This window comes from Ipomoea nil, unplaced genomic scaffold (assembly GCF_001879475.1).
Source record: "Ipomoea nil cultivar Tokyo-kokei standard unplaced genomic scaffold, Asagao_1.1 scaffold3170, whole genome shotgun sequence".
Lineage (NCBI taxonomy): Eukaryota > Viridiplantae > Streptophyta > Magnoliopsida > Solanales > Convolvulaceae > Ipomoea > Ipomoea nil.
This window is the reverse complement of record NW_017619598.1, coordinates 3,346,758-3,418,846: the sequence shown is the minus strand read 5'-3', so window position 1 is coordinate 3,418,846 and position 72,089 is coordinate 3,346,758. Positions and strand designations below refer to the sequence as shown.

Sequence of the window (72,089 nt, the reverse complement as noted above, 5' to 3'; positions counted from 1 at the left end):
CCTAGGAATGTCCAAATGAAGTGATTCTTGCACCAATGGAAACCTAACTTAAAGAGCTACAACTTTGTTGAAGACCATAAGTGCCAATAAAATGGTTTTAGATGAGAAAAATATCCTAGAAGTCAAGACAAGTGCACAGAATTCTGTTTTCAGCAGCCTCGTACGCCCTGCCGTACGCCCATACGCATGCCAGTACGCATCTCTTCTCCCTGATCCATTTTTCACTGGAAATGCACCAAAAATCGTACCCCTGGCGTACGCCCATCCCTGAGGGCGTCCCAATCTGCTCTGCTCTATTTAGGCGCGTTTTTGTATCATTTCAACTCGGTTTTGGACCTTGTTCCAACCCTAGACATTTCCTTTCACTTCCTTTCATATTTTTAGGTTAGACTAGACTTAGATTTATGTTTCTTAACACTTTTGAAGCTTGTAATCTTGGATTTGGAGATTGGATTTCAACATTTCAAGATTGTTCTTCCATTTTCAATACATAAGTTCTTTTTCCTTTTATCTCTTTACTTTGCAAGATTTATGTTTATTACTTGTGTTCTTGTATTCTTTATGCTATTTAATCATGAGTAGTTAGTTTTTGGACTTGAGTTAGGGTTGTATTATCTATCTTGATGCTTGATTTGTGATTATTGCAAAAAAGGGGAAGAACTCCAACCTAGGGTTCATGTGTTTGTGAAGGTTTTGTATTTATATCTTGTTAATGTTTGATGTACACATTCATTAGCTTGTTTTTGGAGGATTCCTTGCCTCAACGAGAGTTGGGTGATGAATCCAAGCCACCCCTTGCATAGACCCGATTTCTTCCTACGAAAATAGGGGAAATTGGGGGCTTTAGATGCTTTGTGTGCTTGATGGACTTGGAATTGATTCACCACGAAAGTGGGGCAATTCCTTGTTCTAATCCTTGTTTATTAATCATGAGAATGGTTCGTAGACTAGGATACCTACGTGCATTCCTGCTTGTTTCCTTGGTTACTTGTTCTCCCTAATCCCTTAGGTTGTTAAAGCATCTAGATGATAATGCTCCCTAGCTTGAGTCCTATCTCTTTATTTTGTATTTATCTTTGTGTATATGTGTTAGTCTTATCATTTCCTTAAACTTGTAGTTTGCTTAGCTTCTTGTTGATTTCCTTATGCTAGTACCTAGTTTATTGTGATTGCATATTGCGTGCCATATCCCCCAATCCCCAGAGGACGACATTACACACCCGAGCTCACATCTTATTTTTGCTACATCAAAAATTGGCGTCGTTGCCGGGGATTGGCAATTTGGTGGTTCTATGTGATTGCTTGTTTTGCTAGCATTGGAGTTTAGGAAATCTTAGGAGACTAAGTCTTTTCTTTCTTTTTGTTTGTTTTTATTGTTCAAAGAGCTTATTGTCTTACCTTGATTGAGATTTTGTTGAAGGATCTTTTCTTTGTACATTCACTCTTAATTGAAAAGGAAGAGTTTTCACCACTCAATCAAGAACTTTGAATTATGGAGGGGTATGATTTCCAAGAGCAACGAATGTCATTGCCCGATTTCATCAAAATGGGTATAAAGACCTTTCAAGGTGGTCCGCTTCAATCATTCCTTTCTTATTCTAAGTGGTGTTCCTATTGTGGTGAAGCCCATGCATTGGAGAATTGCTACAAGTTAAACTTCACAAGCCCAACACCACCTCAAGATTGTCAACCTTTCCCTCAAGAGTGTGGTATCAACATGAGTCAAGAAGTCCCTCAAGAATAAACTTTTCAAGCTTTGGAGCCACAATCTCCATGGTGTGCTATATGTGGTGGTTCTCATGCTTTGGAAAGTTGCCATATTTTGACTCTCACTTACCAAGTGCCTCATCAAGATGATCAACAACAAGCTTTGGAATATAATGCCAATGTCAATGAAGAAGCTTTTCAAGGAAGTGCACCACCAATGTTCATGCCACAACCTCTTTGGTGTGCCATATGTGGAGGACCACATGAAGCCGAAGGATGCTACATCTTTGATCCTAATTTCCAATATCAAGGCCAAGTTCAAGAACCTCCACATCAAGAACCTCAACAAGAATATCAATACCAATTTCAAGAAGTCCCTTACCAAGAACCTCAATAAGAATGTCAACCATTTGATCAAGAGTTCGAGATGAAGTCCATGATGGCCAATATGCTTATGCAAATGAATGAGCTACAAGTTCAACTAGACAACTTGATGGCTCAAAGACAAGGTTTGGCAACTCAAGAACCCATTCAAGAATTATCTTCCAATGGAGAGGTTCTACAAGAGTTGCTCTTGCCAAATGAAGGTCATGTGGTTGAAGAAAATAAAAAGCGAGGTGAGGACCTTGAAGATAAAAATGAAGATGATGAGGTTTATGATGAGTGCATTGAGATGGAAACACCAAGTTGGGAAGAGAGTATAGAGTTGCAAGGAAATGGTGATAAGGAACAACAACTTGAAGATGGTCCAATTGAAGAAATGCTCAAGAATGATGAAATTGATGAAATTTGTGGCTCACATGAAGAATGCCCTTCAATGGATGACACTCCCTTGGATGAGGACTTTAGAGTGATTTGGGAACCGGGAGGAGTCAATATTCTTGAAAGTGTAGGTCCTCATTGGCCTATATTCATATCCAAGGATTCTTACTTCCTATTAGTGCATGACGGAGAACCAAGGTTTCCATTAAATCATGAGAATGGAGACTTTGGGATTGGTCAATCTCATATCTACTACCAAGAAGCAATGTTTAGGAAGAAATCCTTGTTTGACTTATGGATTAAAAATGGTTTCGAGGAAGGGATATGTTTGAAGTTTGATTTGGATGAGCATAGTTTCTTAAACTTTGAAGTGGTGAAGATGAGCTTAAGAGAATTTATTGATGGCTACCACTTGAAGTGCTTTTTGGAAGAAAAGGTCGATGGAAAGAAGGGGATCTTCATTCTCAAATCCTTTGATGGTTTACCTTGAGAGAATGAGTCGAGCTAGCGACGTTAAACTTAGCGCTTCATGGGAGGCACCCCATGTTATCTTTAATTTTATTGCACTTTACTTTCTTCTTTATTTTTCTTAGCACTTTTATTTTTGATATATCATGCTTTCACTTGTGCTTTCATGTCTATATGCTCTTGACTCTAGGAACGACACCAAGGAGTATGCTCAATTCCAAGATGGCTTCATGATAATTCTTTGACACAAGAAGATTCATTAGGGGAGTCTCATCTACCTTCTCTACTTTCTTTAATTGTGTATAGTGTTTTACTTGGCGTAGATAGTAGAGATTGTGCTCCTTGTGCTTATTGTGCAACCCTTTCCCCCTTGTACTTTATTTTCTTTTACATCGAGGACGATGTAATTTCTAAGTGTGGGGGGTGGACAAAATATTGAAAAAAATGAAAAAATTTTGAAATTTTGAAACTTTTTGAAACTTTGCTTGGATGACTCATTGTGCATAGTGTTTGGTAAATTACCTTTCCTTGCTTGAAGTTGTGATTTACTCCCTCTTTGTTGATTTGTGGTTTGTTTTGGTGGAACTTGTTGCAATTCAACTTGTGATTGATGAGCCAAGGGGTAACTCATGATTGATCTATTCTCTTGCCAATAGCCTTGTTAACCAACTAATAATTGAATCAATTCTTGATCTTGTGTGTTATGCATTGCTAGTGAAGGCTTATGTGAGATTCCGGTCATGGTTGTTTTGCTAGAACTTGCCTCATTACTCCTCGTGTGAAGTCTAAGGTTTGCATGCTTAGAAATGATTTAGGGCATTTTTGTTTAGCCCGAGCCTTTCACGCCTACCCTTTACACATGTGTTTACAACTAGTTGTCCCCGTTGAGCCTTTTGTGTTTGTTTAATAAGTGCTAAGCACTTGTCCCTACATTGTGATTGTTTTTCCTTGTGTTAACCCTAATCTTTAACCCTTAACCCTTAGCCAAAATGCTTCCCTCCACCCTTGAGAGAATAGAGCATTTGTTCTTTTTCTTGGAAGAGATCTTTATTGGAGCTTGTTTTGTAAGTAATCCTCTTGATAATTTTGCCTAAGTGTGGGGGTCTTGATTCTTTGAGTAAGTTGTTTGTTGATTTGAAAAAAAAAAAAGAATGATGAGAAAATTGAGAAAAAAGTCTTGAAAAAGAGATGAAATGAGAAAAATGAAAAGAAAAGGAAGAAGAATAAAAGTTTGAAACTTGATTCTAGTTTGTGTTCAAAGTTGTACTCAACCCCCACCTCTTTAGAGTGTTGCTTTTTGTTCCATTGTAAATTGCTCATTAGTTTATAGATGTCATATCTCTTCTAGCCTCAATTGTGAATAGATGTGAAGTTCTCTCCTTTGTTTATTTTCCTTACCCCTTTTTTGTTAACCTTTCACCCTTAGCCCCATTACAAGCCAAATAAAAGTCCTATTTGATCTTAGCATGCAATCTTGGAGTTGAACTAGTAGGAGTATGAAGGGCAAGCCTATGGAATCTCATTCAAAGCCAAGTTTTGCATAATCTCAACTTAGCGTTTGTGCACACTTGACCCTCACGTACTTTAATGGTTTTGGTGCTTGGTTATTGGCTTGAGAATGGAACTTGTGTGTCAAGCTAAGGTGATTCTTGAAACAAGTTGTCTTGTAGCAAGTTGGTTTGTGGTTTGATTGGTTGTGCAAGTTGGGAGTATGATCAATTTCATTGCTAGGATGGTGATTTATTTCTTGTTTTTGCTTGAGGACAAGCAAAGGTTTAAGTGTGGGGGAGTTGATAAGTGCATAATTGTTCATATTTATACCCCATATTTAACCTTGTTTTGTTTATGAAGTGTCACAATGTTGTTCAAAATGATCTTTATTTTGCTCATTTGATCCATTATGCACAATTCATTATCTTTGAGTAAAAATGAAGGATTTTAGATCATGTTGGATGCATTTGGAGTCAAGGGGAGCCAAGGTGAAGCTAAGGAGATGGATGCAACACTTCCAAAGGAGCCAAAGAGTGATGTTTTCAATGGTGTTGATCATATGGACAAATTAAACCAAGGCAAAAGTGGAACAAGTGTCAACAAGCTGAAATTCTCGCATGGATTGACCACTGTTCTGTTTTCGGGACATATCTCGGTATAGAAATATCCAATTTATGTGATTCTTGTCCCATTGGATAGAAGATTCAAAGAGCTACAACTAATATTCAGACATCAAAGCCTAAAAAGGAAGCCACGGTGGTCGAAATTATCCTTGAAGTTGAAGTTCCAAACTTTCAATTCAAAACTAACCACTATTTTGTTTTTGGACCATATCTCAGCCTAGGAATGTCCAAATGAAGTGATACTTGCACCATTGGAAACCTAACTTAAAGAGCTACAACTTTGTTGAAGACCATAAGTGCTAATAAAATGGTTTTAGATGAGAAAAATATCCTAAAAGTCAAGACAACTGCACAGAATTCTGTTTTCAGCAGCCTCGTACGCCCTGCCGTACGCCCATACGCATGCCAGTATGCATCTCTTCTCCCTGATCCATTTTTCACTGGAAATGCACCAAAAATCGTACCCCTGGCGTACGCCCATCCCTGAGGGCGTCCCAATCTGCTCTGCTCTATTTAGGCGCGTTTTTGTATCATTTCAACTCGGTTTTGGACCTTGTTCCAACCCTAGACATTTCCTTTCACTTCCTTTCATATTTTTAGGTTAGACTAGACTTAGATTTATGTTTCTTAACACTTTTGAAGCTTGTAATCTTGGATTTGGAGATTGGATTTCAACATTTCAAGATTGTTCTTCCATTTTCAATACATAAGTTCTTTTTCCTTTTATCTCTTTACTTTGCAAGATTTATGTTTATTACTTGTGTTCTTGTATTCTTTATGCTATTTAATCATGAGTAGTTAGTTTTTGGACTTGAGTTAGGGTTGTATTATCTATCTTGATGCTTGATTTGTGATTATTGCAAAAAAGGGGAAGAACTCCAACCTAGGGTTCATGTGTTTGTGAAGGTTTTGTATTTATATCTTGTTAATGTTTGATGTACACATTCATTAGCTTGTTTTTGGAGGATTCCTTGCCTCAACGAGAGTTGGGTGATGAATCCAAGCCACCCCTTGCATAGACCCGATTTCTTCCTACGAAAATAGGGGAAATTGGGGGCTTTAGATGCTTTGTGTGCTTGATGGACTTGGAATTGATTCACCACGAAAGTGGGGCAATTCCTTGTTCTAATCCTTGTTTATTAATCATGAGAATGGTTCGTAGACTAGGATACCTACGTGCATTCCCGCTTGTTTCCTTGGTTACTTGTTCTCCCTAATCCCTTAGGTTGTTAAAGCATCTAGATGATAATGCTCCATAGCTTGAGTCCTATCTCTTTATTTTGTGTTTATCTTTGTGTATATGTGTTAGTCTTATCATTTCCTTAAACTTGTAGTTTGCTTAGCTTCTTGTTGATTTCCTTATGCTAGTGCCTAGTTTATTGTGATTGCATATTGCGTGCCATATCCCCCAATCCCCAGAGGACGACATTACACACCCGAGCTCACATCTTATTTTTGCTACATCAAATATCATAATTTTGAAAAGTAGAAGGCTTTTTTTTTTTTTAATAAATATCTCGTTAATGGAAATTTATGTATATATGCTAGTTTTTTTACACGCATTGCACGATTGGGATAATGCCCAATATTATTTTTTTAAATAAGTACTTTAAAGTATATCAAGGCAAGATTATATTGGAATTGTTCGTGTATAGATAATTGAATTTTAAATTTACGTATTTAAATAGGCAATTCTAAGTTTACAAGTGCAAGATAATATAGTCAAGATTGATTATAATTGTTAATAAAATAATTGTATAGGTATAGTTGAAACCAAATACGGGACATAAGAGAAAGTAAATTAAAATTAGAGCATAAAATATTAAATATATACTAATATTGAAAAGTTAATTGCTGATTGCCAAACAAGGACATTGCGAGGTAGTTTCCTACTTCAATTTGTTGTGTGATTTGTCAATAAATCCCTCAAGTAGTTATTATGATTGGCTTAATTATATTTTTTTTATTTTTTTAAAACTATTATTATTATTATTATTATTATTATTATTATTATTATTATTATTATTATTATTATTATTATTATTATTATTATTATTATTATTAAATATATGTATACCCTTAGGTCATTTTACATGTTAGTCTAAACAACAGTTAATTTTTTCAAATATCTTTTTATCAACCGTTGATATAATTCGCTGGTCAAATTCGTTAATATAATCCGCTACCGCTAACTGCTGATTTTCAAACAAGGACATTGCGAGGTAATTCTCACTTCAATTTGTTGTGTGATTTGAATACTCTCTTTGTCAACAAATCCCTCAGATAGTTAATATGATTGGCTTTATTAATTATATTTTTTAAAATTTTTCATGGTATTAATAAAATACTTGGTAAACAACTATATAGCATTATTTTGTATTATAACTTTGATATTTAATTAAAAAATAGTGCACAAAAAAATAATAGACAATGTAGTGAATATAATCAATTGATGAATTTGAAATTTGAATGTAAAGGATTTTTTACTTAGGAGAAATATAAAGACAATAGAACTAATAAAATTATGTCTCTTAATTTTTTTTGAAAGTTACTAGATCTATTATGTCTCTTAATTAATTTATTGATAATGAATAAATTTTTTTTAGTAAAGACATTGTAGGGACAATGTAGCGAACATAATCAATTGATGAATTTGAATGTAAAGAATTTTTATATTGGAGAAAAATAAAGACAATATAACTAATGAAATTATTTCTCTTATTTTTTTTGGAAATAAAAATTAAATTTATTGATAATGAATAATTTTTTTGAATAACGATATTGTAGACACATAATTCTAAATTAAAGAAATGCATATGTATTATTTTTTGTTGTAGCTACTAAATTATTATTTAATTTAATAAGACTAAAATAGAGTACTAATTATGCCTACTTTGATTAGGATGAGGTTCGAACCTAAGACCTTTCTTATTGAAATCAATGAGTAAGTTAACAGTGAACTAACAGAAAGTAACAGAAAATATAATATTTAACGAAAAAATTAACGGATAATCATATTCATTAAGGATAAATTAGTAAATCTTAAGGAAAAATTAAAATCTGATTAATCTAAGCCGTTCATTTAATTAAAAAATTTGACCGCCATTTTTTCTACCCATTATAGGCCTAACTCTCTTGGGCTCTTACTAGTATAGTAGATATATATATATATATATATATATATATATATATATATATATATATATATATATATATAAAATAAGATTTATGATTTATAATAAGCTTTTGATTTAAATTATTTTATCTGAACAATCTTAACTATTTTAAAATAATATATTTTTTATTCGTACTTTTACTTCACATTTATTTGTAAGTGTTGTTTTTGTTATAATTTGACCTATCAACTAGCTCTATTCTCACGTGATGTTTGCACGGTAACTCGCCCGGAGGTTCATATATATGTATGCGTGTATACGTAAAGAAGAGAAAAAGAAGAAGAAGAAGAAGAACACCAAATGTAGGGCACAACAATATGTGTGTCATTTCATTAGCCTTCACTCCATTATATAAGGTTTCATATAACCTTTCACATACTCAACATCAATACATGATTAAAGGCTAGGCTATTGAAAGGTCTAATGGTTTAATGGCCAGTAATAAAATATTTATAACACTCCCCCTTGGCCATTAAATAACTATACTCACGCCTCGTTAAAAACCTCGATAGAAAAACCCTGTGGGAAAAATCTAGACGAGGAAAAGAATACACGAAGTATGTCAAACCATTGTGTTGCACCGGTTGCCTCATTAAAAACCTTAGCCTAAGAAAACCCAATGGGAAAAAAACTTAGCTAAGGAAAGAGTACAACCATAAGCCTTCCGGGCATAATCTTCAAGATTTCAAAGGTCTTCAGGACTATCCACTCAAGTGCACCAACATCGATTGCCTCCTTAAAAACCTTAGCCTAAGAAAACCCTGTGGGAAAAAACTTAGCTAAGGGAAAAAGAGTACAATCATATGCTTTCATAGCATAATCTTTAGGATTTCGAAAGTCCTCTAGATTGCCCATTCTAGCACAGCTAGGGGTTGTCGCTCCCCCTGAAGATAACAATCTTCTTGGCCAACGCATCCCAATTTTATAAACATATTACTCAAAAGTGGGTGTAGGGAGAGACTTAGTGAACATATATATCTGCAAGATTATTCACTAGCGAAAACTTTCTCAACAAGAATTTTACCACTCTTCTGGAGTTCATGTGTGTAAAAGGACTTAGGTGCATGCAATATGTTTTGTAAGGTTCCCCTTAACAAAACTATTACTTGTTCGGGCAACACAATCTTTATTCATCCTCATATGGGACATTGGGGGTAAAACTTAGCATAACCAGTTTGAGACTTGGCATCATAGGGATCAAATAAAAGAGCCAGCACCCAAGTAGCCATCAAAATCACATATTGGTTTCTCACATAAACGTCAAAATCTTTATACCTCGAAAATGCTGGAGGATATGTTAAACACAATTCTAATATTTCATTGTATAGGGAGCACTAAACTTTGCTAGCAATTTCATCGCAAATTCAATATCAGGCCTGATGCGACTATAGAACTTCTAGTTCTATAATAGTGCTCCAATAAAAATATCAAGTAATGGACTTCCAGTCCCAAAATATCCTTATTATCATCTTCGAGTCTAAATTGTCCTTTATCTACTTCAAGAGATTATTGGACAACCGTTAGTGTGATAAGTAAATAATACTTATCCATATAAAACATCTTCAAGACATTTTTCAAATAGGCTAACTGGTGTATAAAACTTCTTCAAGGAGAAGCTCGATCTTCAGGTCGAGACAATACTTGGGTTTCCAAGTCTTTTATTTCAAAACTCCGTCTTTCGGCATGAGCTGATATCACCAAGCTCTCTATGTGTTTCAATGATATTTAAACCATCAATATCGACTATGATAATAAACAAATAACTCCATTAGCAATTCTTTAACGAACACGTAATGGTACATATTTGCATATTCCTTCTTCGGGAGGAAAAATACATAGTCAACTCAATCATTCAACATGCATTCCTTCTTTAGGAGGAAAAACACTCAGTAAATAATATTCAATTCTTACAAAGAATTTTGTAATTTAATGATACACATTGCGATTTTCACTTTCCACATTCCAAAAGTGTTGAATCCATCGGGGATTTACAAATAAATATTAGCGTCTAATGACCAGTAAATTACAGTCATGACGTTCATCAACTGCATATCTAAATTCATAATTCACCGCCAATAATGTTAATTTGCGGAACGTAATGCCATATGTTGTGGGAGAGAATATTTGATCAAAATTAATTCAGGGTCTCTGCGAAAACCCTTAAGCTACCAGTCTCGCTTTATGTCATACCACCATATTGTTTGTATTTCTCTTTCGTACAAACACCCATTTGTAACTTACAGAGTTAACATTAAATGGTGTATGTGTTATAAAGAGAATACAGTTTTAGCGAGCTGAGCTGTACATGCCTTAATTGCTCTGTTATACATAAAAAATACCAAGGCACAACTGGTGCCTAGCTCTGGATCCAGATTCTCATATAACGAGAACAATTTGTAAAGGCAATTCTGTTGTCGACAACTATAACATTTTTCATAAATTTCTCCCATATATATAAAATAATGGCAATTTCTAATTCAACCAGACTCTAGACATTTTCCAAAGATATTTTTATCTGGTCGTTCCGCATCCCCAGTATTATGATTTTCGGTGCACCTAAAATTTTACTGGGATTTTCGTCTTCTGGAAGAATGTCTTTAGGACATACTTCTTTAAGCGATTTCAAGAGTGACACCATTTTCTACTAGATTTAGCTTTCCGCGGATTATACCAACATGTCTCCACGCTTCTGGCGTCAAGGAGCATTGGTAGATACATATGGTCCAAGTTGGGGAAAATATGTAGGACCTAGTCACTCTTTTTATGATCAATATATATATATATATATATATATATATATATATATATATATATATATATATATTGACAGATTAATTATCTTCTGAACTTCAAGTTCAGTTTACTTCTTCTGAACTTCTAGTTCAGTCTACCTAGTACGTGGATTTAAATATTGAAGATCTTTTTCATCAATCATCCATAGAATTTCTCGGCATTCTATTAAATTTGAGCTCTTATCTCCCCCTAATGCCGTGAAATGATCTTCATAAAGTGTGCAATCAGCGTACCTAATTATATATTGATCCCTTATCATGGGCTCTAAGAATTTAAATAACAGACGGAGGTTTATAATCAATATATACATGCCCACAAAGGTACGCTATGGTGGTGATATAGGAAAAAGATTGCACACTGTGAATAAAACGCAGATGGGAAATGTTTGGTTTTATACCACGTACTAGGTTCTAGGGTGAATAATTATGATATGCAGTAGGTGAGATTGTGATAACCACAATAGCATATAAAACTGATGTCCCCAACAAGAAAATATATAATCATATATGAAAGCATACATATCAAATGATATTACAAGCTAAGGGTACACAACAATCATAGGGAAGCTACGAAGCTTGTCAAATAAAATAGATCTTCAAGATCTTCTAAAAATCCTTATCCTGAACTTTACATTAGGTCACTCACTGGTTTGGGAATTGTTTCGTGCAAATTCACATGATATAATTCACTCCCTCATTTGCTTCAGGCAAACTAATATGAAATAATTTATTCCTTCGTTTGCTTCAGGCAAATTGATATGATATAATTCATTTCTATCTTCCAAACCAATAACATCTAAATCAATCATATCATGTATGACAATAAGTCAAAGATCATTTTTATAAAGGAGTATACAAATCCCTAAACAACACAGAATTGCACTAAGTCATATTCTGAGAGAATTTAGTCATGTTGACATCATAAATTTAGTCAAAAGAAGATTCTCATAATTTGTTGATAATAGCAATCCTTCCGGGATTGACAATAATTCAATCTTGAATTAGCAACCAGTCAATTTCATATGAGAGTCATGTTGCATGCATGAGAAAAAATTCCATAAATAAGCATGCAAACTAATAGAATTAATTCTGAGAAGTAAACTTCCTCTGAAAAATAAAGTTCCAGAAAGTAAAAATTCAAGAAGTAAATCGAGAAGTAAGATTACAGAGGTAAGCTAAGAGATGTAAGCTTAGAGAGGTAAACTTTTTGAATAGTCAATTCGAGTAGTAAAAACACCAAGAAAAATCAGCAAAGTAAAGCCACTTTGCACTCATAATAATTTGCCTCCAAAAAAAAAATAACTTTGCACTCAAAAACACATTTGGAGTGTATATACTACTCGGTTACACAATAAGTTATTGCGGCAATGAATTAACTTTTCGGGTGCTTCAGGCATAAGTTAACTTCTCGGATGCTTCATGCTTCAGGCATGAGCTAGCTAACCTTTTTATCCATGAATATATTTTCATGAATTACTCAAACATTATCATGACACCAATCATTTCTTCATCAATACCTCATCATTTCATTATCATCATTTATCACAGTATTTGCTTCAGGAAAATTACCTAAAAATCATCAAGATGAGGTACATTCTTCGACGACCAAATGCTTTGGTGTGCGGCACGTAGGGATCAATGCCCTTCAAACCCACATTGTTAGCAAACCTGCTTCGGGCTAGGATTTTGCCTCGATGAGTTTGGTCGTCCTTGAATATCTTGATCACTTTCTTTCTTATTCTGAGCTCGAAACTCATACCACACTGATTATAATTTCGACCGCAACCCCTTATAAAGTTGCTCAACTGGGTAACATTATGTGCTTCAAGCACCTATGCAAAAATCGACCAGACATGCATTTTGATTCTTCATCAACAACTAGTTATGTTTCTTAGCCACAAGGGGTGCTAAAATCAGCTTAGGATGCTTCTCATAATTTGTTGTCTTGTACTACTGCTGGAGTACAAATTACGCTCATGAAAAGTTGGCAATGTCTTTCCAATTAAATATTTCTCTGAAACTTCTTGTTTAGAGTTTCACTTACGAGACTATTTTGTGCATAGCTGAATTGTAATTAATCACTGACTTACATTATAATCTCAAAATTAAACATGAGATTAAACTAGTCAAAATGTGTCTAAGGAAGAACATTTGATGACTTCTGGTCGGAATAGTCCTTCAGGGACTTCCATTATTTCAAGGGGTTCTTTTTCAATCAGACACTCATTTTTTTAAGGTTGTGGTTCAAGTGGTGACGTATGAAAATGACAGCTTGTGCTTTTAGGCATCGGTGCTCTATGACTTAGCAACAAAAAACTTGACTCAATTCTTTAGATGTCGAATATATTTCAATATCAAGAGCTCAAGCTAAATAATTGCTTCATTCATAAGTGAGCTCAATAAATTTACATTTTTAATGAAAGGCATGATCCATAAGATCATCATTTGATGCAACTTATACTTATAGAAACAGTAGTTGATATTCATGTGAAAAACATGTCTTGTAAGCAAATTTCAAATAGAATGTGAAAATGGAATATTTCACATGTTCTCATATAGATTCATAATTCTCCATGTAGTCATTATATATATATTTTTCAAAAGAAGCATAAATGTCAAAAATGGGGAATAGTACATAATCAATCTACATGATCAATATAGTAAATATTATCTTTTCCTAAGGCATGAAGTCATTTTAAGTGAATATAGTAAATTCCAATAATGGGAAATAGTGCAAGAATCATTGTTTCACTGGTAAATATCAAACACGTGTATATTTAACCCATATATATATACAGATGAACACATTTACATTTGCACGTACATACATACAATTTAACATATAACCACATGTATTTACCATTTCAAAGCATCATGGCATATGTAGAACCTAACTCATATACATGAATTGAGAGAATAAATAAAAATAATATGTATTTACAATTTCAAGTATTTACCAAAATTCTTAACCATGTCTTGATGATGAGTTCATAACTCAAAAGTTGTTAACAAATATGAAGAATTATCACTCATTTCATAGAAACAATAATTGAAGGTTCCAAACCAAACTCATAGCCATATATACACATAATATTTATATATAAACAATGGCATATGATTCAAAAACAAAAATTCATAGGAAAAATGAACCAATAGTACCGTTCACCGGAGATTACGATAGAGACTCGTGCTGATAACGTGTTATAATTTGACCTATCAACTAGCTCTGTTCTCACGTGATGTTTGCACGGTAACTCGCCCGGAGGTTCATATATATGTATGCGTGTATACGTAAAGAAGAGAAAAAGAAGAAGAAGAAGAAGAACACCAAATGTAGGGCACAACAATATGTGTGTCATTTCATTAGCCTTCACTTCATTATATAAGGTTTCATACAACCTTTCACATACTCAACATCAATACATGATTAAAGGCTAGGCTATTGAAAGGTCTAATGGTTTAATGGCCACTAATAAAATATTTATAACAGTTTTATAAATTTCTAATAATAATAATTATTTATTTATTTATTATAATAAAAATGTTATTGTTTATAATTTTTTTTAGTACTATTGACTTTATTAGTTTATTATAAGGTAATATATGTTATTGTTTATAAGCTTATTTGAGTTTTAAATTGTTTATTCATTTTTATAAATTATTTCTTTGTAAAAGTACCTAGAAATATTTTCATGATTATTAGTGTGTTATTGTGCATGTAAAATTGCTAATAACTTGTTAATATAATATTATTTCATGTTATTTTATATTAGTTTTCTTTCCTTTATGTAATTTAAATTTATTTACGTAAGAAATATATATTAACATCCGGTAAGGCCTCTTTCTTTTGTCATGCCCCAGGCTTATAAAATAATAGGACCGACCATGAGTGAGTGTGTATGCACAAGAATACTCACATATGACATATATATATCTATATTCCCTTATTTTCTATAACCAAAATACCTATGATTAGTATACTTATAATAGTCTAACGATTTTAAAGCACAAGGAGAGCACTTCAAACTTTTGGAAGTGTTGTCAGAGTTTTCTGTAAGAAAAGATTTTGAGAGAGAAAGAGAGAAAACATTATTTTGAAGTTCTCAAAAAAAAAAAAAAAAAAAAAAAAAAAAAAAAAAAACCAGCATTACGCCATTCGCAGCCTTGAAATTTTGCTGCTTTAAATCCACAGTAATTTTTTTTTTTTTTTTTTTTTTTTTGTAAAAAGACATTAAATGCCATGTATTGTAATTCGGCTGCAACAGATTTTCAAGTCCTTTTTTTCTCTTTTAATTATTATTATTATATTAATATTATTATTACTTTATTGATAAAAGATACTCCGTAATAATTTTGTATAAATTGATATAAAAGTGAGACCACTTTTAGAAGATGAGAGTGATTCGCATGGATGGAGAGTGAATAGTGAATAGTTGTAAATTTAGTAATATGATCCACATTTTGAAAGTGAAAGAAACTTGCATGGATCAAGAAAGCACAAAGAGGATACCTAGTATGAAGCAACTTAGGAGTTTAATAAAGATTAAACTTAGTAATATTCATAATGTAATAAGGATTAGACTTGTTAGTCATAATCTAACAAGGACACAGTTTAACACTATAGGGCTCCTAATCCTAACCCAAAATATGTATAAATATAATCCATGGGGAGAGAAACAATCTTTACTACTCACAAGCAATATTCAACAATATGTACAGTATTTATTCTCTCAAAATTCTTTCCATATTTCATATATTTTTTCTATACACTCGTTATGTCCTTGGCTTCAAGTTGCCTCACGTCCCTGGCTCATGGCACCCCTGCAGTTATCTTAGCCATAAGTTCAATGCTTCAGGGCTCTGGAAATCTCCCCTTTTTTTCCAAAACCAAATGGAATTCTACCTTTGTAATGACCTCTTAATAGCCAACCACATGGCTGCTCTCTACGTGTTCTTGATGTGTCGTTTCGCCAGGGAGTAACTGCCCTCCTTAGGCTCCTTTTTCTTGCAGAGATTACTAGCCCTTGCCAGAACATATGGAGTCTGGCTAGGTACAGGAAAGTGGACTTGCCGGAGGCTGCAAAGGGCATTGGTTGGTGGAGCTGTTGAGGCTGCCATTCCTAAGGGTGTTTGTTGGGTTTCTTGGATGGTTGTTGTTGTAAGTGCTATCATGGTTAGTATACTTTGGGTTTGGAATCTCTGGATTGATGTTTACAGGAAAAAAAATCTAGAAGAAAAAGAAAAATAATTAGAAATAATAAGGAAAAAAAAAAAAAAAAAAGAAGAAAAGAAAAGAGAGGGAAGGGAAAGGCACAACAGAGAAAAAAGTAATAAAAAAAAAAAAGCCAAAGCCGCATTATTATTATTATTATTATTATTATTATTATTATTATTATTATTATTATTATTATTATTATTATTATTATTATTATTATTATTATTACTATTATCATTATTATCATTATCATTGTCATTGTCATTGTCATTGTCATTGTCATTATCATTATCATTATCATTGTCATTATTATTGTTATTATTATAACCCAATAGGGTAGCTCAAATGGCAAATGAGCTCTTTTTGTAGGGGAGAATTTTGGGATAACCCAGGTTCGATTCCCACAAGTGACGATCCCCTTTGGGCCAGCTTCTGTGCCTCTCGAAGCAAACCGGGTGGACTTGGACCGTTAAACGGACAGAGAAAGACCCGGACCACCATGTGTGGTTGACATCAAAAAAAAATTATTGTTATTATTATCATCATTATCATTATTATCATCATCATCCAAAACATCAATATATAGTTGTAAGAAAAAAAATAATGATCAATCGATCGAATCACACTGGAGAAATAAGGGAAGCACCACTCGGAGCGTAGTGGCTAGCCTAAGGCACCTTTCTTAGCGAGGCGGTTGACCTTATTTGGAGAATGGAAAGTGTTAGGAATATATTGTAAATTTTGATGAGCCGAATGTGTTTTTGAAAAATCAAGTAGTCCCCATTTTTTGTTCTATTTAAGTCAGTTAGAGTCTACGGAGTATGGTGCACCTATATCATGCAACCCACGTACAAGTTTGGAAGATCATAATTTGTTTTAAGAAGTTAAGCGGCATTATAGCTTAACACAATTATGTTGCGGATAAGTCACCAAGAACCATGCTAGAGAAGTTAGAAGAAACGCGTGTGAGCTATGCTAAATGATCCTAAGTTTGAATCTCAAGTGAAGCATTTTTAAGTTGCTTGGGAGACTAGCTTGGACCGTATGGGAGACTAGCCAACACCGTATGAGAGACTAGCTTAGACCGTATGGGAGACTAGCCAACACCGTATGAGAGACTAGCTTGGACAGTATGGGAGACTAGCTCAAGGTCAAGTATATTGGACCGTATACCGTATGGGAGACTAGCTCAAAGTATACCAAACCGTATGGGAGACTAGCTCAAAGTATACCAAACCGTATGGGAGAGACTAGCCAACACCGTATGAGAGACTAGCTTGGACCGTATGGGAGACTAGCCAACACCGTATGGGAGACTAGCTTGGACAGTATGGGAGACTAGCTCAAGGTCAAGTATATTGGACCGTATACCGTATGGGAGACTAGCTCAAAGTATACCAAACCGTATGGGAGACTAGCTCAAAGTATACCAAACCGTATGGGAGACTAGCTAAGAAAATGGAGACTAAGTAAAATGCACAAGTCTCACAAAAGCCATGCACCATATGGAGAAACACACCAAGTATGGTGGACCAAGCTTAAATTCGAAACAGAGCATCTCACCATGAACAACTATGAAGTTTTTACAGAGGTTCCAGCTTATTATTTTACAAAGGATCATGAAGGAGAAAATATCTGATATATTTTCATCTGAACATCAAGTTTTTACGGTGGAACCAGAGACGCTCGAAGAAGGCTGATTCGCGGAGAAATTATTTTATACTCAAGCAAGAATCAGTAGATAAATTATTTGATCAACTTGACATGTCAGAGCATTTATGAAGGACAAGAAATATCAAGCTTGCCGCGCCGAACTAATTCAAATTTTGGAGGCTACAAAATTCAAGACACGGCAACGGGCAAATTATTTAAATCATCTGACAAAAGGAGAAAAGACATCTACCTAATATTTCAGATCAAGTTGACAATATCTTTTGATCAACTACAATTCAAAATGGACGATCGAGATCGAAAGATGATCAACGGGCAAATAGCTTTCACTAGCTATAAATTGTCCAAGCAGACTTGAAGACAAGTGATGTAGCAGTTCAGCAAGAAAAACCCCAAGTGATAGAGCAGTTCAACAACTTGAACAACGGCTAAGACATACAAGCAAAATATACAAGAGTAAAAGACATTTTTGGTCCTAGACTTATAGTGGCTTGGACAATTTTAGTCCTTAATAAAAAAAATTTGCCATTTTCTGGACAGACTTATTGTGACGAGGACAATTTTGGTCCTCCGTCTATTATATGGTTAGTTGACCGTTTAAATGAAGGGTATTTGTGTCAATTTAGCTTATTCTCCGAGAAGAAAATATTGAGGGGTTGAAAGCAAATCTGATGGATAAAGAAACTGAATTGCAAGGTATCTGTGATTACAATGAGACTCTAAGACTAGAAAATATGTCGCCAGGACAAAGAAAATATGCACTAGAACAGGAACTTCAAAACTCAAAAGTTGATATTGAAAATTTGAAGGTAAATTTGATGCACAAGGAAACAGAACTACAGAAAATCATAGAAGAAAACAAGATGCTGATGTTGGAAGTCAGGGCAAGAGAACCCAACAAGGGGAATGTGAACCATGAAGTTGATGCTGAACTAGAGAGAGCCAAGGCGGCAGGGCAAGAAGCTCTCATGAAGCTTGGGTACATGAAAGAAGAAGTTGAGAAGAGTAACAGGCAGGTAGCGAAAGTGGCCGAGCAGTTATATGTATCACAGGCAATGAATGCTGAACTGGAAGCAGAGTTAAGGAGGCTGAAAATCCACTCTGACCAATGGAGCAAGGTTTCTGAAGCAGCTACGGATATGCTTTCAGCTGGGAATGGGAGATTCATGGACAGAACTGTATCAATGGATAGCCAGCATTGGAACAGATCTTGTAAGTTTAGTCCACCTTTTTCAAAAGGCATTGATGAAGATTTTATTTAGAGGAAGAATGCAAATATGCAAATATGCAAGAATGCAAATTCATACAATCATATGAATGCTTAGTTTATTTTATGTTTCTCTGGGATAACTTACTGCCTGACTACCTGTGGTATTTAGAATTTGATAGAGATGATATTTTCATCTCATCTGAAGGAGAATAAACTGAATTGACAGAAATACCCCTCATTTAAACGGTCAACTAACCATATAATAGACGGAGGACCAAAATTGTCCTCGTCACAATAAGTCTGTCCAAAAAATGGCAAATTTTTTTATTAAGGACTAAAATTGTCTAAACCACTATAAGTCTAGGACCAAAAATGTCTTTTACTCAGCTATTTTTATTAGCCGAAAAGGGGGAAAACAGAGCTTAATAGAATAAAATTCAAGTCTGAGTGAGAGAGAAATTTTATTTCTTTGTAATATTCTCTACTGAGTGTAGAAAGAGGGCGGAGTAACTAGAGGGAGTGAAAAACCCTGGTTGAGTGTAGCTTTGTGCGTAGCACTCGTGGTGAAGGGCAGAGTAACAAGAGGAGCTTGTGAAAACCCTTGGAGGACGTAGCTTTGTGCGTAGTTCTCATGGTGTAGGAGTACAGCTTGGTGCGAAGTACTCGGGAAGGCGGAGTAACAAGAGGAGCTTGCGAAAAACCTTGGAGGAGTGTAGCTTTGTGCGAAGCACTCGGAGAAGTGTCGGTGGACACTTATTCACTATTGTATCTGGGTGATCGAAGAATAGTGAATTTCCTCCTTGAAATGAAAGGAGAAGAGTGGACTAGGAGGATTACACCACCTCTGAACCACTATAAACCTCTCTCTCTATTTACTTACTGCTCATACATTTCATGCATGCTTATTCTAACTGCGAACTAACCCGATTACGATTTATCGCATATCTTTATCTGTCTGGGTTTGATAGTTCCCACGTTTGCATGCAAGCCAAACTTTACGTACATCATCTTTGAACCATATCAAGTGTTTCTAACGTGTTGCATGTTTAGAATATCTCTTTGAGCACCGCACTTATAAGCATAACACTTTACCGCTACCTATTCCGCTGCACACTCTAAGTTGTTTATCTTGTTAATGCTTGTTACTTAGAGTTGAAATTACCAAAGTGTTATTTGCCTTGTGTGTTTTCGAAGAAAGTTGAAAAAGTTAGAGAAGTCTATTCACCTCCCCCCTCTAGACTTCTCGCCACCCTTTCGGGACCAACAAGTGGTATCAGTGCGGTTGTCTATTTGAGTCAATTTTGACTGCTAGATAGATCTCAAAATCTTCAAGATGAAGAGAGATATGGCTCTTGCTCAAAATTTGCTTTTCTCACTTGATAAATTTGATGATTGGAAAATACGTATGCAGGTGCACTTATCTGCCTTAAATGACGAAATTTGGGAAGTCATCGCAAATGGTCATATCCAAATTATGGAAGTTAACACTGCTGCCGCACTAACTCCAAATGCTCCACGATATATACCAAAGCCAAAAATGGAGTGGACAAAAGAAGATAGAGGGCGAAATAATTTGGACAACATTGCCAAAGATATTTTGTTCAAAGCGGTCGATGACACCATATTCCCAAAGATTCGAAAGTGCACCACAGCAAAAGAAATATGGGATACACTAATCGGAATCGGTGAAGGCGATGAACAAGAAAAAGACAACAAACTAACCATTGCCATGAAGAGGTTCGAAGATTTCAAAATGCTACCGAACGAAAACATCACCGACATGGAAGCTCGATTAATCAAAATTATTGGAGAGATCACGGATCTGGGAAAGACCATTACCCAGAAAGAAATATCGCTCAAAGTGTTACGCGAACTTCCTACAAATTGGGATATGAAGGTGACCGCAATGCGCGATCATAGAGATCTAATGACATTATCTATGGATAAACTCTTTAGTGATCTTAAGGCGTATGAGTTCGAAATGAAGACACGAGTCGAGGAAGAACGTGATGAACGAACATCCGCATTGATGGCCGAACAACCCTCAACATCAAGGTCAGTAGGAAATAATGATTTTTTATCTGACGAACAATTTTCTCTATTTGTTAGGAAATTCAAGAAGTTCATGCGAAAGAACAAAGGATCACCACAAGGAAATTTCTTTCGAGAAAATAGAAGATCAAGAAGGGAACCGGTCGAAGATAACACAAACGTGTGTTACAATTGTAGAAAGCCTGGATATTTTATGGCCGAATGTCCACACCCCAAGGCGGAAAAAAATTCGAATACTTCTCCACAGGTGGAATACAAATCCAAAGAGAAGAAATTTAAAAAAATTATCACAAGAAGATACGGCGCTACTATGCCTAGTGGGCAAGACATCCGAACATGAAGAATGTTATATGGCGCGTGAAACTGACGAAGAGGTATCTTCTAGCTCTTTTAGCTCTTTTAGTTCCGTTGACACTTCTTTCCAGACTCAAGAATCATTTCAAAGTCTTATGGAAGATTGTCAAAAGGTCATGGCCACTCATACTCAAATCAAAGAGCGCAATAATACGTTAATTCTTGAAAAGGAAGAAATGTCACAAAAATTGCAAAATGCTCAAAATGAAATGAGTAATTTGAAAGCCAAAAATGTTCGACTTCAAGAAGAGTGCAAAGCTAGAGAGGTTCGCGAACATAACCTTCGGGAAGTAATCGCATCATTTACAAATTCATCCAAAATCATGGATAAAATGGTAAGCATGCAGAAACCCGCTGGAGATAAAGCCGGACTAGGCTACGATCCATCATGTTCTCAAACCCCTGTGAAACTGACTAATTCTACTACTACTTTAATTAATAAAGTCCCAGTGGTAAAATTTGTCAAAAGTCAGTATAGCACAATGAGACAAGGAGTTGGTAAACAAATAAATCCCATAAAAATGTTGCAAGGCCGAATAAAAAATTTAATATCTCGGATAGGCAATAAAATTTTAAAAGGCAAAAATTTGTATCTCCAAAGAGAACCAACGAGTCTAGTGCAACAAAACCTCATAGGAATATGGAAAGAATTCCGAGAATTGGGGCTGGGAGATTATATCCCTCAGAACAAGATTGGTCGCTTGATGACAAACCATGGACCAAGTCCAGATTTGCTCTGTTTCATAGAATCAAGCAACTATCTGCTTCCCAACCCGCACCAAAGCATTATTCGCAAGTGCGTTATGATTATAGAGTCTTTAATGGTTACAAATCACCTACTCTTGGATCAGTGGGATCTAGGTGGATTTGGATGCCAAAAATTACTAACACAAAAGGACCCAATCAAGCATGGGTACCTAAAAATAATTAATCTTTCTTGCAGGAAATTTGGTATTTCGATAGCGGTTGCTCTCGACATATGACCGGCAATAAAGCTAGTCTAGTTGAGTTCAAAAGTATCGAAGGACCAAAAGTAGTTTTCGGTGGAAACGATCGATATGGAATGACAAAAGGAACCTGCGCAATTGTGAAAAATGGTCTACGAATTGATGACGTATCTTATGTCGAAGGATTAAAATTTAACTTGTTTAGTACAAGTCAATTTTGCGACAAAGGATATCTCGTAGAATTTTACAAAGGCAAATGTCAAGTCAAGGACGAATCTACGAATGAAGTCGTACTCGCCGGATCAAGAAAGAAAAACATGTATGTTGTGGATTGGAATACAACGAAGAAATCCGTATGCTTGATGGTAAATAATTCGAATGAAGCTTGTTGGGAATGGCACAGAAGGCTAAATCATTTGAATTTCAAAACCATCAACAAGCTTGCAAGAAATAATCTAGTCGAAGGACTACCCAACATTGTGTTCAAGAAAAATCAAATTTGTGATGCATGCCAGAAAGGAAAACAAATCAAAGCATCATTCAAAGCCAAAGCTCAAGAGTCAACATCAAGACCCTTAAGTCTACTGCACATGGATTTGTTTGGTCCAGTAGACCCAGTAAGTATAAGTGGTAAGAAATATACTTTGGTTGTTGTTGATGATTTTTCCAGGTACACATGGACAATATTCATCAAGAAAAAGGATGAAGTCTTATCAAAGTTGCCAGAGCTATTGAAGCTACTGCAAGTCGAAAAGGACATGAAGATTGCAACAATACGAATCGATCGAGGAACAGAGTTCGTGAACAGAGTAATTCAATCCTATTGCAATTCACAAGGAATCTTACATCAATTATCTGCCGCACGAACGCCGCAACAAAATGGTGTAGCTGAAAGAAGAAATCGAACACTCAAGGAAGCCGCACGAGTCATGATAACGGCCGTCGGTCTACCAAAAAGATTTTGGGCAGAAGTAATTAACACGGCGTGCTATACTCAAAATCGCAGTCTAATCCACAAGTCTTATAACAAAACACCTTATGAATTATGGAAAGTGAGAAAACCCAATCTCACCTATTTTCATACATTTGGTTGTAAATGTTTTGTACTTGTTAACGGAAAGTCTCAATTAAAGACTTTTGACGAGCGAGCGGACGAAGGAATATTCTTAGGATATTCATCCACCAGCAAGGCGTATAGAATTTTCAACAAATCAACCATGGTGGTAGAAGAATCAATTCATGCTGTGTTTGATGAAAATCACGGCAATAATGGCAAAAATGATGAAGGTAATCGTGATTTAATTACTTCTAATGACAATTTCAAAGATAATGTGTTGTAGGAAGTAGAAGAATCAAGTGATATGGGTACTCACCAATTTGAGGCAATATCAAATGAGATACCCGAAATGTCACGCATGCCTCCAACTAAAATTCAACAAGAAGAAATTCCAGTAGTTGAAACCGAAGAAGCATCTGTCAATAATACACAACAAGTGGAATCACATCAAGAAGGAAACTCTGAAAATCCAACAAATTTCCAACCAAATCGGAAATGGCTAAGAAGTCACACCCATGACTTAGTCATTGGAAATCCAAGTGATGGAGTAAAGACGCGATCATCTACTAGGAATCAACAACAAGATGCAATGCTCTCATGCTTTCTATCTCAACTGGAACCAAAGGAAATTGATGAAGCTTTAGCCGATCCAAGTTGGATAGATGCCATGCAAGAGGAATAAGATCAATTCAAGCGCAATGACGTATGGAAACTTGTTCCAAGACCAACGCACCAAAATGTAATTGGCACTAAATGGGTCTTTAGGAACAAAGCAAACGAAGACGGCGTCATTGTTAGGAATAAAGCAAGATTAGTCGCAAAGGGGTATTCACAAGAAGAAGGAATTGATTTTGATGAGACATTCGCCCCCGTCGCACGACTCGAAGCAATCCGGATATTCCTAGCATACGCAGCGCACAAGAATTTCGTGGTATATCAAATGGACGTAAAGAGCGCATTTCTTAATGGATTACTTGAAGAAGAAGTTTACGTCGAACAACCACCCGGTTTTGAGGTAAAAGACGTTGGTGATCAAGTCTACAAATTAAAGAAGGTATTGTATGGGTTAAAACAAGCTCCGCGAGCTTGGTACAACACCTTGTCGATGTTCTTAATTAGTTGTGGATTCACCAAAGGTCTAGTCCTAAAACCCTTTTTAGAATTCAAGAAAATAATCACATTTTATTAGTACAAATTTATGTTGATGATATTATCTTTGGAAGTACTGATAAAACTTTATGTGAGAAATTTTCTAAGCTCATGCAGAACAGGTTCGAGATGAGTATGATGGGAGAATTAAATTACTTTTTGGGACTGCAAGTCAAGCAACTTGAGGAAGGAATTTTCATAAATCAAGCCAAGTACACAAGAGATCTTATCAAGAAATTTGGCATAGATGGAAAATCCTCAGTAAAAATTCCCATGAGTACATCTCAAAAATTGGATAAAGATGATGAAGGAAAAGATGTCGATCAAACGATGTATCGAGGGATGATTGGATCGTTACTATACTTAACCGCAAGCAGACCGGACATATCCTACTCGGTTGGCGTATGTGCAAGATTCCAATCAAAGCCCAAAGAAAGTCATCTGATTGCAACCAAGAAGATAATTCGATATCTCAAAGGAACAATCAATGTGGGATTATGGTATCTCAAAGAAGGAGATTTTACACTAACTGGTTATTCAGATGCAGATTTTGCAGGTTGTAAAATAGACCGAAAAAGTACCTCAGGGACATGACAGTTCTTAGGGGGAAGATTGGTCTCTTGGTTCAGCAAAAAGCAAAACTCCATAGCTACGAGCACTTCGGAAGCCGAATATATTGCAGCTGGGAGTTGTTGTGCACAAATCTTGTGGGTGAAGCAACAATTATTGGACTATGGGATTAAGTGCGAAAATGTTAGCATTTTATGCGATAATACTAGTGCAATCGCCATAACCCAAAATCCGGTGCTTCATTCGCGAACCAAGCATATCGACGTTCGACACCATTTTATCCGAGACCACGTCGAAAAGAAAGATTTAAAAATCGATCATGTTCCCACGGAGAATCAAATTGCCGACATTCTCACAAAGTCGTTGTGTGAATCTCGTTTTGCAACTCTAAGGCATGAAATGGGAATGACCAAAATGAGCTAAGCAATTTCTAAACTCTTAATTGTTGTTAATTTTTTATACGTACTGTGTGTATTGCATGTAATCTATGTGACCTATGTGTTTTAATTTGAATTGGTATGTACCTATGATATATGTTTAATTGTGTACATGTTTTCGTAAAATTTGTATGTACCTAAATGTGTTATAATTTTATCTTACGAAAACTGCGTACCTAAATTTGCGATTTATTTATGTGATGCGTATGTTTATTTAATTTGTCACGTTTTAGCATAATTGATTTGTGTAATTTGTTTGCTAAATGTGTTTAATTAGATTAATTTGAGATTAGTATGTAATTTAGGGGGAACAATTTTTTTCAATTGGGTTAGTTTTGATGAAATTGTATATATTTAAGGAAAATTTAGATATTTGCATGCCTATTGGGTTTATATGAGAAGAAAAGTGTTTTTCTGATGAATGCTTGCCCAATTTGGAAAATCAAAAGTCAAAAAGTTAGGCAAAATTTTGCAAAAGTCAAATGTTTTAAATAATTTGGGAACTTGCAATTTCTTTTCAGATATTAGGTATCTGTCTGATCAATTTATTTTTATCAGGTTTCTTTTCAGAAAATCAGCTTTATTGAAATATGAAATTGAAATAATAATATTTATCTGGAGTATATTTATTGGTCTAACAGATTATTTTCAAGATTTTTTTATCTGATTTGCTCTAGGTTGGCGGTTATTTGAAGCACAATTTTTGGCGCCATGTACTCACAAATGGAGTATATAAATCTGAGCTGGCAAATTTAAATCATGTGGAAGGTCGAATTTATCCTCAAAGAGATCAATACTCTCTCTCTACCCACTAGAGGGCAAAAGAGTAATTTCTCACCCTTCTTCCTCAATCCTAACGGGTAGAAAGTGGAATTAAAGAAGAACACAAAATCTTCTTCTTCTTTCTCTCGCCGGCCGGAAACATAGCACAAGAAAAAGCCAAGAATCTCCCAACACTCAAACACCCACTCTAATTTCTCTACACAAAAATCTTCTACACAAAAAAAAAAAAAAAAAAAAAAAAAAAAACCCATCACCCAAACCCAAAATCCTACCCAAATAACCTCACAATCCAAAAACTCATTCCTCCTATCCTTCTTTCGGACCTCACTGCCGAAACACCCAATCTTGCACCCAAAAATTTCTAAATTCTTTTTCTACTCAAATGGAGATTAATCAAGTGGAGATGGAGTCATTCACAACCGGAGGAACAAGGAAATCTAACCGTGTACTAAGCGGGATGATTCTAGATGTCACCGACTTCAACAAACAAGTGGAGGACAAATCTATTGGGGTAAAAATTATTAACTCTCTCGAATCTTGTGGGTTGTTAAATTTTTGCACTTTTAGATATGTTGGTTTCTATAAAGATGAGGTGACCGAATTATACATGAATGCTAGAATAGAAAATGGCTCAATTATTTCTATGATCAAAGGTGTTGATGTAGAAATTAATCTCGATGATTTTCGGAGGATGTTTAATCTTGTTGAATCAAGTTTGAGGGTAGAAAATCATGTGCATGATGTCAATGCCATTTGGGCCGAGGTACGCGATGCAAACGCACCGCTATCTCCGAAGGTTAATGGTAACAAAAGATATTTGAAGAGGGATTATGGATTGTTGTTGGATATTGTTCATAAATGTGTAGAATCCCGGTATCATTGCCGTGACAAGTTGTCAAAAGAAAAATTGTTGATTATGGACATTATTTTGAACAATGTTTGTGTGGATTGGGGTGCCTTTATGTTTGGAAGGTTGTGTGAGTCTATAAGGAAGGCCAAGCCTTTGGTGGATGGATGGTTTCAACAGGAGATCGGTTACGGGTTTGCCGTTGGTGAGATTTTGAGAACCAAAAATGTCACCCTTACCAAAGCCAAGCATATTACAAACCATAGCTACCTCTTTCGGCCACCCAACTCCAATGAACCTAAAAATCCTACCTTACCCACAAGCCTACCAAAACCCACCCGAAAAAGAAAATTGTCCAACCCCTTCCAAAACCTTAAACAATATATCCGAGAACCAAGCCATGAAGGATCAAACACCCATGCCATTCGATCCAACGAAGAACAATCAAGCCACCCAATCTCAAGACCCTTAACCACTCAAAACCCGAACCCAATTATCCTTGAGAGCCACGGGTTTGTTGAGGAAAATAGAGTTGAAGTGGATGTTATTGTGAATGATCAAGTAGAAGTTGGAAGTGATGATGAAATATCATCAATTGGGGCGGACAGTGCACTTTTGGAGGAGTTTAAAAGAGCACTTGAATGGAGAGCATGGAGATTAGGAGACCACAACATGTTGGCCGAATCAATAGGGCCGAATACCTTGGAAAGGGAAGAAATGGTGTTGAATTGGTTGGGCACACGTGATCTTGCCAAAGCTACCCGGCTTTCGGTGATTAATTCTTGCTTCTTGACCATGCTTGCTAAGAAGAAGAGAACCGAAAAGGGAGTGATGGTTGAAGCCACAACCGAAGAACCTTTAGGAGAGTTTGATCCAAACGATATTCACCGTGCCACCGCTATGTCTTTGGAGGATACCCGAAGAGGACCCGGAGAGGGATCCTTGGCAAGGAATGATGATGTAGGGCTCCCGGAGATTGATCCGTATCCTGCAAGTATCGGGGATGAAAATTTGAGTTTTGAGTCTTGTTTTCCACATCCCGTAATGGAGGTTACGGAGTCTATTCGTGAAGAAGGAAATGCACCAAGTCAAGGGGTTTCTTTAAATTTGGATGAGACAAGGAATTTGCCTACTTTGCCACCTTGCTATGAGTTTTATGATCAACACCATCCAAGGAACCGAAACACATTGCTTCTTTGCTACAACACCGAGGAAGCCGAACCCAACCTTGTTGACACAATGATCACCACACCAAGAGATGATTTTGCACACCCATTGCCGATTCCACATCAACCCGTTCAAAGTGAACAATTGCTCAATGCACAAGCCTTGAGAGAAGAAATTGTTGGGGATGTTTGTTGGGTAATAAGGTGGAAAATCCCAAAATAATAATAATCCTACGGAAAGATTAATATTATATGGGAAAACAGAAAATTGGGAAGGAAAAGATTGAGTGTTTGGGTAAAGGTTTAGCACGAGTTCGAACACGAAGTTCTTTTCCTTAAAACCTTATTTGCTACCTCCCACAAGTGCTAGGAGCGTTGTAGCCTAGGTTTCCCAGGATAAAACGTGCTACGATTCCTTGTTTAAGCACCTAAACAAGGAACCCGGCAAACAAAGCAAAGTAGAGAACACTAGTTGGTAAAGAAGAGAGTAGAAGCAGAGTTTTGGGAAGCTGAAAGCTACTGGAATTCCTTTCGTTTTTTTTTACTGTGTAAAATGCTACTGCTTCTACCTCTCTTTATATAGGGATGTTGGAGTGATAGCATTCAACATGGCCATTAAATTGGTGTTAAAACCAATTGTGTAACACCTGTAACGGTCACCACTAAGTAGGATTAAACTCAGAATTTAAAATTGGAATTAAAACAGTATTAATTCCGTAACAGATGAGTTTAATCTGTACAACAGGCTGAACTTTCGGGTTTCAGACCGTTGGGGTGCAGGTTCACACGAGAGCACATGGACCAGGCAACACGAGAGTACATCTCTCGTGTGCACTACTCTCGTGGTCACAGATGCACGAGAGTTGTGCTCTCGGTGCACCACAACCTCTCGTGCTACACACGAGAGTAGGTGCTCTCGGTTCGGTTCTGGCCGAACCAAGTGACTATACCAGATGGAAAATGATACCGAAGTTAGGCATAACGTAGCCCGCAAGGCCAGCCCATTTCCGGACGACATTCGTGCCCGCAGGTGCCGGCGCACGAGCCTTTTAGATGTCCTCTAGTTGGATTTTGATTTGCACCCCCCCCCCCCCCCCCCCCGCGCGAGAGAGCCTCTATGCTATACAATTCTAAAAGCTTGAAAAGAGCTCATGTATATAAGGGGGGCAAATCTTGTTTCCAAACCAATGTGGGACAAAGTCCTACATTTTCCCTTCATTTCCCAACTTAAATGGGTCTACTTTGAGAATCAATATCTCATTCACCCATTATCCGTTTTGAGCGTACAATATATCAATCTCTTCGTCTTACTACGAAGAATCCGAATCCACTTTGACCTGACCCAAATCGGAAGTGGACCCCACTGATAATTGTACCACAAAATAGCCACTTAATATGTCATTTTATGCCATTTTAAGCTAATTTTTCCAACAATCCCCCACATGAATGAAAATTGATTTTCGGGGGTAGTTTTAAAATGGAAACAACTGTGTTCAACGGTTGATCCCTGCATAGGATAGGTAGGGTCACACCCTTTGAACCTTCCCTCGTGAAGATACATTTACTCTACTGACTGTACGGTAGAACGCGATGTCTTTGAACCGACTGCCGTTTGTGTAGACGATGACATATCTCACACAGGAACCTCCCAACCATGCTTTGTTCTCATGATTGTGCCCATTTTGGTCGTGGGTCACCATTCCTGGTTCTGCAAGAGTTTGTGAAGAATTGTGCCCGTCAATTCTCCTTTGAAGCGACCCTCACTTCTCTCTCACATAGGTGATTCTTTCCCGAGTATCCCGCATACTCACATATGTCAACCGACATTCGAATCACTAAAGCATTTAACATGTTAACCTTGTGCGGGAGCCACTGTTTCTAACGAGGAGTGGTAGGGAATCCGAGACCCCCACAGTGACACGCTCCGTTCCATAATTTAGTTGTCCCATTGAACCTAGATGCCAGCTAGGTTGGGTGTCCACTATAGAACTTTATACCAAGGGCTTTAGACCCATTCCTCATCTCAACTTCTCCACAGCTACTCTACATAACCCTTTGGTTAGCGGATCCGCTATATTGTCTTCTGACTTTACGTAGTCAATCGAGACAACACCAGTTGTGAGAAGTTGTCTAATGGCATTATGTCTACGACGCACATGTCTAGACTTACCATTATACATATGATTCTGTACTCGTCCAATTGCAGCTTGACTATCGCAATGCACACACATTGGAGGTACAGGTCTTTCCCAATTAGGAATATCCTCTAAAAAATGGCGTAGCCATTCAGCCTCTTCACAACATTTGTCCAAGGCTATCAGCTCAGATTCCATCGTGGATCTAGCTATCACGGTCTGTTTAGAGGATTTCCATGCAACGGCTGCACCGGCTAGTGTAAACACGCAGCCACTCGTGGACTTGGAGTCCTTAATATCGGATATCCAGCTAGCGTCGCTATACCATTCAAGTACAGCAGGATATCTCCCATAGTGCAGTCCAAGGTCTCGAGTATACCTTAAGTATCTCAGAACCTTCACTATTGCCGTCCAGTGTATGGCACCGGGGTTACTCGTATATCTACTGAGTTTACTAACCGCAAAGGCAATATCCGGCCTAGTACAGCTCATTAGATACATCAAACTATCAATAACCTGAGCATATTCTACTTGAGAAATACACTCTCCGTGGTTCTTGGTTAGATGAACGCTTCGATCTAATGGCGTCCTAGTCCCTTGATGATTATCCTTGTTAAATTTTTCAACGATTTTATCAATATAATGTGATTGGCTTAACACCAGACCATCAGGTCTTCTAATGATTCTAATCCCGAGGATTAGATCAGCCAAACCCATATCCTTCATGTCAAATCTCGTATTTAACATGTTTTTGGTAGACTTGATCATTCGATCGTTACTACCAACGATGAGCATGTCATCTACGTATAAACAAAGAATGACATAACCGTCTCTCGTTTCCTTAACGTAGACACATTTGTCACTTTCGTTTATTTTAAACCCATTAGTTAACATCGCATGGTCAAACTTCTCGTGCCATTGCTTAGGCGCTTGTTTTAAACCATATAGCGATTTAACCAACTTACACACTTTCCTTTCTTGGCCCGGAACCACGAACCCTTCGGGTTGTTCCACATAGATTTCCTCATCTAGTTCGCCATTTAGGAAAGCGGTTTTAACGTCCATTTGATGAACTTCCAAATTCCGCAGCGCGGCTATAGCAAGTATCATTCTAATGGAATTTATTCTCGTCACAGGAGAATACGTGTCGAAGTAATCAAGGCCCTCGCTTTATATAGGGATGTTGGAGTGATAGCATTCAACATGGCCACTAAATTGGTGTTAAAACCAATTGTGTAACACCTGTAACGGTCACCACTAAGTAGGATTAAACTCAGAATTTAAAATTGGAATTAAAACAATATTAATTCCGTAACAGATAAGTTTAATCTGTACAACAGGCTGAACTTTCGGGTTTCAGACCGTTGGGGTGCAGGTTCACGCGAGAGCACATGGACCAGGCAACACGAGAGTACATCTCTCATGTGCACTGTGGTGCAACCCGAGAGTGCACTACTCTCGTGGTCACAGATGCACGAGAGTTGTGCTCTCGGTGCACCATAACCTCTCGTGCTACACACGAGAGTAGGTGCTCTCGGTTCGGTTCTGGCCGAACCAAGTGACTATACCAGATGGAAAATGATACCGAAGTTAGGCATTCTCGTGCTCTCGGTTCGGTTCTGGCCGAACCAAGTGACTATACCAGATGGAAAATGATACCGAAGTTAGGCATAACGTAGCCCGCAAGGCCAGCCCATTTCCGGACGACATTCGTGCCCGCAGGTGCCGGCGCACGCGAGCTCGGGCTTGATTTCAAGCCTTTTTGATGTCCTCTAGTTGGATTTTGATTTGCACCCCCCCCCTCCCCCCCGCGCGAGAGAGCCTCTATGCTATACAATTCTACAAGCTTGAAAAGAGCTCATGTATATAAGGGGGGAAAATCTTGTTTCCAAACCAATGTGGGACAAAGTCCTACATTTTCCCTTCATTTCCCAACTTAAATGGGTCTACTTTGAGAATCAATATCTCATTCACCCATTATCCGTTTTGAGCGTACAATATATCAATCTCTTCGTCTTACTACGAAGAATCCGAATCCACTTTGACCCGACCCAAATCGGAAGTGGACCCCACTGATAATTGTACCAAAAAATAGCCACTTAATATGCCATTTTATGCCATTTTAAGCTAATTTTTCCAACAATGTTAAGGCTATTGTACAAGGATCTTCGGGTGAATTGAATACAGAGATGGATGCAATGGACACAAAGCTTGATGGTTATCACAAGGATATGGTGGACCGTGCTCAACAATTGTTTAATAGGCAAGGCCTATTAAAAACCGAGATTGACACGGCAAAGCAAGAATTGAAGAATGATGTGATGAAATTGTTCAATGAAATGGGAAGACATGGTTCCGATACAACCGCAAGGCTTAAACTTTTGGAACAACAAGTGCAAGGTTTACTTCAACAATCCCGTATCAACTTGGATTTACTTGAAGGAGTTCGTGACAAGCAAAATTCTTCCACCGATAGCTTTCAAAGATTCATTAATGCTGCCGAAAAGGGGGAAGGATTGGCAAGTCATTTTGTACCACAAGCTTATGCTTATGCGTCGTCCCAACCGAGGGCTCCACGACCAAGATGACCACTTGTGGAACTTGTCCGACCATCAACAACACCTAGAAGCCGAGGGAGCATGATGGACTACTTTAAAGAAACTCGTCCTAGCTCGAGCTCAACTGCTCATGATGTGTTGCCACCAAGGCCGATTGCTCCAATGCCACAAATGCCGAAGCCAATTGCAACAAGGATACAAAAATTGCAAGAGCTTCAAACGGAGTTCGGACACCGGAATGACCAAATGAGTGATGGCCGAACACTTGACGAATGCATCTTTTGGCATGAAGCCGGAGTGTTGAAAGGGGAGAATATAAGAGAAGCTTATGGCAACTACATCATCGGACAAGTAGCCGCACCATATCAACACAAGGGCCTCGAGAAGGATTTCAAGAAGCTAAGAGAGTTCATCAACGCCAAGTTGAAAGGGAGGTAACAAGTTTGATTGACAAATCAATTTTTGGTGTATAATTTATTTTAGCTAGCACATTTCTTTTGTCATCTTATATATGCTAAGCTAAAATGGGTCCAAATTGCATGATGAAAATATTTCGTACCATACTAAGTGAGTCTTAGTTAATCTATTTATTTTGTGTTTATATCACAAGATTTTAAAATTGGACTTAGTAATTGCATGTGATGCGTATAATTGAGAAAATAAAATTCAAAGGGGGAAGAAAAATTAAAAGATAAAAATCAATACGCAACCCCGCGTTATAGTCTCAATATACGTTTAAGACCGTCCAAAATTAAAATCTCTAGGTCTTAAATTTGTTAAACCCGTCAATTGGCTAGTCGAAATAAAAGCGATTAAAAAGAAATTATTTTTCAAAATTGACAAAGCCAAAATGACTTGGGTATAAGTTTCGGCATCATCAAAAAGGGGGAAATTGTTAGGAATATATTGTAAATTTTGATGAGCCGAATGTATTTTTGAAAAATCAAGTAGTCTCCATTTTTTGTTCTATTTAAGTCAGTTAGAGTCTACGGAGTATGGTGCACCTATATCATGCAACCCACGTACAAGTTTGGAAGATCATAATTTGTTTTAAGAAGTTAAGCGGGATTATAGCTTAACAGAATTATGTTGCGAATAAGTCACTAAGAACCATGCTAGAGAAGTTGGAAGAAACACGTGTGAGCTATGCCAAATGATCCTAAGTTTGAATCTCAAGTGAAGCATTTTTAAGTTGCTCGGGAGACTAGCTTGGACCGTATGGGAGACTAGCCAACACCGTATGGGAGACTAGCTCAAGGTCAAGTATATTGGACCGTATACCTTGGACAGTATGGGAGACTAGCTCAAGGTCAAGGACCGTATACCTTGGACAGTATGGGAGACTAGCTCAAGGTCAAGTATATTGGACCGTATACCGTATGGGAGACTAGCTCAAAGTATACCAAACCGTATGGGAGACTAGCTCAAGGTCAAGTATATTGGACCGTATACCTTGGACAGTATGGGAGACTAGCTCAAGGTCAAGTATATTGGACCGTATACCGTATGGGAGACTAGCTCAAAGTATACCAAACCGTATGGGAGACTAGCTAAGAAAATGGAGACTAAGTAAAATGCACAAGTCTCACAAAAGCCATGCACCATATGGAGAAACACACCAAGTATGGTGGACCAAGCTTAAATTCGAAACATGAACAACTATGAAGTTTTTACAGAGGTTTCAGCTTATTATTTTACAAAGGATCATGAAGGAGAAAATTTTTACAGAGGTTCCAGCTTATTATTTTACAAAGGATCATGAAGGAGAAAATATCTGATATATTTTCATCTGAACATCAAGTTTTTACGGTGGAACCAGAGACGCTCGAAGAAGGATGATTCGCGGAGAAATTATTTTATACTCAAGCAAGAATCAGCAGATAAATTATTTGATCAACTTGACATGTCAGAGCATTTATGAAGGACAAGAAATATCAAGCTTGCCGCGCCGAACTTATTCAAATTTTGGAGGCTACAAAATTCAAGACACGGCAACGGGCAAATTATTCAAATCATCTGACAAAAGGAGAAAAGACATCTACCTAATATTTCAGATCAAGCTGACAATATCTTTTGATCAACTACAATTCAAAATGGACGATCGAGATCGAAAGATGATCAACGGGCAAATAGCTTTCACTAGCTATAAATTGTCCAAGCAGACTTGAAGACAAGTGATGTAGCAGTTCAGCAAGAAAAACCCCAAGTGATAGAGCAGTTCAACAACTTGAACAAGGGCTAAGACATACAAGCAAAATATACAAGCTATTTTTATTAGCCGAAAAGGGGGAAAACAGAGCTTCATAGAATAAAATTCAAGTCTGAGTGAGAGAGAAATTTTATTTCTTTGTAATATTCTCTACTGAGTGTAGAAAGAGGGCGGAGTAACTAGAGAGAGTGAAAAACCCTGGTTGAGTGTAGCTTTGTGCGTAGCACTCGTGGTGAAGGGCAGAGTAACAAGAGGAGCTTGTGAAAACCTTTGGAGGACGTAGCTTTGTGCGTAGTTCTCGTGGTGTAGGAGTACAGCTTGGTGCGAAGTATTCGGGAAGGCGGAGTAACAAGAGGAGCTTGCGAAAAACCTTGGAGGAGTGTAGCTTTGTGCGAAGCACTCGGAGAAGTGTCGGTGGACACTTATTCACTATTGTATCTGGGTGATCGAAGAATAGTGAATTTCCTCCTTGAAGTGAAAGGAGAAGAGTGGACTAGGAGGATTACACCACCTCTGAACCACTATAAACCTCTCTCTCTATTTACTTACTGCTCATACATTTCATGCATGCTTATTCTAACTGCGAACTAAACCGATTACGATTTATCGCATATCTTTATCTGTATGGGTTTGATAGTTCCCACGTTTGCATGCAAGCCAAACTTTACGTACATCATCTTTGAACCATATCAAGTGTTTATAACGTGTTGCATGTTTAGAATATCTCTTTGAGCACCGCACTTATAAGCATAACACTTTACCGCTACCTATTCCGCTGCACACTCTAAGTTGTTTATCTTGTTAATGCTTGTTACTTAGAGTTGAAATTACCAAAGTGTTATTTGCCTTGTCTGTTTTCGAAGAAAGTTGAAAAAGTTAGAGAAGTTTATTCACCCCCCCTCTAGACTTCTCGCCACCCTTTCGGGACCAACAGAAAGGAGATCCGACTTTTTGCTGTCGAAATGGGTGTGTAGGCATCTTGGTTTGTGTGTCGGCGACCATGTCGCCCAGAATAATTACTTGGCATATGATAGCGTGGGAGCCAACTAGTCACCCCTCGAAAGCGAGGCAATTGGCTTATTTTTGCTAATTTTCTTTAAATTCTTGCAGGTTAGAGCATATGAAGTAAGTTGTTGATTTTTACTAGTTATACTATTTTTACTAGGAGCCGTCAACTAACTTAGGATAGACAAACTAATTAGTCTGGACCATACCCACTTAGTGGGACGCATCTCACGAAGATGTTATTCACCCAATTGGTGTCTTAAATTTTGTAGGATTTTGAAATGCTAGGTGGTCGATCGGAGGATCAGATTCTACTTCTATTGTTTCCAAGTGCCAAAGATTAGAGCTTATAAGGAAGGTATGCACCTCGTGTGTTTTCTTTTAACTTAACTAGTTTTCGAGTTTTGTAGGATGATAAAAGTGCTCAATAGTCACCCTACAATCTCAACGCCGATTTAGGGGGCTCACCGAGGACCGCTTAATTTAACGGTTGCATCTAAAAGTACCACCACTTGAACGATCACACCCATTCAATGATGCATTGGATGAGGAGTAATGGTCGAAAGAAGGTTTGACTTTTAGAAGCGGTGAACTGGTTGGATAATATTTTTGAAATACTTTCTTGAGACATCGACTTCGCGAAATCTCAAGAAAGTGAGAGACTGGGTGATGGATAGTATAATGGGATGACCGGTTGGACTAGTCAACCAAAAAGGCATGGGCCACATGGACCAGCCCAAGAAAGTAATTGGATCAAGGTGGCCCTAAAAGGATACCCAGCACAAAGTAACTTAGGCAATCATTATTTCATGGACCATGGTCCACACATTTGTGTGTACCATAAATAAAAAGTACATTTTTAACATACTAAAATTACATTATTTGAAAGTACATGATATCAAATAATGTACTTTTAGTATGTTAAAAATATACTTTTTATTTATGGAACACACAATAATTTGCCCAACTTAGGAGTTTAATAAGAATTGGATTTAGTATTCATAATGTAATAAAAATTGGAGTCATTATTCATAATGTAACAAGGACTCCCAATATGAGGGCAGTCTAGCATTTCTATTCATTGTAGGGCTTCTAGACCAAAATATGTATAAATAGACCCCCATACATGGGGAGAGGGGTAACAATCTTTACTACTCACAAGCAATATCTATATTTTTCACAAGCAATATTTATATTTTTCTCATACACTCGTTATTTTAAGGTTTTGTTGCCAGTCGTGACTACCAAAAGTCATAAAACCAACACCTACAAAGAATAAAACATCGATTCTCAGTAAAACCTGAGTTATTTTCTGAATAACATACATGCACGCAGGTGTCAGTCTGGCATGGCCTTGGGCATATGCAGGTTGGACCCTTGCCCAGGGCCCACCACCCTATCTCATTACTTTTTATATATACTATAGAAGCTTCGTATAATTATTTAATGTACATTAATGTTATTGAAATCTATGTTGTTTTAGTTGGTAAGACTCATTACTTTTATTCTCATGGTCAAAGGATCGAACCCCTCATATGCTCCCTACTTCAGAAGATGAATTTAGGAATATTATTAATTTGTATTAAAATTATAACTTATGAAATTTATTTCTATTTCTAATTTGTATTTTTTAAAATTTAATGTGTAACTTTGTTTTTTTAATTACTTTTTTATAATTATAGTGAGATTTATAATATATATTGATTTGTGGTTCATATCAAATTTTGAATCTATTTTTATTTGAGTAATTTACTAATATTTAGAATATGTGTTATTTTGTGAACTTTATAATGAGTTGTGTATATGTAATATATTTTGTGATTTTGTTATGAAAAACATATTTTAAAATATAATTTAGTTTTTTTTAATGAATTATTTAGTCAATGGAGTTTATAATCTAGATTCTAGATCGAAAAGCTTGAAATTGTTCAATTCCAACTAAAAAAGTGTTTTTTGATATGTGTATATAAAATTATTAAAAACTTGTGAATTTTATTTCAAGTTATTTGATATTAGCAGTTTTTTTCTTATTTAATTTAAATTTTAATTATAAAAATATATATTAATTTAATATAAGGTTCATTTTTATTACTATGCCCTGAACCTATAAAATGATAGGACCAGCATCAGTGCAGACAAGTAAAGTCTTTTCACATTTGTGGATTATATGGAGTTATTTCAGAATTAATTCTCCCCACCCAAGATAATAGCTAATGTGGGAAGAATTATTTGAGAAATAATTCTCCTGCAAATGAAAGGAGAATTCAGAAATGGTGGAACCCACCGCAAAAAGTAAAATGAAGCACCACTGGTAACAGCCATGCACGCACAGCGGGCGCGTGAAGTCTGGCGCGTCAGGCGCGCCTGACAGTCTTAATTATTATTTTTTGTTAAAAAAAAAAATTTAATTTTCCTTTTTTTTTTTCCTTTTTTTCTCTCCCCTCCTATCTTCTCTTTCCTAATCACTCTTACATTATCCCCAATTCTCCCCAACAAATGTGGATGCTCTTAGGTTACTAGTGGAAGACGCAGTCAATAATACGTGTATTTTCCCCGTCAGAAAAGGCATTAGCAAGAAATGTAGTTTGCGTGAAGAAAGGGGTCAAAGTCTTTCTATTTACTGGTCCACATGGAAGGTGAGTATGATTGCCTTCTATGTACTCTTATCCTCAGAGTAGTTTATAGAATTATAGCGAAAGAATTCAGGCCACTGATAACACAAAACTATAAGATTTTCAAGTTTTTCCTACTCCATTTTGCTATGTCAGAGTTTAGTATGCCTTCACATCTATTTCTTGCTTGTTTCCTTTTGTTTGAAATAGTTATCATTCTTCAGTTAGCTCAAGGGGAAAGCAGTTCCCAGTCTAGCTGCCCCAAACAATTCACCTGCGGAAACATAACAAAAGTGAGTTTTCCTTTCTCCAATGTTTCGAGACCTGAATGTGGGTTGTACACCTTAGATTGTAATGCTACTCCATATCCAACAATTACCTTGGGACAACACAAATATGGAGTTGTATTTATTAAGGGTGATCTTATGCTTCTCTTTGACCCACTTCTTGAGAAATACTTGCGGGAACGAAGTTGCAACGTTTTCCACACAGGAATCTCATTTCCCAGCTCTGCTTCCATTTCCTTCGATTTCGTGCCCAAAACGATGTTTTACAAATGCAATAGTAGTTCAAATGTGAGCTTACAGAAGAAGATTGGGCATTATTTCCATGGATACAGAAGCTATAACAGTTGCCAAAACTTCAGCTTGTACTATACCCAGATGGACAATGATACTCTACCAACTGCCACCAGTCTTCCTGCAGAGTGTTCAGTTATTTACTTGCCGTTTAACTTTAACAGATCATCCAGCGCCATCAACTTATTTGAGAATTTAAATTCTTTGATTCTCATACAATGGAAGGTGTCTGAAGTTTGTACAAAGTGTCATTATAATGAGGGGCAATGCTTAACTGACACCCATAACAATTTTCAATGTTTAGCAGGTACAGAAATTAAAGTAGCGTTTACATGAAATTCTTGTTTAGATTGTGAAAGTTATATATATCCAAGTATTGAACTTTAACTGCTTTGTCTACTTCAGATGCAGGGAAAAAAAAGCGGCCCATGCTCATTCTGATCATTACAGGTACTTATTTTAGACTCTGTTAGCTAACATAGCTGTAAGTTTGAGTGTTTGACTGGTTTAATTGATCAATAGGCTACTTTTTTAAGCGTTGGTAAAATGAATTATTAGATTAACTTATTCGGACAATAAGTTAAAATATGAGAAGCTAAGAAGACTGAAGTTTTTTGGTTAACGATTCTGATTATGAAATGACCATTTTACCATTACCATTTGCTAACATTTATATCTCTGTTGTTATTGTTTATCTGACTTGCCTTTTTTCTTTCTGTTTCCGTAACAAGCATAATAATGTTTTTCTTTCTTTTTTCTTTTTTTTTTTTTTTATTTCACTCATAATAATAATAATAATAATAATAATAATAATAATAATAATAAGTAATTTAAGAGTTAATAAATTAGCACAATATTTTTTTTTGGAAACAAATTAGCACAATATGTTTACGCCTTATAGATCATTTACTTTCCATCAGCTAAAAGTAAACATCTAATTTACTAAACATTTTTCATAATAAGCTAATACTCTTAGCTGATCAAATCAGCTATCAGCTATAAACTATCTCTCATTTGCCAAATACCTCCTTAATCTATTTTTTATATATATAGATTTTATTTGTTAATACCAAAAAAAAAAAAAAAAAAAAAAAAAAAAAAAAAAAAAAAAACAGATAATGTGAAAAATTAATTAGTAAATAGTTTGATATAACTCTTGTATCATTGTAGCGTGAAGGTATTGATTTTTAAACAATATAATATTTTATACTTATTTCATGGAAATATTTTGATAATCAATAATTTAATAAATTCTAACCTAGGGGTGCATTGGGATTGATGGTTGGATTTCAACTATTTATATTTGAGAAATAAAAGTCTACAAAAGTCTTAAAATTTAAAAATGTACAAAAATTCATAACTTTTTAAATACTGCATGAATTTTAAAGACTCTTTAAAAATCTTTATTGAATACCACCTGACTTTTAAAGACTTCCTAAAAATTTGAATGGAATACCTCTAAACTTTTAAAGTTTAAAAAAATCTTTAAAATTTTATGAAAATCATGATTGAATACACCCCCTTTAGTCTTGTTATCATATATATATTAATGTATGTTCCACCATAACATAAAACTTACCTTATGAATGAGAATATAAAGTTGCTATATTATATACTATTTATTTTCAAGTTTTAACTAAGTTATTTGTGCTTGCTAGTTGTATAAAATTATATAGCAAAACCTACGAATTAAGGTTGAAAATTTTGACTTGCGAAGAAGCAAGCCTCGCAAACTCAACTCACTCCAAATTGTTGGCACACATGGGCCTATAGAGTTAGGGTTCAACCTTTTTGGAAGAATATTTAAAAAAGAAATTAATTTTCTAAAACTTGTTTAATAATGAAAAGGTCTATTATTTATTCTTAGAGGAAATTTTTAAAATGATCCTTCGACTATGGCCCTTTCTTAAATTTGTCCTATGACTTTTAATTGAACTCAAACTGGTCATTCAACTATTAGATTTTTTGTCAAATCGGTCCTCCGTTAGTTGGGCGTGAACTTGGCGTCAAATTAGAGAGCAAAACATGAAATTTACATTGTATAATAATGTTTAGACAACTAGCGCCTTTTATTTTTTCTCCAAAATTAGCGAACGAATTGTTGAAGCCAGAAGAACCCTAACCAAATTGAAGCTAGTTTGGGAGAAAAATTCGTTCGCTAATTTGGAATAATTCAACAATTCGTTCGCTAATCTGAGAGAAAAATCAAAGGCGCTAGTAGTCTAATAAGCATTATACAATGTAAATTTCTTATTTTGCTCTCTAATTTGACGGCCAAGTTCACACCTAACTAATGGAGGATCGATTTGACTTAAAATCTAATAGTTGAAGGACCAGTTTGGGTTCAATTAAAAGTCATAGGATCAATTTGAGAAAGGGTAATATTTGGAGGACCATTTTTGAAATTTCCTCTTTATTCTTACATTCACACATTTTAGAACATTCATACTTATTAAATAATTAGTTTTACACGCGCATTGCGCGAATGAGTTAATGCCAATGTTTATAATTAAATAAATATTTGAAAGTATATCAATGCAATATTATATATTAGAAGTTCATACATAAGTAATTTAATGTCGAATTTGTTTATTTAAATATGTAACTCATAGTATATGAATACAATGTAATATATGAGATTCATTACAATTGTTACTATACTTTTTTTTAAATAGTAATCAAGTATTTTTGTTGCAAATGATTCTAATATATTTAATGAATGCACATATATACAAGATCAATGAATGAATCCACGCTATCAATCTTTTAGGTGTTTTGCTCAGTGTTCATTTAGTTCAAACATTATTGTTGAATAAATTATTATGGATAAATAAATTCCTAATTTAAGGAATTTAGATCAAGTAATAAAAATTTTAAAATTTAAAATTTTTAATTATAATGTAACCCAAAGATAGACGATTGGTAAATATGATGTGACCCAAAGATCAAAATGCTAAAGAAAATGTTTGGTTATTCAACAGTTTGAAGCAACAATTTGTTCCAAACTACTGAAAATACAAATATTGCAATTTACAATATTTTCACTTAGCATTTTTGAGAATGATTCCTCCAAAACACCTCTATATTAAAAAAAAAAAAAAAAATTACTGTACCGCCATTTCGACTCCTTGGATAAAAAGAACTAGTTTCGCTGGCTCACTGCTTGCCCATCAAAGGATGGACAAGCTTAATTTTTAAATAAGAGACTTAAAGGCTCCTTTTATAGGAGTCTCAAGGCTCCCATGTCACTTTTTCCACTGATGTGGGAAAAGTGACAAAACTAATGGGAGCTTTTTATTTTATTTTTATTTTTAAAATTTTATTTCTTTTATTAAATTATTATTTTTATTTTTATTTTTATTTTTTAAAACTATTATTATTATTATTATTATTATTATTATTATTATTATTATTATTATTATTATTATGAAATATATCTATACACTTAGGTCATTTTACATGTTAATCTAAATAGCTAATATTTTCAACTATCTTTTTACCAACCGTTGATATAATTCGCTAGTTAAATTCGCTAACGTTAACCGCTAACTGCTAATTGTCAAACAAGGACATTGTGTGGTAGATTCTCACTTCAATTTGTTGTGTGTTTTGAATACTTTCTTTGTCAACAAATCGCTCAAGTAGTTCATATGATTTGCTTTATTAATTATATATTTTTTAATTTTTTAATGGTATTAATAAAATACTTGGTAAATAAATATATAACATTATTTTGTATTATAATTTTGATATTTAATTAAAAAAAAAAAAAGTGCACAAAAAAGATAATAGATAATGTAGTGAATATAATCAATTGATGAATTTGAATGTAAAGAATTTTTACATTGGAGAAAAATAAAGACAATATAACTAATGAAATTATTTCTTTTAATTAATTTATTGATAATGAATAATTTTTTTTGAATAAAGACATTGTAGGAACAATGTAGCGAATGAATATAATTAATTGATGAATTTGAATGTAAAGAATTTTTATATTGGAGAAAAAAAGACAATATAACTAATGAAATTATTTTTTTATTTAATTTATTGATAATGAATAATTTTTTTGAATAAAGGCATTGTAGACATATAATTCAAAATTAAAGAAATGCATATGTATTATTTTTTTTTTTATTGTAGCTACTAAATTATTATTTAATTTAATATGAGTGAAATAGAGTACTAATTATGCCAACTTTGATTGGGATGTGGTTCCAAACCTAAGACCTTTCTTATTGAAATAAATGAGTAAGTTATTGGTGAACTAACAAAAATTAGCGGAAAAGATAATTTTTGACGGGAAAGTTAACGGATAATCATATAATTAAGAATAAATTAGGAAATCTAAAGGAAAAATTAAAATCTGATCAATCTGAGCCATTCATTTGATTAAAAAATTTGAACTTCATTTTTTTTGAAGAAACCAATGTGGTTATATTTATTGATAACTCGAAACTGAGTCAGGTGGGATAGCATCCCAGTACATAGCCGAATCGTGATTAAAAGCCTCAGAAGCTAATATATGTGCTAAATAATTTTACAATCTAGGAATAAAATTAACTGAGCAATAAGTAAACATAGATATAGAAGTCCTACAGTCATCAAGGCATAACCAAGGTAGGATCGAGCTTGAATATCCGATGCGGTTAAATATGCCTGAAGTGTCTGGCAGTCTGTGAAAAGTTCAACTGACGATTCCCCACGTGCTCTGAGCCATGACAAAACTTCCTTGCACGCAAGAGTCTCAGCCATAAGCGGTGAGAAACAGTTGTGTAAGGGTGCACTGTAAGCTGATATGTATCCGCTGTGGGCGTCGAGCAATACCGCTCCAACTGTGGCTGTCTTCAAGTGTGACCAGTAACCGGCATCGATTAAACAATGTGCTAGCGGAATTGTTTCCGTTCCAGTAGCAGTGGTATCGTGCAGTTGCATGGGAGGCGATGGATGGACTGTTCCGGCAATAGGGGGAGCGGGTGGCTGCATGAGAGGCGGTGGTTGCAGGTTATCAGTGCTGAGGTCGGCTGATCGTCGAGGGCCAACCGAATGTATCTGCTGCCACGCCTGCATGGATGCTACGACCATCGCAAGGATCTTCTTCAGCATTGGTAGGCATGCATTCCAAACTGCTTCGTTCCGGGCTCTCCAAATATTGTATAATATTGTAGCTGCAAACAATATTCCATTAGCATCTAAAACATTTAGGATCGTTCTAAACCATTTCTGGAAAATATTCGTCACAAAATGGGGGAGTGGAAGGTTAGATTGATCCCATATGGACTTAGCATAATCACACGACACTAAAGCATGCATAGTGTTCTCATCCATAATTCCACACATGGCACATATCGGGCTCACATGCACCCTCTTTATAAGCAAATTGGTGGTGGTAGCGAGGATATTACTTATAGCTCTACATAAAAAAGTCTTCTACTTAGGGAGATTCTCAGCTTCCATAGGGTTTGCCAGTTATCGAAACCAGTATTATTCTTATAAGTGCCCACAATAAGTCTGTAGCCATTCTTGACAGAGTAACAACCATTTGGTCTTCATACCAATACCATATATCCTCATACCCTGGTGAGATCGGGATCTTTAAAATTTTTGGTATGTCATTTGGGTGGAAAATATCTGCTAAAATGTGAGGATCTCATGTACCAGTAGTCTGATCAATTAAACCCATGACTTTTGCACCGGCTAGCTGCGGTGGCATCTCCGTTTGGATCATTGGGTCTAGATCATCTTGGAGCCAGGGATGTTCCCATATCAAGGTATAATTTCCATCCCCAATTCGTCGTCTCACTCCACTAGTTATCAACCCTTTGGCAGCCATAATACTACGCCAGCAATAACCAGGATTATTTCTAATACCTGCCTCAGAGAAGGAATTTGAGGATAGTACCTTGCCTTGTATACTCGAGAGACCAGCGAGTCAGTATTAGTAAGTAGTCGCCATGCCTGTTTACCCAACATTGCCAAATTAAATACTTTCAGATCCTTGAATCCCATGCTTCCATATTTCTTAGGGATACATAGTTTATCCCATGCTTTCCAGTGAATACCACAGTCGGTCCTTGAGCCCCACCAATAGCGATTCATTGTCCGTTTAATAGCTGCACACACAGATACAGGAAACAAAAAAACACTCATAGAAAAGGTAGGCATAGCTTGTGCCACACTTTTCAACAAGACTTCCTTACCCGCCTATGATAGAAGTTTCTCGCCCCACGAACCAATTCTCTGTCTGATTTTGTCCTCAATATAGGTAAAGGCCGCCTTTTTATTCCTCCACACAAAGGGTGGTAATCCCAGATATTTCCCAAAGTTAAGGGCCAAGTCAACCCCCAAAATATTCGCCACCACTTCCTCCCCACAAAGGGTGGTAATCCCAGATATTTTCCAAAGTTAGGGGCCTAGTCAACCCCCAAAATATTCGCCACCACATCCCTGTTTTCCTCACTTGTATTTTTTCTATAATAGATATTAGACTTGTGGTAATTTACCATTTGTCCAGATAAATTCTCATAAACGGCTAAACAATTCTTTACCTCAACAGCTTCCTGTGGATTTTCTTTGAAAAATAACAGGCTATCATCAGCAAAAAATAAATGAGATATTGGGGGTGAGCCACGTGCAACCCTGCAGCCATGAATTAAACCATTATTCTGTGCCTGTTGTAACAATAAAGACAGCCCCTCTGCACAGATAATAAAAAGATATGGTGATAACGGATCACCCTGCCTGAGACCCCGGGTAGGTATGATCGGTTCACTGCTAGAGCCATTTATCATAAACTTATAAGACACAGTAGTCACACACAACATAATGAGCTCCACCCACCTCTCATCAAAACCCAATGCCTTTAACATTCCTTGTAAGAATGATCATTCCATGCGACCATAAGCCTTTGCCATATCCAATTTGAGAGCCCCACAACCAACCACCCCACACTGCTTACTATTCAGATAATGTCCTACCTCTGCTGCTATCAAGATTATCAGTGATGAGTCTATTTGGTAGAAACGCACTATGTGAATCAGATATAACATTTCCCATCAGGGGTTTCATCCTCTGTGTAATCATTTTAGCCATTATCCTATAGACCACATTACTCAGGGCTATGGGTCTCAAGTCTGTTACCCGCTTAGGCGTACACTTCTTTGGAATTAACACAACATTTGTTTCATTCAATGTAGTAGGGAAATTTCATGTATTTAGACAATCAATGATAAACTCCGAGAGATCCCCACCTACCACATCCCAAAAATGTTGATAAAAACCCGGATCCATTCCATCAGGGCCTGGTGCTTTATCTGGGAACATTACGAATAGAGCTTTTCTAACCTCATCCACCCCAAAATGTTGAAGGAGTGATTCATTTTGTGATGGTGTAACTTTGGGCATGACCTTTTCAAATAAATTATCACCACTGGTAAGATTATTTTAACAAAAGATATTGGCAAAATAATCCATGACAACCTTTTTCATATCATTACCTTCCACCCAGTCCCCATCATCATTCATAATTCTGGATAAAGAATTTTTTCTTTTACGGTTAGAAACATACCTGTGGTAGTACTTTGTACTAGCATTAGCACCCTTTTACCAGTGTTGCTTAGCTCTCTGCCTCCAGTAAGCATCTTCCTGGGCCTCAACTCGGCTCAGAGCCTAGGCGTTGGAACTCAGTCAATGATACTGGATCCGTGCGCCCCTTCAGGTATAATTGTTCTCTGCGTAGTTGCTCAATTCGTTCACCAAACTTAAGATACCGGTCTCCACCCCAGCGAGATAAACCGTTGCCACAATGCATAATACACTTCTGTAGTCCACCGTTTCTTCCTTCGCACCATGATTCCTCTACCACAGCCCTGCACCCCTCATCATATATCCATGCCATTTCAAAACGGAACTTCCTTTGTGGTCTCCCCCCCTCCCATAGGATCGTGTATTCCCAGAAAGAGGGCGGAATGATCAGATTTTCTCATTAAGATATTAGTCACTCTTGCCCTGGTGAAAATATCACACCAGGCATTTGTAGCTAACACCTTATCCAACTTCTCCTTGATCCATCGAGACGTGTCTTTCCCCTTTTCCCAGGTAAACCGATATCCATTCATCGGTAACTGAGACAAGCCACAATGCTCAATAGTCTCCCCAAAGCCACGTAGGAGCCTTTTCGGGTGTGGATTTCCACCCTTTTTCTCATAGTGAAATAATAGATCATTAAAATCACCAATCATGATCCACGGTAGATCGGATCGGGGTGCTAGTGATTTAATGAAATCCCATGCTTCGGTGTGTCTGTGTCGTTTTGGGAAACCATAATAACAAGTCATCCTCCACTTAGGGAAGCCTGTTATACTAATTTCCACATCAATATGATTCCTTGAATAGCTCATAAGTCTTGCCGTGTTATTCTTCCTCCATAATAAAGCTAAACCACCACTCAAACCAATAGATTCAACATAGAATAAACCATCAAACCCTAGTGTAACACGATTACGTTCTTCATGACTTCGTTCTACCTTGGTTTCCATGAGATACACAAAATCAGGCTTCTTTCGGGACACCGTGTCCACTATTTCACGAACTGTACGTGGGTTGCCCAAGGCACGACAGTTCCAACTTAGGGTACTCATTCGGTCGAGTGGGTCTGGGAACCAAGACCCGCCACATGCAAGTTTTTTGACACATCACTGACTGTTGCCACACCATCGGCCGCCACATCTCCATTACTAGGATCCTCCACAGCAGCACGGCGTCGTTTCGAAGAGGCTGTTACACCCTCTTCCGATTCCTCACATGACTACGCCATAACAATATCCACCGCGTCATCAACCCCACGGCCAGCATGTACCGCGGAATCTCCCCCTCCAGAATGCGCCGCCATCAGCGTTGTCGGGCTCCCAATCGGCGGTAACAACCATGATGCCCCAACCGGCCTTGGGCCCTTGGATTGTCCTGCACTCATCCAAGCCCAGTACGGGTAAAACTCAGGTTTGATACCGGAGAGCCGTGCTGTCTTACAAAATTTGTCCAGATGACCCAGCATACCACAACAATAACATAAATTATGGAGCCGTTCATACTTCTAATTAACCAAGCACCATGACTTATCCCGGCGTATCAGTTTCATTCTTCGTTTGAGTGGCTTGTCTACCGGTACCGCAACATGTACACGATAGAATTTTTTCCATGGCCCTCCCACTTTGCGATCATCACACCGGATAAATTTTCGAACAAAATTTCCAACCTGTTCCAGAATTAGGTTAGACGTATAACCCATAGGCAAATCATATACCTGGATCCACATATCAACTGTATCTAGTTTGACTTCTCCTGGGAGGAAACCATCACAAACTTGCCAACATACTAGCGTATGATTGTCAAAAGACCACGGCCCCTCCTCCAAAACCCGTACCATATCAGTTTCATGGTAGAACGCGAAGAGAAACAAATTAGAGTGCATCTCTGTTACTCGCATCCCCATCACAGGCTGCCACACAGATGCCAAAACTTGCCGCATATACTCAACCTTAATCATCTTTGCCGTAAAAAAACGCCCACAACAGAGTAGACCGGCAAATCCACGCCCTCCGGCAGCAGGAAAGTTCTGTCAGCCTCAACACCTACTTCCTCGTCCTCGAGAGTTATGTCCGCCCAACGATCGGACAACCCCTCCACACCATCATCATGTTATTATTGCTGTCGTTGTTGCCATGGAGATCGGCATCGTTCACTGCTCTATTTGAATGTCATTTTTTCTACGCATTATATTATAGACCTAACTCTCTTTGACTCTTATTAGTATAGTAGATATTATGCATTATTATTTATTGATAGAAAGATTGGTACAACTGAAATTATTACGAAGTTATTTGTTAAGTAAATGGAGTAATTAAATAATTCAAAATTTTGTCAATAATTGCAGTTGCTTCCGTTGTTGGGGTTACAATGTTAATGACTACACTTATGTGTCTTTGGAGGAATTTCTTATACCAAATATTCATGAATTTTCTGAAAACTGAAAATGAACGAAATATTGAAGTCTTTCTTAGAAACAATGGATCATTCTCTCCAAAACGGTATACCTATTTAGAAGTCAAAAGAATTACTAATTCATTTCGAGATAAGCTGGGTCAAGGAGGCTATGGTTTTGTCTACAAGGGAAAGCTGGCTAATGGAGCTTTTGTTGCAGTCAAGTTACTAAAGGAATTAAAAGGTAGTGGGGAAGAGTTTATAAATGAAGTAGCAAGCATTAGCAGAACTTCTCATGTTAATATTGTAACATTATTAGGATTCTGTGTTGAGGGTGACAAAAGAGCTTTGCTTTATGAATTCATGCCTTATGGATCACTCGAAAGTTTTATTTATGATGGAAAATTGACGGGAGATCGTCAATTAGAGTGGTTAACATTGTATAAAATCACAATTGGCATTGCTAGGGGACTAGAATACCTACATCGCGGATGTAGGACGAAAATTTTACACTTTGATATAAAGCCACATAATATTCTTCTAGATGAAGACTTTTGTCCAAAAATCTCAGACTTTGGTCTTGCAAAACTACACACAGCAAAGGAGAGTTTTGTGTCAATAACTGGTGTACGGGGAACAATTGGATATGTTGCACCAGAAGTTGCGTGCAGAAACTTTGGAGCGGTTTCTCATAAGGCTGATGTGTATAGTTATGGGATGATGGTACTGGAGATTGTTAGTGGTAGAAAGAATGTTGAGCATGATGTGGATCGCAATAGTGAAATCTATTTTCCGCATTGGATTTATCGCCAGATCGAACTTGATAAAGAGTTAGGATTGAAAGGAATTATGAATGAATTAGATAAGGAATATGCAAGAAAGATGGTTATGGTTGGTTTGTGGTGCATTCATTTTGATCCTTCAATCAGGCCATCAATAAGTATGGTGTTAGAAATGTTGGAAAACAGTGCAGACCTTTTGCCAATTCCTCCAAAACCTTACTTGTATTCTTCCACACCAACGGAAGCAAATTCATCTACTATACATTAACCTTGGCATTTTCTTAATTTCAAAAAGTGTATTTACTGTCCAATAAAAAGTACAAATTATATTTATGTATAAATTGTTTTTTTTATGGTTTAAGATTTTATTTAGTTTAATTTGTACTCTTCACTATACTTAGGCTCAAATTGTTTGATCCATATTTTGTATATTATTATACGGAGTCGGTTATAAACAAAAATTAATGATGTATTGATGTTGTTTGTAACATATATACTTGCTCAAGGAAAACAGAGATTCTTATATGTGAAAGAAATAATAATAGTTAATTACACCAAACAAGAAGTAACTAGTCTGGCTCAACTCTAATTTAAACGTAGTTCTCAATTAAGTAATTCTACAAAATGTGCACTGATGATCAAATGATAGTGATAGAGGTATTTTAAAATTTGGATATAATTACTTTGGATAATAAACGATATGGAAATTATCATGACTAAATATTTTGACATAAATTTTCATATTGATCGAGAATGCGGTGAGACTTAAAGGCAGTCGTTATATCATAGACCGCGGTGCACATGTACCGCGGTAAAAAACGGTGTCGTTTCTTTAAGTAAAGAAACGGTCCGCCGTTATAGTTAACGGAGTCCGTTTGTTTGGTGTATTAAACATCAACTGACACTACAGTATATCTAAACCGACACTGCAGTTATATCAAAATGATACTGTAGTTATAGTGAAATGAAACTGCAGTGTATATAAAATGAAACTGAATAACATTTCACATATTTGAGTGTATATTGTACAATGAAGCTGTAATTATATCAAAATGATCATGTAGTTGTGTTTTAATGAAACTATAGTGTATATATATAAAATAAAATTAAATAACATTTTCACATATTTGAATCTATAAATATCGAATGAAGCTATATTTATATCGAAATGAAACTGTAGTTGTATTGAACTGACACTGCAGTGTATACAAAATAACACTGAAGAACAGAGTTATTTTTTGCAAAAGGGTATGAAACGGAGAAAAAAAAACATTATTTATTTTCATTTAAAAAAAAAAGACGTGCGGTGCATGATTGATCATGCACCGTGGTGCATGATATAATTTGCCACTTAAAGGCGGAGGTGAAAGAGAGGTGGTGGAGGAGGGCTGAGACGTGGAAGATGATAATGATTGTGAAGAAAGGGACAGGTTGGGTCAACTTTATTGATGTCTAAACATTTTTTTGGGTTTAGAGAGAGAACATGAAGGAGAAGAGTGTCTAAATCTAGTATGAGGGAAGAGGAAAGAAAGGGTTTAGAAATAGAGCGTGAAGAAAGAGCATTTGGGTCCATCTTATTTCTAAAAGAGTTAATTATCGAAATGGTCTTTGACTATAGCGAAATTACTAATTTGGTCCTTGACTATTTTTTGAACAATTAAGTCTTTCAACTTTAAAAATCTTAACCAATTTGGTCTTCCGTTTGTTTGACCGTTAGTCAACCGTTAACTTGGGACCAAATTGGTAATTCGCTATAGTCAAGGGACCATTTTGGTAATTAACTTTAAGGGTGGGTAATTCGGTTCAGTTTTCTCAAACCGAATCATACCAAACTAGTTAGATTCGGTAATATACCGAACTACCGAACGGTAATAGATTTTTGTATACCGAACGGTTTGGTAAAAATTCGAACTGAACTTAATTGTTCGGTAAAAACTGAACCGGACCGAATACCGTTTGAACTTTGGATTGCTATTTTGTTATATATTAGACTTTGGATATGGACTATGTAAACACCATAACACATAATATAGAACTTTTAATAACAAACCATAAAGAAATCAAATAAAACATTTTCGAGAGATACCCGTGAGAATATGAGCTGAACGGCAGAGCAAGCAGCAAGGAACTTGGATTTAATTTTTATTTATTTATTTATTATTATTATTATATTTTTTTTTAAAAAAAATCAAACAGTATTTGGTTCAATTCAATTTTTTACCGAATAATTCGGATCGGTTTTTTATAGAACCGTTCGGTATACAAGAGTCCAATACCGTTCGGTTGTTCGGTATATTACCGAACCAAGCTAGTTCGGTTCGGTTCGGTTCGAGAAAACTAAACCGAATTGCCCACCCCTAAAGTTAACTACCAAAATGGTCCCTTGACTATAGCGAAATTACAAATTTGGTCCCAAGTTAACGGTTGACTAACGATCAAACAAACAGAGGACCAAATTGGTTAATATTTTTAAAGTTGAGGGACTTAACTAGTTAAAAAAATAGTCAGGGACCAAATTGATAATTTCGCTATAGTCAATGGACCATTTCGGTAATTAAATCTTTTTAAAATAATAATAAAAAAACCTTTATGCATCTATTTTCCATACAACAAATGCCTCAAGTCATTATTTAGGGTAGGTTTAAAAATAAAAATAAATTTAACCACTTTGGACATTTGTTGTGGCCTACCAAGGATGCTTAAAATTTTTGTTTTTAAATAAAAAAATCATATGACTTAGAGACCTATTGTAGGTTATAACAGACTGCTAAAGTCCTACCTTTTTCTCTCAATTATTGCAATTTTGCAACTAAATAAGTATCCCTTTGATCTATATATAACAGAGTCATGTAGTTTATTTTCATGATTTAACCGATTTGTATTTGACGGTAAATATGTTACCGGAAATATAATATAAGAATAACAATTGTATTGCTTCAGTATTTCAGTACAAAGTATTCAGCCTGTTCCTCTAGTTGAGGAGAGGTTCTACTTATATCAAGTCCCTAACGGTAATAACATAATGAAACATAATGAGGAGCCGAGCCTTTATTTCTCTTTCTTCAATGGGTACAGTAAATGACCCGTAGTAATGTTTCCACCCGTTGGTATTCTGTCCGTTGAGTTCTGCCCGTTAGGTTTTCACGTGGTGCTGGGTCATGTGCCTGTTGACAACCTGGGTCGGGTGCTAACACCATTACTCTATCACCAGCCCCCACCTCCTGAGTCTGGGATGTGTTTGAGCTGGCTTGGGAGTAAAATTGGATCACTTTGACACTGTATAGAATTCTAGATAATCTAGAATATATGATTTTGTTTTCCAAATCATATATGATTGTATTTTCAATCATTTTCTGCCTCTAAAATGTATGATTGTATTCTCCAAATCCTTCTCTGCTTCTAAAATATACTTTTTTATCACTTGCCACCATCCAATATAAACTCTAGCCTTTAGAGCAGTTTGGACACCTCTCTACTAGCTCTTGTCACCACTTTGTAAGTTTTTTATGTACTCTATTTTTTACTTTATATATATATATATATATATATATATATATATATATATATATATATATATATATATATATATATATATATATATATAGGGTTGAGTTCAAATGAGGACAACAATATATAGAGGACTGTGAGGACAAATAATGGGCACACAACAAACTAATACCAGGCACACAACTTAATACATAATGGCACACAAGAATAAATGTAAACATCAGGTTTCGAACCCAGGCGCTATAAGTTAACAAAACTAGCACGCAACATACAAACTGTGGCACACGACTTCATTCGGCCATGCACACAACATACCGGCTAATGGCACATACTACATCTGTCCTCACAGTCCTCTATAATATACTTGTCCTCATTTGAATACACACACACACACACACACACACACACACACACACACACACACACACACACACATATATATATATATATATATATATATATATATATATATTTATTTATTTATTATTATTACTATTTTAATCCATCCAACAATAAAAAAATATATCACCATTCAACCCAAAGTAATTCAATCAATATCCACAAAATGGTAATCCAATATCCTAAGAGAATCCAATAAACAAGGGATAAAATACAAATAAGCCACTGAACTATTTGGGAAAAAGCAATTAAGCCATCGAACTTAAATAATCCCCAAATAAGCCACTGAACCCGGTAAAAAAGAGCAATTAACATTTTTAACAGGTTAACTCTAGGTTTTTGGTGACTGGATTGACAAATGTTTATTTTATTTACCATTTTTTTATTATATCCACCCACATAGTAATATATTTTAAAGTAATGATAATCAAAGTAGTTTTGTCTTGTCTAGATCTAATTTATTTATTTATTATTATTTTTTAAACAAAAGATCAAGTAAAAAAATAAAAATAAATAAATAAATCAAATCTCGACAAGACAAAACTATTTTGATTATAGTTATTTTAAAATATAATACTATCCAAGTGGATGATATTAATAAAAAAAATAAATGCAAATAAAATAAACATTTGGCAATCCAATCAGCAAAAACCTGGAGTTAACCTGTAAAATATGATAATTGCTCTTTTTTTCAGGGTTCAATGACTTATTTGCTCTTTTTTTCCGGGTTCAATGGCTTATTTGATGGTTATTTGAGTTCGATGGCTTAATTGCTATTTCCCAAATAGTCCAGTGGCTTATTTGTACTTTATCCCAATAAACAATATTTCCACATAAAGAGAATCCAATAATCAAAATGGAAATATTCAAATAGAGATAAAGAAACATTCAATAAAAAATAGACAATCAATCCAACCAAATTAATCCAACATCAACGAAAATAAACAAACATAATTAATCCAACACCAACAAAAATATCTATTTGAGATTACCAAAAGTGTTCCCCTCAAATTATTATTCTCCATTTTTGTCAAATAGATTGACAAATGTGATCATCTGTATCAGGGGCACGAGGCAGCCGGAGTGCCAGAGGGATCTCTATCAGGGGCAGGATCCTTAAGAGATACAAGGTGCGAAACATGAAGTAATTCCAGCCTTGTAACATCTATCCATAATAAAACCATTAATTCATTATCCATCATCATGATTAATATCCACAACCAATTCACCAAACAATAAAATATCAAGCAACCCTCGCATGGGCAGCTCAACTGGTCATAGAGGTGAAAGTTGGAAAAAATGACTAGGGATCGAGTCTCACCAGTGGCAGTGTGGGAGCAACCTCTCAAAGTGAGGGGGCTCATTGTGCGCAACAGTGAGCAAAGGTCTTGCCTCTGTCGGGTTGGGGTTCAACCTTTTGGAAAGAATAAAATATCAAGCAACCAAGCAACATATAATCCAATCATAATGCTCCATAATCCAACTAAAGTATCTCGAAACTACCACATTTTATATGCTTTGTTTGCTCAAACTCCCCCTAAAAAAATATTCCCCCTTTTTTGCCAGAGTGGTTCAGCAGGACTTGTAGCAGCTATTAGAAAATAATCGCAACGCCAACGCGCGATCTGGAAGCCTTTTAAGAAACACGGACACAATGGGTGTACGGATAAAAGGAAATCTGTGTCGTGTTATAATAACAATACCTTAAAAGCATTATTTGTCCGGTGACGGTGCAGTCAAAGTAAACCGGTACGCTTTCGACAAACAACACAGGATAAACTACGCTGAGCTTGTACCAGCTTAATAGTCGCAACGTCAATGCGCGATCTGGAAGCCTTTTAAGAAGCACGGGCACAATGGGTGTATAGATGAAAGGAAATCTGTGCCGTGTTATAATAACAATACCTTAAAAGCGTTATTTGCCTGGTGACGGTGCAGTCAAAGTAAACCGGTACGCTTTCGACAGGCAACACAGGATAAACTACGCTGAGCTTGTACTAGCTTAGACGTAGACGAACCTCACTATTGCTAAGACTTTAATAGGGAGACACAAAATTATATATATATAAAATCCCACACCAAGTGGCTTGTAGTCCATTGGTATCGGTTTGTTCCCCTAAGTGGGAGGTGATGGGTTCAAACCTCGATTGAGGTAAGTAGTGTGTATGTAGGTTATCCCCCTCTTTTTACTTATAATAAAAAAAAAATCCCACACGTATAAGACACACACACTAACACAAAAGAGGGGAAGTGGAAATAAAACAAACTCATGCAGCCACATATTTTTCCACAAATAATGGATATGTCCATGTTGACTATCCTAAAACAAAGTGAAAAAAAAAATCCCACACGTATAAGACACACACACTAACACAAAAGAGGGGAAGTGGAAATAAAACAAACTCATGCAGCCACATATTTTTCCACAAATAATGGATATGTCCATGTTGACTATCCTAAAACAAAGCTTCCACTTTGAAAGAAATAACGTCTGAGCAATACAAATGAGTTGATCTTAATGTTAGTGTTTGAGAACTTGAACTAACACGTAGTGACACTGAGTAATTTTCTACCAGAGAGTGATATGAATCTTTAACTCACCGATTAGATAAATTTTGAACTCTAATGCACACACCAACTCAAAAAGCAGGTTCTACGAGAGTCAAACTCTTTGACTTCTTATGATGAACACCCTTAGTATTCAAGAATGTTATGTCTGCCTCAATATAGACTTCTACCTTGTCAAAGTCTATCTCAACATAGACTTTTAACTCTGACAAGTCTTACTACATTGTAGATTTTTATGTCTTGTCAAGTCCATCTCACTATAGACTTTTAACTCTATCAAGTCTATCTTAGTATAGACCACCATTAAGGTTTATAGAGTAGTTAGAGACATAAATCAGTTGTAAGTCTTTTCTTTCTATCATAGGCACTGTTATTTACAATGCAAATGATAGTTTGTGAATCACAATGTATATGTAGTGAAGGTGTCGGACAGCCCCACAAGTGCACAGTTATCAACATATTTCTTAGCCACTCGACTTCTTGGGATACCCCTATTATCTTTCATAAGAGGCGGTTAACATTTTTCACTCAAGTCAGGGATCTCGTTAGGTCTACCTCAAAATAGACCACCCCAATTGAGTATAAGTTACTAAGAGCACTATTGTACTCAAGTCATTATGCGGTGAATTCATTAGGTTTGTCTCAACAAAACCACCATTCTCAAAGAGTTATGAATTCATTAAGAGCTGTAGCTCAGCCTCACAAGTACACACATTGTAGGAATGACCAACCAGTGTACGACTCTGTAATTCTTTTCATGGCTTCGTTTGACCACAAAAGTTGGACCCACCACGAATTCATTACCACTTGGACTTTAAGTCCTTCCAATGATTCAACCACTAATCCTCATAATTAGCCTTCAAATAAGTTGATTCTCTTGATCAAACTTACATGCACTTTGACGAGTACTTCGTTTACTCGTAAATAATCCCTTGAGATTTTCATGCTTAACATGAAACATTCTCTTTTATCATTATTCTCAACACTACAGAGAAACTTTTAGTGAAAATATAAGGAGTTAATCACTCCCACAATGCAACACATACAAATATTTTTGTCAAATGTATTTGATCCCTTACCCAGACTGATCTTTGGTGCCCAACATTAGCTCCTTTGTAGACTGAGTTTTGCCAGTTTGCTTTGTAAAGCATTATAGTAACTTCGCACTTTGCCTGATACATACTCAATAGTTGAATATATTTCAACAAACTTAGTTATCTCAACCCATCATAATTACCCTTTAAATAGGAATTATAGGTCTTTCAAGATGACTCAACCAAGAATCTGAATAATATATATACAAATGCTCATTGTTAGTAAGGCATAGAGATAATGTTGTCCACATGCTACTTCAACATAATAACAAATTTCACATCATATTTTTACAAGAAATTAATCTCATACCCAAAGGATGTGTTCAAACTATCATTTATTATGAAATATCTCTCAACAAGGTGACTTCAACAAGTATAATTTTAACACTCAAAGTTGCCACCTGCACAACTTTTCCTTCACTTGAGGAGATTAAGACTCATATAAAGAATTCATATGATGCAGATCAATATTACTATTGTAGTACTTCAACAATTTCTATTGCAAGGCTTTGATTGTTTAACAACATATGAAAGTCAACCTCATTTCAGGTGAAGATCAAGTGGCGCTCTAACTAGCCTGCATGATCAACACCCTACTTCTTAAGTACTCCCAGGTTGAGTGGTGAAACCGAAGTTTACTTAAAAACCATCTTCCTAGACAGAGTGTTCAAGAATGATGACTTTTCCATGCTCTCATTAAATTGCAATTGAAGCCTTTGATATATGCTCTTATTTTTTTATACAAATAATTTTAGTAAAAGAAATTTGAGCAATATATATGCACAAAATTATTTCAATCAATGTCATTAGTATTCAACAAACTAAGGAAATAAGTACTACTAAGAATCAGAATCTAGTATTCAGTACTAAGACAATCATACTTCATGTGAACCCTTAGAACTAGAGCAAATTATAGTTACTCAAATAACTACTTATTTAAAGAGATGCAATACTCATCTTGCTCTGTCATGTTGACTTCTACTAGTTTTGCCCTTGCGATGGTAGCACTGGTATGCTCGGTGCCCTTGCTTTCCGCACACAAAACATCTTCTTTTGAACTTCTTGACTTTTCCACTCCTTTTATTATAGACATTTCTGACACTTTGATTTACAATATCATCGGCACCGTACTTTTCTGACAGCGATTCCCAAATGACTTTTGCCGAGTCTAGTTTGACATAGATGTCAAACAACTTGTCATTCATTTGTGACAAAAGGTATCCTCTGGCTGCTGCATTGTCATTTCTAAACTGTATTAGAGTTATACTCGGTTCTTGACCCGGAATGTAATTTATTTCAGAGCTGCTTTCTCTCGATTCTTCACCCGGAGTGTAATGAGGTTCATGGCTAGCTTTTGTAGCACCAAGAAGAGAGAACACTGTTGGAATAGGTTCAGGTGCAACTGAATACAGCACGTAAATCAACTTTAATTGTTTGAAGAGGATACGCATTCTTTGAGCCCACCTTTTGTAATTTTTCCTATCAAGCGCAGTGATCTTTGATAGATCGGCTATGACATAAGGTGCCATAACACTAAAGGTTGAATGTTGCTACAATAACGCTTTTAACCATTGGAAAATAGTCGCAACGTCAACGCGCGATCTGGAAGCCTTTTAAGAAGCATGGACACAATGGGTGTATGGTTGAAAGAAAATCTGTGTCGTGTTATAATAACACTACCTTAAAAGTGTTATTTGCCCGGTGACGGTGCAGTCAAAGTAAACCGGTACGCTATCGACAGGAAACACAAGATAAACTACGCTGAGCTTGCACCAGCTTAGTGATATGAGTCTAATTGTGCATATTTTTAGTATTAGTTTGATTATATTTATTAGGCTTGAGTTCATAATTTTTGGTATTTTAATTGCATAATCCTTTATTTTATCATTTAGTTATGGTTCACACTTGGTTTGAATGTTTTACGGTGTTTGTTAGTATTTTTGAACTATTGTACGTCAAAGTTTTGAGCAAGGGAAGTTCGAGGACGAACTTGGAGTCAAAATGGACCAAAAAGTACATACACAACTATAACACCGCGTGTTACAGCCTCCGTATTCGGATTAATTATTAAATTAATCTCGTTACCATATAACTAATAATGATTTAATTAGACTAGAATCCCCATCAATTGATCAGCATGGTCCACAATGGACCATGGACCCTTATCCTTAACCAAATCCTTAATCCCATAAGGAATAGGATAAGTGAATCCTTACCATTCAGACCTTACTCGGGACTCCTGAATCTATATATATAAGGACTTAGGAAGCATTTATAAACCCTACCACAGCTAATTCTACCACACAAGATATTCCCCGAGAGAAACCTACAGAGGAATCCCCTGCCACCAAACATAGGGGAATCCATGGGAAGAAGATCTTAGAGAAGAACCTTAGTAGCCAAGGATATCGATTAGGGCTAATAGGTAACCCATGTCTCAACAAAACCTATTTTCCTTGCTATATCTTATTCATTGGCTCCTTTAATATGTGATCCTGTGCTTGAGTCTTGATAGAGCTTTGCCTAGGGTTTAATTTATATTGTGTTTATGTGATAATCTTGATGTTCTTGATGTTGTGATTGAGTATGTGAATGATCTTGTATTTTGATTATGTCTAGAGCCCTAGGGTTTATATCGTGAATTTCGTATTATGATGTTCTTGGTATATTTGGGTGGGGTTATGCATGATCGGGTGTTGAGTCTAGCCTAGGACTTGTGTTTAGGACTTCGCATATAGATTTCTTGATGTTCTTGTGATTCCGGATGCTCCTGGACCGTTATATGATTTATGTTGAGTCTTGGCATGTTTAAGAATCGTGTTAGAACGTATTGTGTATGATTCTTGGTTTATTTCCGTTAATTGAATACGTTGTGTTGTCATTATGTGTGTCTGGACATGGTTTCGGGTTCCACGAGTGATCCCGGGACCGAAAGTTGCCTGCGTACCAGTGGGGGGTAGGTGTGGGGGGGGGGGGGGGGGGCTGACCACCCTCCACCTACTCGCTGCTCGTGTTCACTATTCCAGCAGGCAGCCGGCGGGCAGTGGTCTGCCCGCTGGCCACCCGCTGGAGTGGCGAGTGACCGCTGGCGGGTGGTTGGTCGGCGGTCACCTGCGGGGAACGTGGTTCACCTCGGGTGTGTACTCGCAGGCGGAACCATGGGTGGAGGCCCACCCGTGGCCCCACCCGCAGGGTACGTTGTTGGTTGATATCGGGGATTTGTTCCCCGTGATTCTTTCTTCTCGGTATTGATGTTTTGACCTCCCGATGTTGATTTATTGGGCTAATTGGGAGTCTTCTTGATGTTTCCTATGTCTAGAACGGTGTGTTAGGAATTCATGTAGGATTTGGTGTCTTGAATCTTGCTAATAAGGGTCCAACTTTGTGATTCGTTGGGCTAACGTGAGTCCTGAATGTTCTATGGAACTAATTTTGGTTTACCCGTTTGATAAGCATGCTAGTTTGATGTTGATATGCTAGTATGTGTGGTTTGTTCCTTCTTATTGGGATTGGCAACTTGTGTTGACAAGCATTTGGTGTTGGATTGTAATCCTTTGTTGTTGAGTATGATCTCATGTCTTTATTGTGATCTCTTGATTGATTCATATGAAGTGATCGTATGCAAATCGTTGTACCCTTTGTTGATACTTGATTGAGGCTATTCTTGATGATGACCTTGTGTGACTATGATTGAGATTGGTGGTTTGTTACTTGAACTTTGCTCACGAGATTGGCGGTTTTGTGATTATGAAATTAATGGTACCCTCGTGTACTGAGAGATCGGTAGTAATGTTGGCGGTGTAGGCAGGGGGCGACGGTCCACGGAGGCAAAAGGTTGGACTCAGAAGTACAGGGTGGTAATAGGAGGTAACGGTTGGAACTGTAATAAGGCCAGGGGTAGCCATAAGGTTGGAACAGGGCATAAGGTTGGAACTATGAAACTTGTGACATGTAGTTGTCACTATGTGATTGTGATTTCCTTGCTTATGACCATGTCTTGATGTGTTCTACCTTGTGAATGGTAGGATGCATCCTGAGTTGTGTTGTCTATGTTGGTTGTGGTCTTATCCTTGTTGTGAGGTTGATGATCCTCGTTTTTGTTGAGAGTGTGATGGTTTTTGATATTGACTTCCATCCTTGGTTTTAAAATGATATATATTGTATTCCCGTTTCAAATGGCTTTGATTATATCTATCTATACTATGTTATTTAACGTGTATTGATGGGTTACCAGCATTATTCGCTGACCGGGTGTTATCCCCATGTTTTACAGGTTTTGAGTATATGTTGAGTGCGCTAGATGTGGAACGCTAGATAGAGTAGCTACCATGTTTAGACGTTTATCTTTTGTTGGCCTGTGAGCCTAGATTAGCGGCCTGTGAGCCTAGACTAGTGGCCTGTGTGCCTAGACTGATGCTACCTTTTGATGATTGATAGTTTTTAGCCTATGCACCCATGGTTTATGGGTGTGGCATAACATCTCTCCGATTTTAATTAGTTTCCGATGTTGTTTATCTTGATGATTAGATGTTTACCTTTGAAATTAAGTTTTTAAAATGTTGGTAAAATCGGGGGTGTTACACTTGTACTCTTTTGATAATTTGTATTACCTTTATTATTATTCGCTATGTATAATTTAGCCATGTTTGGCTAAATTCTATAGAGATTCTTGGGTAGAAAGTGTTTATGAACCTATGTGCATGTGCTCTCAGATTCTTTAATATATTATTATTTGGGTTTAATACTTGTGTTGCAATTGTAATAATATTGTTTGATGCTTGTAATTAGTGGCCATAGTTACTTGTTTCGTTTGCTTTGTTTGTGTCACAACGAGAGTTGGGCATAATTTTGAGCACTCACAATTGCACCTAATTGTTGCACCTTGAGAAAGGGTAATTTATTTAGGGAGTTTAATTCTTGATTATTGCACATCGAGAGATGGTAGTAGTTAGGAATTTATGATGCTTGATCTTGTTTTATTGGGTGTTTAAGCCACGAGAGTGGAAATTCACCAGTGTTAGTGACTACAAGAGTAGCTCTATACCACATTGCATCCTCACACTTGTTAAACCCAGATTTTAATATTGTTCTTAGGATTGGCACTAGGGGATTAAACACTTGAATACCAGGAATCGCAGTCTCTCTCTATTGTTTCCATTACCCTGAATCATTACTTTATTTTATTTATTTTATGCAATCAATCATCCAAACAATTGTTAGGTTTAGCTCTAATGAATAAATTAGTAACTAGTCCTTGATACAACCACTTCCCTGTGGATCGATAACTCGTACTCCGAGTATTATTTGTTTGCGAATATACTACACATCACTTAGACGTAGGCGAACCTCACTATTGCTAAGACTTTAATGGGGAGACACGAAATTATATATATATATACATATATATATATATATATATATATATATATATATATATATATATATATATATATATATATATATATATATATATATATATATATAATAAAGTTCAAATGCGGCGGGGTCTTCCCGTGAGGCGGTGCGGCGAAATTCCAGAATATACCAACAGTGTTAACAATATGCACCAACAGTGTAACAAAAACACACCACAATGAAATGCAATAAAACATCACAAAATACACAACAGACTCAAAAAAATACACCATATAACTCACCACCCCCAATAGTGTATTTCTGAACAGTGTATGGTGTTTTTACTCACACCTAATGGTGTGTGTTTGGTGATGCAGGGCTCTGTTTACTCTGTTTTTTGTGGTGTGGGCTCTGTTTATTCTGTTTTTTGTGGTGTATTTTCCTAACGTTGATGGTGCATATTTGTTGAACTATTAGTGTTGCCGCACCGTAAGAAATCGCCGCACCGTAAGACACTGCCTCACCTGAACTCGCCTATATATATATATATATATATATATATATATAAATTGCCAAACATACAAGAGAAAAATGAAAGAATGCTTTTTTTTTTTTGGTGTGCTTAGACAAGAAAAACTTGTTCCTTTATATAGTATAGAGGTATGAAGACTTCTCATTCCATCCACACACACTAACGCAAAAGATGGGAAGTGAAAATAAAACAAACTCATGCAGCCACATAGTTTTTCACAAATAATGGATATGTCCATTGTTAGTGTTTTAATTGCTCAAAAACCTCAACTTATAATTGGCAATATTATTATGGCAAACTAAGATAGGATTAGCTTAGTGTCGGTTTTGTCTTAAAGAGGACTGATCAATCAGATACAACAACAGAGGGACTGACACTGAAGATCTGAATTAAGAAGCTGTTTCCTTAAAGTCTGTACGCGGTTTAAAGAAGACAGATTTGGAAAGAAGATCAGCGTATCTGTTTTGGAAAGGTATGGACCGAATCTTTAAGATTACATTCTTCAAATATTGTCCTACCATCTACAATCAAATATATCTATGGAGAGTGTTCGTTCTATGGAACTATAAGTACTCTTATTCGACAAGAATTATGGTTACGCTTTCAAGAAGAAAAAAACACTCCAATACAGTTTTATGAGATCAGATCTTTGATTATCATGCCTCTTCTCAATACAACATGTTCATGGTGATTATGATGAAGAACTTGAGAAGAATTATTGTTGCTTAAACGAAAGGACGCTATGATCACACTATTGTGGGAACAACCGAGAAGAGCGTTATTGAAGTGGACTGCATCAGAGTTGGCTCTCCAAGTGAAGGGATTTCACTAGACTTCTGTATGCATGGCTCTCCATCTTCAACTATCCACTAAACCTGTGTAGACTGGGTACGTACCTCGTGTGGGGCACTCTGGTGAGATTATTGTTTCTCTACCTTTGTACATTAGATTATGATTTAGTGGATTGGACGCTTATGTGATCGTCCCCCAGACGTAGATACACATTGTATCGAACTGGGTAAACATCTTGTGTGTTGCTTTGTGTCGTTATCTCTTTCTATAAACAACTCAATAATCTGCCTTACTGACTGACATCATCGTTGAATCAGTCAGTCTATTTCATCAGTTGGATAATCCAGTTAATTTGATTAAAAAAAATGAGGAAATGCAATATTACATCCATGTTGACTATCCTAAAACAAAGCTTCCAATTTGAATGTATTTCCAACAACAGCAACATAAAATGCACCAAAAGTATGACTTGTAGCAGCTACAGAAGGTGCTTCTTAGAGTCAAGGACAAAAAACAGAACTAGGTAATTCTTTATCATAAAAAAAGATGGTTTCGGTACAACCACGAATCAGTAGTATAATTTCCTTCAATCTTCGTGACTATTTCATCTTTTACTTGAAGCTGAAACATAGACATCAACTCCATAATAATAATCTCTTTGATGTTTCTTGAATCTTTTGCCATAGGAACCTGAACAAGTAAAATAGAAACGAGAGACCCAGAACTTGAAAACAATTAAGCAAATAACACAGAAGCACTTATAGACAAAAAAAAAAAAAAAAAAAAAAAAAAAAAAACAAGTTGGAAGAGACAAAACAAGAAGATAAGAAAATAAAGCATATACAAGCAGTAAGCACATTCAGGCACAAATTCATAACAGTTGGCACAAAGGGCACACAAAAAATTTCAGACACTGTCATGACCAGACCAAACAAAGAACACGCAGAAATAGAAATAGAAGACAAAAAGAATAGCAATTTTAGATTCAAACGTAGAAGAATTTTCAACAATAGAAGATTGATAAAGTAGATGCTACCGACGTCCTTGATATTGATGATTTTGTCTTTTTTCACTTCCAAGATTGCAATAACTTTAATTCAAAATTGAAAACTTGACTACAGATAGCATCGTTGTTTATGAAACAGTACCACATTTTATTAGATAATATCAAAATTTATTCAAATTTTAAAATACCTGGTTTTATTTCAATGAATACTCTTCAATCAATTAAGTTGCAGATTCTGAGAGCTGAATGAAGAATTTCAAATATCGTTTAGTCCAAAGTTCTTCCTACATAGTCTTGATCTAGTGTTCATCGGTTAGTGCCTCCTTCATTGTTTTTGGCTCTATTTTTTTATGTGTAACACACATAGCCAACTAGTTGTAGATAATCTCGTTTTGGTTTTCTTCCGGTTCGAACACCCGATTTTGGATCTCCAATATATTAATGATGTTTTGAATTTGGTGATTTTTCTAGATACGTGTTGGTACAACTATATTTATTTGTTCTAGTTCAGACTCTTAATCTGGCTCAGTAGTAGGTTGTGTTGTGGTTATATCTGGCTCAGGTGATCTTGGATTAGTGTCAGGAGATTTTGGATTATTTGTTGAAGAGTCTGGACCTGGTCCAACTTGAGGTAGTCCTACTATATCGTTTGGATTATTTTTAGAAATGCACCAGTCTGGTGTAGGTTGATATTGTTATACTATATCATCAGGCTAATCATCTACCACAACATTTGTCGACTCCATTACAGCTTTTGTTGTCTTATTGTACACACGGTAAGCACGACTACTTGAGGAATATCCGAGAAAAATCCCTTAACTGCTTTTGGTTTCGAATTTCGCTGTTGGATGCCTATCCTTTAAAATAAAACATCGTCAGCCAAAAATATGAAAGTACTTTAGATTGGGTTTCTTACCTTTCTATATTTCATATAGAGTTTTATTTGTTCCTGGTCGGTAATACACTCTGTTGATAATATGGTAGGCGGTATGAATTGCTTTAGCCCAAAAATTTTCAGGTAAAGCTTTGACATTTAGTAAAATTTTGTCCATTTCTTGAATGGTGTGATTCATTCTTTCCACTACCATTTTATTGTGGACTCTTTGGTGCAGAATATTCATGAGTGATTAGTTTGAAAAATCATTTTCTATTAAGCATTTGTAGTGATCGATTAGTTTGATTAATCATTGGACAAACTTCTTAGAATACGTACATCCTTGAGAAAATTCTTTGAACAATACCCAAAGAATTTTGAACATTTAAAAAAAAATATTTCAGTTTTCATTTGTTACAGTTGTTGCTAAAGTTAAGTAAAAAAAAAACTTATAAGTATAATTATTACACACTTGATGATGTGATCACTACGTTTGACCCTTATTTCACATCTTGATTTCCTAACAGTGAAGATCAATTGGGATGTGGTCCCTAACCAAAGACTGAAAGACTTACAATGCATATAAAGACAACTTATCTGTTCACATACACATTAAAGATCTGATATGGGCCCCTTTTGATTCACACCTAGGGGTGGGAATAGGCCAGGCCTGTTTAGTTAAAAGGCCGGCTTAGGCCTATTTAATAGCCTATTTAGTTAAATAGGCTTAGGCCTATATGTGGAGGCCTGGCCTACGAGCCTGCAGGCCTGGCCTGTTTATATATATATATATATATATATATATATATATATATATATATATATATATATATATATATATAAGTCATAAGTCATCATAAGTGAAAACTGAAAACCCTAGGACTGTTTTTATTGTATGTCTGTCTTCCCCAATCCAAATCGACGCGAATCAACTTCAATAAAAAAGAGTCGGAGACGCGGCGAGTCCGACGAGCGGCAGGCTACTACGGCAAGGCGGCGCGGCAACTCGGCAAGGCTGTGTGTTTGGCTGCGATCGCTTCTCTGCTATCTGTTTGGTGGCAACCACTTTTCTGCTAGTGAGGTTAGTGCACCCTTCTAACTCTTCTTAATATACTGCATGCATGAATGTTACTGCATGCATGAATGTTTAAATGGGGTTTTAGTTTGTTGTTCACTTGAGAACTTCTTTGTTGTTTTAGTTTGTGAATTGTCGTTTTAGTTTGTATAGTAAGAATTATCGTTTTAGTTTGTGAATTGTCGTTTTACTGCATGCGTGAATTGTCGTTTTAGTTTGTATAGTAAGAATTATTCAATTGATTACTAAACAATTGTTATTTATTTGTTTACTAATTAGTTACTGCATGAATTATTATTTATTTGTTTACTTTGGTTTGCACTTCTGTTTAGTATATTCAATTGATTACTAAACAAATTATATTACTAAACAGATTATATTACTAATCAATGATTAGTAATATAATTTGTTTAGTAATAATCTGTTTAGTTGTTTGGTAATTGATTATGTGTATTAATAGTTAAATATTTATAAAATTATATAGGATGACAAGTAACAATACAAATGAGTCTATTCCTGAAGAAGTTAATGTGCAAGTTACAACTACGACTCCATCAATTTCTTCAAGTCAACCAATTGAAAGTAACAATTATGAAGAAGTCATTAGGGTTGATAATGATTCAATCATAACAAAAAAACGGAAAAAAATATCTCCGGTATGGCAAAATTTTGAAGAAATTGTACTTGCTGATGGTACAAAGAAAGCAGTGTGTTTGTATTGTAAGGAAAAATACTCTACTGGTGGAAAGGGTTCAAGCACTAGCCATCTTAAAAGGCACTCAGAGATTTGCTTGCAGCGGAAGTTGCATATTTCTCGAGAAAATAAGCAAACAACGATACAATTTCGCCCGCCTAGTGAAACTGGTGGTAATCCCTTTATTGTTCCTAATGCTAAATACTCCAATGAAAAGATGAGAGAGATTATTGCTGGTGGAATCATGGTGCATGAGCGACCATTTAGCATCGTAGAGGATTACATGTTTATGTGGGGTTTTGAATATGCAAATCCAAATTTTAGAAGAGTCTCTCGTAAAACAGCAAGAAGTGATTGTTTGCAATTGTATGAAGCTGAAAAGAATACTTTGAAAAAGATTTTGAATAATGTGAGTAAGATTAGCATTACAACAGACATGTGGAAGTCAAGTCACCAAGTAGTTGAGTACATGGTTGTGACAGGTCATTTTGTTGATGCAAGTTGGAACCTTCATAAAAGAGTTTTGAATTTTGTGAAAGTGCCTCCTCCTCGACGAGGAACAGATATAGCAAATGCTATTTTCAAGTGTTTGAGAGGATGGGGCATTGAGAATAAAATATTCTCGGTAACTGTTGACAATGCATCTTATAATGACTCTTGCGTTAGAAGTTTGAAAGAAAACATGTCATTGAGTAGTAAGTTAGTACTTGGTGGGCAACTATTTCATGTTAGATGTTGTGCTCACATTCTGAATTTGTTGGTGCAAGATGGCCTTAACACTATTAAAGATGTCATTCACAATGTTCGTGAAAGTGTGAAATTTATAAATTCTTCAGATGCAAGGCTAAAGTCATTCCATGAAGTTGTTGAATTAAAAGGATTAAAAGAAAGGAAACTTATTCTTGATTGTCCAACAAGATGGAATTCCACATTCTTGATGTTGTGTACTGCAAGTAAATTTAAGCATGCCTTTTCAGATTATAATGAAAAAGAGCCACATTATAAGTATGCACCGTCATTTGAGGATTGGGACAAGATTGAGAAGGTTTGTAAACTTTTGGAGGTTTTTAATGATGTCACTCATGTCATCTTAGGTAGTGATTACCATACTTCTAACTTGTATCTTGCTGAAATTCAAAGGGTGAAAAAGGTTATTGATAATGCAGCTGAGTGTTTTGACATGTTCATGAGTGAGATGGCAAAACCTATGAAAGCAAAATTTGACAAATATTGGGGGGAGTGTAATTTGTTAATGTGTATTGCATGTGTTTTAGATCCAAGGATGAAATTAAATGGTATTAAGATAACTTTTCCCTTATTGTATAAAACACCAAGTGATGTTGAAAAGTATGTGGACAAGGTGAAAAAGGCATTAGAAGATATATATCTTGATTATGTGAACTTGTATAGTCAAGATGCTTCTTCTACTAGTGGACATAGTGAAGTCAATGTTGAAAGCAGCACTCTGGTTGATGGTGGACAACAAATGGATAAAGGGATGCAAGAATTATTGAGTATGGTCTACCAAAGTCAATCAATTCCTCTTACGAAATCGGAGTTGGAGACTTATCTTGAGGAAAATCTTTTTATTCCTTCTTCTACTTCATCCTTTTGTGCCTTGGCGTGGTGGAAAAATAATAGTCCAAAGTTCAAAGTTTTATCAAAGATGGCTTCTGATATACTAGTTGTTCCTATTTCTAGTGTGGCATCTGAATCCACATTTAGTGCCGGGGAAAGAGTCATTGATGAATATCGGGCTAGCTTAAATGAGGAATCTATTGAAGCTCTTATTTGTGGTGGGGATTGGCTTCGTAACAAGTACGGGCTGAAGAAAAAACAAAAGGTAAGAATTTACTTATTACTTTAATATTTTATATTATTTTATATTACTACTTGTTACTTTAATATTTATGATTTATGAATTATGACTTTATGAGCATTTTAACTTGTAATGGACTTCATTATTTATTCTCAATTTTTTTTATTGTGTAGGGAGATTCTGGACAAGAGGAGATTATGTTGAAGCCATGACTTGTTTCATTTTATGTTTGAATACTATTGTTGTTATTATGTTTAATGTTTCGTGTTTGTATTGTGGACTTATGATTTCTGTTGTTGTTAAACTTATGAGTTGTGAATTTGTGATGGACTTTTGTATGATGGACTTGTAGACATGAAGTTATCAAACTTGTATGGTTTTTGTATTATGAATTCCTACTTATTATACTTGTGTTGTTTGCCATTTTATTATAAAATATGAACTTGATTTTGTCATTTACGATTATTGGTTGATTCACTTGATTGTAATTTAATAACATGATTATTTTTTACAAGTATAATCATATATATAATCTATTAATTAAAAGGCTTTAAAATGTAGGCTTTAAATAGGCTTTGAGCCTATTTAAATAGGCTCAAAGCCTATTTAGAACCTATTTTGAAGCCTTTTTAAAAGCCTATTTAGTAAATAGGCTTTTAAAAAGGCTTCAGGCTAGGCCAGGCCTACTGCAGGCTCAGGCTTGAGCCTAAAAAAAGCCTACATACAGGCCTAGGCCCAGGCTCAGGCTTTAGGTTTTCCTAATAGGCCTAGGCCTAATTTTAAAAAGCCTGGCTCGGCCTGACCTATTCACACCATACATTCTCCATACATACTCCAAAAAAAAAAAAAAAAAAAAAAAAAAAAAAAAAAAAAAAAAAAGAGAATTTATTCAAATCATCTACCGTACAATATAAAGCATTTGTCCCTAAACAAATATCATACATTTATTCAACAGGAGAATTTATTCAAATCATCTACCATACATTTTCCTTTGCTACAATGAAGTGGTTCCGAAACAAATATCATATATATATATATATATATATATATATATATATATATATATATATATATATATAGAGAGAGAGAGAGAGAGGGGATCGCATTCATGTGCGAACTGTCCGTCTAAGAAAAGAATGAGAACCATTCAGCGCCGTCTACGTGTCCAGATGAATGATCAAATATAATTTTTTTTTTTTTAAAAAAAAAACGACGCGGTGCCATTTTCGTAAATAACTCGAACTTTGGTGCATGTAAATGTGTTATAAGTGCAAGTAGTTGGTGCACCTTTGCAAGTAAAAAGTGCAGGTAAAATCACTTACAAGTACACCTACTTTCACCTACAAGTGCTTGTAATTTTACCTTGTTAACATTCGTACACCTAGGTGCAACTACTTATAACTATAGGTGCACCTAGTTATAATGTCAGGTGCACTTAGTTTTGATGCTTAGTATAAATTTTACTTGCACCTGTAATATATTTTACCTGCACTTGTAAATTGTAATACATTTTACATGTATTGAGGTGCATTATATGAAATTATTACTTGCACTTTGATGTTCAATTATTTACGAAAATGTCACCACATTTTTTTTATAAAATCTGGATATGTGGCACGCGCTGATAGGTTCTCAGTTCTCTTTTAAGCGGTCATTCGCATAAGAATGCACCTATACATATATATATATATATATATATATATATATATATATATATAGAGTCCGATTCTGGTGTGAACTATTGCCTGAGTGTGAATTTGTGAATTCATATTTACTGTTTAAATGAGAGATCAGATTACTGAGATGTTCAGATTGGCCCGGTGGAATGTTACAGTAATACATTATATATATATATATATATATATATATATATATATGACAACAATGATTTGGAGTTATACAATAATGACAAAATAGCAGATGCTGACAAGAATATAAATTCAGAGTGGAATATATAATGATATACCATATTTTGGAGTTTTGGCCGCAACCCCAAATCTTCGTTGCGAAGGAATCGCCAAAGGTCGTTTTTGCCTCGCA

At 36.0% G+C, this 72,089-nt stretch overlaps 2 protein-coding genes and 1 long non-coding RNA gene across 3 annotated transcripts; 2 read left to right on the top strand and 1 right to left on the bottom strand.

The window, feature by feature from the left end:
* Positions 1–15,809: 15,809 nt before the first annotated feature.
* LOC109167960 lies at positions 15,810–26,649 on the bottom strand. Its single transcript, XR_002051956.1, has 3 exons — positions 26,639–26,649; positions 19,976–19,983; positions 15,810–15,918 (listed from the first exon to the last, which is right to left on the bottom strand). It is a non-coding gene; the product is annotated as an uncharacterized LOC109167960 (long non-coding RNA).
* Positions 26,650–39,072: 12,423 nt separating this feature from the next.
* LOC109167957 (LEAF RUST 10 DISEASE-RESISTANCE LOCUS RECEPTOR-LIKE PROTEIN KINASE-like 2.4) lies at positions 39,073–50,671 on the top strand. The gene is made up of 3 exons (XM_019317038.1): positions 39,073–39,881; positions 39,980–40,024; positions 49,506–50,671. The coding sequence occupies exons 1-3, from the start codon at positions 39,146–39,148 to the stop codon at positions 50,600–50,602; spliced, it is 1,878 nt and encodes a 625-aa protein (XP_019172583.1). The 5' UTR covers positions 39,073–39,145; the 3' UTR covers positions 50,603–50,671.
* Positions 50,672–68,447: 17,776 nt separating this feature from the next.
* Positions 68,448–69,943, top strand: LOC109167894 (zinc finger BED domain-containing protein RICESLEEPER 2-like). The gene is made up of 2 exons (XM_019316963.1): positions 68,448–69,884; positions 69,932–69,943. Exons 1-2 carry the CDS (start codon positions 68,448–68,450, stop codon positions 69,941–69,943), a joined length of 1,449 nt encoding a protein of 482 aa, XP_019172508.1.
* The last annotated feature ends 2,146 nt before the right edge of the window (positions 69,944–72,089 follow it).

What these genes read in the sequence shown, in the direction of transcription:
- LOC109167957 (XM_019317038.1), top strand. Translation starts at nt 39,146, where the DNA reads ATGTCAGAGTTTAGTATGCCTTCACATCTATTTCTTGCTTGTTTCCTT. An exon ending in CAATTTTCAATGTTTAGCAG is followed by an intron (nt 39,882 to 39,979) that starts GTACAGAAATTA and finishes TGTCTACTTCAG; the next exon opens with ATGCAGGGAAAAAAAAGCGG. An exon ending in GCTCATTCTGATCATTACAG is followed by an intron (nt 40,025 to 49,505) that starts GTACTTATTTTA and finishes CAATAATTGCAG; the next exon opens with TTGCTTCCGTTGTTGGGGTT.
- LOC109167894 (XM_019316963.1), top strand. Translation starts at nt 68,448, where the DNA reads ATGAGAGAGATTATTGCTGGTGGAATCATGGTGCATGAGCGACCATTT.